Here is a 72,089-nt window from a genome sequence, read left to right on the forward strand (position 1 = left end):
AAAGATGGCATGCTTTACACTTATTTATTAAATAATATAATCTTGTGAGACATTCCTGTCCCTTCTTTCTGTAACAGTTATCCACCTTTGTCCCATCTCTGTGATCCATATTCCCTCAACCTGCCTGTCAAGTTTGCTCTGAAAACCTGACTCTTTCCAAAGTCACTAGACTAGACTAGAAGGACATATCAGTAAGGCTGAGCTGGGTTGTAAATTGTGATGATTTTCTTCCTTGATACGGCCACCCTATTCCAACTTACAAAACTTATAATATTGCTTTTAACCTTTATTAACTACCCAGAGTTGCACAAGAGCAGGCAGCCACAAAAAATTGGCACAATTGACATTTATTGCTGGGATATTGTGACCTTGTTTGAATTGTTGTATGCTATCCAGAGTTGAATTTCTGTGAGGTGGGCACCAATAGAATTAGTTGAATGAATGAATGAATGAATGAATGAATGAATGAATGAATGAATGAATGAATGAAGTGGCCACTCAGTCCTGTTGTATTTTAATCCTTCCTGTTTATTCTGTGAATTTGAACTGTGGAAGTCTTATCCTGACAGTATACTGATAGCAAAAATGTAAGAAAGAACAATATATATCAGCATGATACTCACCGAGGAATGCAAATGTGATGAATAAATAAGACTGTTTAGAAAAAAGCAAGCTAGTACTAGTAATCTTTCAGTCTTGAGGGGTTAGGCAAGAAAGATAATTTTATTTATCAATTCATTTGTTCATAGGAGATTCCTTTCAAAAAATAAAGTCAGATTCTTGACTAGGTTGTGCCACTTGCTCCCATTAGTGTGGGCTGCTTAACATGACATGTATTTTTTATTCCAAAAATATCTATTTGTAAACTAACATGACACAGAGCAGAATCAAAATTTAATATTGCTGTGACTGCCTTTTGCTTCATTATTACCGTCTCAGAAAATCTCTGAGGCATGAATATCTTTGCAAATGTGCACTGTTGCTTGATAGTTTATTTTTTATATTAGGATATTGAGGCTCATATTTCAAGTGCTGCTCTTTAAATATTCCACCCAATATCCAGTGCAAATCATAAATATCAAATCTGAAAAATCCAGCCATGACAAAACAAACCCATAAATGGAATAAAGTCATGGCAACTTTCCTTGTTGATATCCCTTATATGCAATAAAATATAGTAAAAAGGAAAGCTGTAGTGCATGCCCCCCACCCACAACTGTTTCCTGAATATGAAGACATACATAACCTCTTATGCCAGCGACAATACAATCTAAGGAAAGTTAGGCAGGTTTGATCACATTAAAATCCTTTGTATATAAACTCCAAATCTTATACTTCCTTAGAAGTAAATAAAGGAAAATTGCAATGTTTAGGGCATGTACCCCTCAGGGATATAAAATATTTTAAGTTTTCTTACTTTCTTTGGAAGATTCCCAATTTGTGTAATTATTAAAAATAGTTCAGTTTTTTTAAAGAGATGGTATGGGATGTATGTGTGTGGAGGAGGGAATTGTGTTCATTTCCAATTGCAAGTTCCTGCTTGGACTTTTGAGACAATGCTGAAATAGAAATAATAAGTATAGTCAGCACTTAATTTAATATTTAATATATGTGTTGGAGGTGTTTGTTAAAGCCAAATGCCTGTTAATGACAGATAGAATTTGCTGAGTCCAAAAATCAGGCTCAAGCTGCAGCTGAGGGCTAGAGGCAGCACAGACTGAGGCATTTGTATATCATGACAGCAATCAAAGGCAACACAGTGACAGGACAATGAGGCTACTCTGCACACACATGGCAAAACTGCCTGCTAAAAGCAAACCTCACAGCTTAGAGGCCAAGTGATGGCTTAGGATCAGACTCTAGGAACACCGGAGCCTTTAAAATTGGCATTTTCTCATTTGAAACATAAAAACAAAATCCTATTTTTAACGGAGGTTATCTACATAGTATATTCACTCCACCTTCATTCTTAGACAGATGTGACACATCGTTTCCCCATGAAATGATGTTATATGACTTCCATATAACTTATAAATTATATGACTTCCACCCCCAATCATGGAGAGGGAGGGAAATTGAAGGAGGGATAATATCTGATTCTCCATATGGCCGTCCTAATATTTCAATATTGAATTGCGTCTTCCTGTCCATTTTTGTAACAGTCATAATCATAGTCATAAGTTTATTTGTCAAGCATATACAGGGATTCAATTTTTTAAACGAGGCCTTGCTGGTACAGTGGTCTAAGCACCCTGTTATTAACACAGCTGCCTGCAATTTACTGCTGGTTCGAATCTCTCCAAGGCTCAAGGTTGACTCAGCCTTCCATCTTTTCTAAGGTAGGTGAAATGAGGACCCAGTTTGTGGGGGCAATAAGCTGACTTTGTATAAATATACAAAAACTATGAAGGCTATTGCTTAACGCATTGTAAGCCACCCTGAGTCTCCGGAGAACGGCAGCATATAAATAAAAAAAAAAACAATAACAACAACAACCGGTTCTGTGGGCGTGGCTTAGTTGGGGGTGTGGCTTGGTGGTCATATGACTGGGTGGGTATGGCTAGCTGGTCATGTGACTGGGTGGGCATGGCTAGCTGGTCGTGTGACTGGGTGGGCGTGGCTAGCTGGTCGTTGACCGGGTGGGCGTGGCTATGTGCATAGGGACTACTCAGAGGGCTGAAAAAAGTCATTTCTGATTGGTCCTCGCACTTTTGACTGGTCCTTGCACTTATGACCATCCTCACATTTATGCCTGTTGCAGCATTCTTAACAACCGTGTCAGTCATTTCACAACTACTTCTCTTAACCACGATGAAAAGATAAGGCGCAAAACATAAAATGTGAGGACAGTCGTAAGTGCAAGGACCGGTCAAAAGTGCGAGGACCGGTTAAAAATAACTTTTTCAGCCCTCTGAGTAGTCCATATGCACATATCTCCAGGATCCTTATTTTGCACCTTCTCAGATCCAAGCCTTGCAATTTGCATAGCATTTATTACTTCCTTTTCATTCAGTGTCCCCCCACCCTTTTGTGTACTAACATTTGTAGTATTTGTGTCATTTCTACTCTTCAACATATCACAGTCTCTAAAATATTCCTTCTTTTTTTTTTGCTTCAGTTTCCATCCAAATCATTTCATCAGTTTTAATTCCATTCACTCTGCTGGGAGTTTCTTCTTTAGTCTTTGTCACCCTTCTAAAACTATTTATTTCTATTAAAATGACTCTGTATTTTCTTCAGTGTATTTTTTTCAGTGTGTTTTAATCTTAAGTGTTACTTGTTTTCATTGATTCCATTCTTTACATCTATCTTTTTCTCTTTATACGTACAATAAATATTTCCATTTTTCTTCTATTTGCAGTATAATTTCTTTTCTATGCATAGATTTTCTTCCACAGCCTTTCCACTCTACCATACTACCAATCATCCTTTTTCATACCTCTAGTTAGCATATCTGCTGCAGTCTGTATTTTTTTTCTTTACACTTGTTTGAAGGAGTTTCTATATTCTCTTTTTTATGCCTAACTTCCATTAACCAGACTGGGAGATTATCTTCAAAATACTTTTTATACAGGACTTGTACTTTCTCTTCCTGAAATTCCTTTAACTTCTTTCCTTTTCTTCCATTACCATTTTTCCCCAAGACCCACTTAATTACCATTTTTTCCCAAGACCCATGACTTAATTATGGATATGGGTAAAATCCTTCCCATGTTGTCAGTTTAGGATGGCAGTTCCACCTCAAACCAGAGGTGGGTTTCAGCAGGTTCTGACCAGTTCTCAGAACCGGTAGTGGAAATTTTGAGTAGTTCGGAAAACCGATAGTAAAAATTCTGACTGGCTCCGCCCCATCTATTCTCTACCTCCCAAGTTCCAGCTGATCGGGAGGAATTGGGAATTTTGCAGAATCCTTCCTCCAGGAGTGGGGTAAGAATGGGGATTTTACAGTATCCTTCCCCTGGAGTGGGGTGGGAATGGAGATTTTGCAGTATCCTTCTCCTGCCACGCCCACCAAGCCACACCCTCAGAACTGGTAGTAAAATTTTTTGAAACCCATCACTGCCTCAAACCAAGATTCCACCTCCATTGCAAGAGTTGATAATATATTTATGCAAACATGGATTGGTGGCAAGTTCAGGCTCAGAACAAATAAATAAATTATTTATTGAATGACAATACCATTAATTATAATTAGAGATATGGAGAGAGAAAAAATCAAACCTGAAACAAACTTTTGCATTCCAAAGGTTCTACCCAACTGTTTCCAGTTAGACATGATTAATTAAAGCACAGAACACTCTGGTTTTTTGGAATAAGTTAGTTAATATCAATGGGCAAAGAGCAATGCTTGTGCAGATCACCCTCTCTTTTCCTGTTATAATTCCCAAGATACATGGCTAGCCACCCACTAATCCTCCCAATATCTTCCTTCTTCTCCATCGTCTCTTGGTGGTTTCTGTCTTTGGCCTTTTCCTCCATTTCACATGCCACAACCACTACCTTTGCTTGGATTTTTTAAAAAAGGTCCTGTTTTATTCCATGTGTGAAGCAAAACAACCCCATTGTGTAAATCATAACACACAAAATAGGTGTTTTGTTTTGGGCACCGTCCCAGAAAATAGCTATTCTGCACCCAGAATGGTTCATACAATGGAATGCACCCCTAATTAAGAGTAATGATTATATAAATCGAATCGAATCGAATCGAATTTTTTATTGGCCAAGTGTGATTGGACACATAAGGAAATTGTCTTGGTGCATATACTCTCTGTGTACATAAAAGAAAAAGAAAAATACCCCACTTCTAAAATTGATCCTAATCTGCATTCATCAACCATTCTCTCTCTCATACAAATAAGCACACAGAAGGAGACACAAATTACCATCTCCTGTGAGATAGCACAAAAAAAAAAGGATGGAGTTGGGGTAGTGGAAGGGGTAATTCTACTGGAATAAAAAAAGGAAAGCAAGAAAAGGGAGAAACAAAACTTCAACTGTCCAGGAAATAAGAGAAACCTAAGCTCTATTTGGTCATGAAGGGGCTAATAATTCATTTATAGTACAGATCTTTATCCCTCCCAAATTTTTGTCTGGCAAAGCTAATTTTGAAAGGCATTGTTAGCATAGATATCTATAATCATTTACATATTAACAGAGTTTTTTGGTCTCAATAAATGCAATATCCTGCCCCCACTGTCCCAGCCAGTGGTGGGATTCTACCGGTTCTAGGGGATTCGGCCGAACCGTTTGTTAAATTGCTGGCTCGCCCCGCCCCTCCGCACCACTATTTATTGCCAATAAATAGTGGCGGGCGAGGGGCGGGCGAGCCAGCAATTTAACAAACGGTTCGGTGTTTTTTTGTAATTTTATTGGCCCGCGGAGCTTCAGCATAGGCTAATTAGCCCTTGTTTAGATCGGCTCCCAACTCTCAGCTGATTTGCTCTCAGCTGTTTTGCTCAGGGCTCTGCTGCTTGCTGGAGCAGATTTTTTTTCCTCTAGCTATGCTGAAAAACGAAACTGAAAGTAAAGCAGGCTGTTGGCTTTGCTGTTGCTGCAACGTTGGAAAATTAGGCAGGCAGATTTATTTTCTTTTTCCTCACCAAAAAAGGTAGATGCAAACAATGGGAAATTTAGGGAAAAAGAGGAGAGTTCAAGATTTTAAAACACAAAAGAAAAAAAGCTCTATTTAACTAGGGAATTGTAATAATTGAGATACTATTAATTGTATATTGTGTTGAAAGCAGAAATGGTTAAGTTGTGGTTTGGAGGAATATATGGGGGAAATTATTTGGTTTATTATTATTGGTAAATATAATTAACTGATTTGTAAGAAATTGGATTGCATGGAAATAATTGGAATATTCATGTTCATATTGATTAATATACAAAAAAGGTAGTTATATAAATAATTGATTTATATTAAAATGTTGAATTTGTATTAAACAACTGTAATATTACATAATTAACCAATGTGAGAATGGATATAAAAATAGATGACAATGGGAAGGGGTATAATATAGAATAGAAGGGAAAAATTGAATTTGATTAAGATTAGAGATGAGGATGAAGGGTAATATTGGTTTTTTTTTAAAAAAATAGATGAGGAATAAATATGGCAAAAAGGAAATATAGAAATTGTAAATTTAATTGAAATGACTAAACACTGTTTAAATTTGTGAACCGGCCAAATACTCTGCTCAAAGAAAATACATTGTATGTTTGTATGTGTGTTTCTAATTATTGTTATTTATTCATATTTGTTCTCTTTTATTCTTTAAAGTTTAACAATTCATTCTTTATCTTAATATCTTTATATTTGTTTGGGGTTGGCTTTCTTCCCTTTCATCTTTTTTATTGTACAGCAATCTTTCTCCTACCACCTCTCTCTTTTCTTTCCTTCTTACTTTCTCTTCCTCCCCCTCTTCTTCTCCTCCCTACTTCCTCTTCCTTTCTCCTTCTCCTCCTCTCTTCCTCCCTCTCTTACCCTCACTCCTACTTTAATTTCCCTTCCCTTCCTTCATCCCTCTCTATTGCTGTATCCTTTTATGCATATGGACTACTCAGAGGGCTGAAAAAGTTATTTTTGACTGGTCCTCACACTTTTGACCAGTCCTCGAACTTACGACTGTCCTCACATTTTACGTTTTTGCCCTATCTTGTCACCATGATGAAGAGAAGCAGTTGTGAAATGAGTGACACGGTTGTTAAGAATGCCGCAACGGGCATAAATGTGAGGATGGTCATAAGTGCGAGGACCGGTCAAAAGTGCGAGGACCAGTCAGAAATGACTTTTTTCAGCCCTCTGTAGTCCCTATGCAGACGCCCACGCCCACCAGTCACATGACCAGCTACCTACGCCCACCCAGTCACATGACCACCAAGCCACACCCCCAACTAAGCCACGCCCACAGAACCGGTTGTTAAAAAAATTGAATCCCACCACTGGCCCCAGCCCTATTTTGTAGGTAATTATTTTTTTGGGGGGAGCTACCTTTCTATCTAATAGGCAGGTTATACAACTTTTATAATAAAATGATGTTTTCCTAACCTTATAATACATTTCTCTACTTAGTTTATTGTGGTTCATGTAAACCAGCTTTAAATTGTTACTAAGCTTCCAATATAAAAAGAAAATTTTCCTTATTAAGCCAACACTATCCCACTTAAAGTCAGCCAGTTTGGTACCAGTGGTGGGTTGCCCCGGTTCGCACTGGTTCTATAAAACCGGTAGTAAAACTGGCAGGAGGCTCCGCCCACTGACCCTGACATCATCAAAATGCTTCTGCACATGCACAGAAGCTTCTGCGCTTGTGCAGAAGAGCGTGCGTGCATGTGAGTGAAGCGAGCACGGCCCCGTTGCAAACCGGTAGTAAAGGTAAGTAGAACCCACCCCTGTTTGGTACAGTATAGTGGTTAAGACACCAGACTAGAAACTGAGAGATTGTAAATTCTAGTCCTGACAGTCACTCTCTCTAAACTATAGGAAGAAGGCAAAGGCGAACCATTTATGAAATCTTGCCAAGAAAACTGCAGGGACTAGTCCAGGTGGTCATCAAGAATTGACACCAATTCAAAGGCATCCAAAGAAGCAGCAACAACACCCACATAAAACTTAACTGTTTATCACCTGTCAATTTATGATAGATCTGATCATAATTTGTGGAGGCACACTTCCTGTTTGTCACCATCAGCTGCAGCCGTTACTCTTCCAGCATTTGCCTCTCCATTTTATTGCCTCTCTATTTTTCTGAATTTCTTTCATATTCAACATCGCCCCCTCCTTTATAACTCTAGCCTGCCCACCCCATTGAGGAGACCTCTGCTAATTAATTTAGAAAGAAGGGGAGCATGCTCATACAATTCTGCTGTAAGTGTTATGAAATGACCAGGCTAGTCCTCTCTTATTGCACACAGAGAATAAAAAGGGCTGCTTTAGCACAACTCTGCTTTAATAATATTCTGAATTGGTATCAGCGGGTATCTTTATCTTAAGATGCAGCTGCCTCTCTTTTCCTCATTGCAATGTCCAGAAAATAATGAGGATTTTTGTGGCTTGGAATCATAAAGTTGAAAGGGGCCTTTTAGGCCATTGAGCCCAATTCCCTGCTCAGTGCAGGAATCCAAATTAAAGCATCCCAGGCAGATGGTTATATCCTTCATTTAAAGACATGCAACAAAGGGAGGTCTACTCCCTTTCTGATCAGAGTTCCTACATTAGGAAGTTTCAGAATCTGCTTGCTGTAATTTATATTCATTTCCCTGCATCCTGCATTGTAGAATGAAAAAACAGGTGTTGACCTTTTTATATGCAACAACCATGCAGATTTTTAAGGAGTGTTTTTTCTATCTTTTTTCAGTTATTTTTTCTCAAATACTCTGTACTCGTTCTCTCTATATACAATTTAGTTTCTAGCAGGGGTGAAATGTAAAATTTGTTACTACCAGTTCTGTGGGCGTGGCATGGTGGTGGGGGTTTAATGTGACTGGTTGGGCGTGGCCAACTTTTTTTTTTTTTTTTTTTACTTTTCAAAGCATTTTTTCTAATGCTTTGAAAAGCCTCTGCCTATCAGGCAACTCAGCTGGGATAGTCAGAGAGGCTTTTTAAAAAATACCTCTCTGACTATTCCAGCTGAGTTGCCTGATCAGCAGAGAGGTATTTTTAAAAAATACCTCAGATCAGGCAATTCAACTGGGATCATCATAGACTTTTCAAAGCATTTTTTTACCACTTCTTCGGCCAAGAGGTTGCAGGAAAAAATGCTTTGAAAAACCTCTGATGATCCCAGCTGAGCCGCACGATCATCAGAGGTTTTTTTTTTACTTTTAAAAGCATTTTTTTGTCGGAAGAGGTTGTAGAAAAAATGCTTTTAAAAGTAAAAAAAACCCCTCTGATGATCGTGCGGCTCAGCTGGGCATGGGGGGGTGGGTGGCGCAGGGATTTTTGCTGAACCACCCGCCACCATCGCTACCGGATCAGGTGATCTGGTCCAAACCGGGAGCATTTCACCCCTGGTTTCTAGTCTTCTGATCATTTGCAGTTTTTCTCCTAATCTATTACAAGTTACTATCAAGCCTTCAAATGTGATCCCAAGTATTACTCAGTACACACACACTTGCTGATCAGGCAAACCCAGATACAACAATCATCATAAATAGAAGCCAGTTGCCAAGCACCTGAATTGTGATGATGATACAAAGCTTTTCCTAGGTTGGTTTTTGTTCTATGGCACTAAGGCCCAAGCAGTCATATCTCCCCACTAATTCAATGGGGGAAGCGCATCCCTCTCAGGCAACTCCCTCACTTGAAGAGATAGCAGAAAAGAGATCTCCAAACCCCAAGCCCTGACTGTGACTCACAAAAGATGCTGCCGAGTTGCCCAGTAAAGCAGGATATATTGCACTGGTGGTCTCATGAGTAGAAGTCCCAAGGCTCATTGTGTGTAATTTTAAAAATACTAAATAGCCTGGATTGCACTAGCTAACCTCAATTTGGCCTCACAAAACTAAGAGCTAGGACAGGTTTAGTAACCATCCCCTGGAAATGGGCAGCCAGTAATTTAAAGAAAAACCATGGCTGTGAAGAACTTTGGGACTTATGCCTGCTTGAAACCTGACTGGAAGCTCACAGAAAGTGCATCAAACGTCTGAAAATAATTGGCATGGAAAATTGTATACTGTAAATTTCTTTCCAGAACTTTTCCCCTGGCTGCTAGACCTTCATGGTTGAAAGCTTTTGGGAGCCACTGCCTCTATCAATGCCTTCCCCTTTACATCAGAAAAATTAAAAGCACCCATCAAGTCTCCCTGATCTGATCAATTTTTAAACTTTTGCTAATAACGTGTGTTCCACCCACATATTCTGACAAAAAGGGGGGATTGTAGGAAGTTAATACTCATCCCTCTCCTAGAAAAATGAAAGCAGAATATTTCCCCTAAAAGGGAACAGAAATTCACCCCCCCCCCTTTGTTAATGGGGTATTAAGGCCTGAGCCAGTCCATTCTACATAACAAGATCTACCTCCTTCAGGCAGAGCCATTGAATTGTCCTTCATTGCATCACCCAGCAAGATTAAACCAAATTTAACACACACATAACCTAAAAGGCTAGCTATGACCCCTGACAGCAACCAATCAGGATACTCTTCCTGTGCTCCAGGAAGTTCAAAGCCACAGAGGGTATAAAACCCAGGAATTCTCAGCATCTCTTCCCATTTTTTGCCCAAGATCTCCAAGGCATGTGATCCTGTTCATCAATAACCCTTCTTTCCAAGCAACTTCCATGAATCCAGTGTCTTTTTCCCCACTTGGAACTGAACCCAGGAAGTTTCTTCCAACACCACATTTAAGTAAATCACTGCAGTTGTTAAGTTAGTAACATGGTTGTTCAGTGAAACTGGCTTCTCCATTAACTTTGCCTGTCAGAAGATCACAAAAGATGATTACAGGCACTGCAACCGTCATAAATATGAATGGGTTGTCAAGCATCCAAATATTAATCACATGACCATAAGGATCTGCAATGGTTGTAAGTGTGAAAAATGGTCTTAAATCACTTTTTTTCAGTGCCATTGTAACTTTGAATAGTCACCAGGCACAAGATTCTCGAAATGAATACAGAATACAGGAATCAAACCAGAGACTTTTAAAAGATTTTATGGTCAAAGAACTTGAAAAAAAAATCTGAAACTGGGTTGTTATAGATGTTGAGAAGCAGAAAGAATGCTGCACAAGAAATTGAAAGATATTCTAATTCCCACAATGGAAGAATGAAAAAACTAACAGAAGTAGCAGAGATGGCCAAATTAACTCCTCTAATCAAAGAAAAGAATATATCCAACTTTATCTGTACTCTGGATTTTGTGCTTGAAATAGAAAAAAAATGAAATTTTGGTTTTGCTGATTAGTTGTCTGTTGTTATAGAAATGGCTAGTACATATTAAGCATGTAAAAGTAAAAAATTGAGGCTGTAATATTATTTTATTCTATTGTGCTGAAGAGTTGGAAGAATGTGTTTTCCTCCCATTTAACCTACCCTTCTCTCATTCACCTGTGGGAAGCCACACTCCTCCTAGAATGAAATATTTTGAAAAATATTAAAAAGGCAGAATATTATATTTCCCCAGAGGGAGAAATGGAGAAACATGCTCAGTCTTTCTTAATAGCCTTCCCCCTCCCCCAGCATATATTTTGTGCCCATTAAGAAAGTTTGGGCCAGCCTATCTACTGTAGGAAGTTAGCACCCACCCCCCTCCTAGAAAAATGAAATATTTTAGGATATACTAAAAAAGCAGAATATTATATTTCCCTGTATGAGAAACGGAGAAGCACGTTTTAAAGACGAAGTAGCTCCCACCTTCTTGCCCCCCCATCAATGGGCCAGAGTCAGAAACTCAATTCCGTCCCATCTTTGTCAATGGACCATCATCTGCAACACAATAGGACCCATCTAGCAACAGAAATTAACACAATAGGACCCATCTAGCAACAGAAACTCACCACATGGCACCTGGGAAGATTACATCAGCCAGCAAGGCTAGCTAAGACCCCCACCCCGTGGGAGTCTGACAACCAATCAGGATACTCTTTCTGGGCCCCAGGAAGTTCAAAGCCAGAGAGGGCATAAAATCCAGGGACTCGCAGCATCTCCACCCTTTTTCTGTTCAGGAACTCAAACCATGTGATCCTGTCCACCATTAAACCATCTTTCCAAGCAGTCTCCATGTTTGCAGTGTCTTTTTCCCCACTTGGAGCTGAACCCAGAAGGATATTTCTTCTAACAATATTAAGCATGTAAAAGTAAAAAGTTGAGGCTGTAATATTATTTTATCCTATTGTGCTGAAGATTTCGAAGAATGCATTTCCCCCCATTTATCCTTCACTTCTCTCATTCCCCTATGGGAAGCCACACCCCTTCTAGAAGAATGAAATATTTTGAAAAATATTAAAAAGGCAGAATATTATATTTCCCCAGAGGGAGAAACGGAGAAACATGCTCAGTCTTTCTTAATAGCCTTCCCCCTCCCCCAGCAGATATTTTGTGCCCATTAAGAAAGTTTGGGCCAGCCTATCTACAAAACAAAAGCCTTCAGCTTCAGGGTGATGGGATTAAGAACAGGATATGACCCTTCAGGATATAATAGGATTAACCTACTACCATTTAGCAGAAGACACAGAGCTCACTACATTGCACAATCTCCTAAGGGCATTTTAGACATTGTACAACCCCTCCTAGCAGCATCTCTGAAACTTATAAAATCCATGTACTCTTCAAACCAGTTGGTCAGCTGCACCAATAAACCATCTTTCTAATCAGCCTCCATGTTTCCAGTGTCTGTCTCCCATCTTGGAACTGAACAGATGGATATTTCTTCCAACCCTTCTGTTTCCCCTTTATTTTTATTTTATATTCTGATACTAATATACCAGACCAATTTAATAATTCTTGCTGTTCAAATGCAAGGTTAACTATTTTTGGTCCAAACTGACATAACAGAACGAGAGAAAAGCTTTATTTATTCTTTTGGCAAGTTACTATAAAACTAGGATTTTACCAACTACCTTAACTAGTTAGGATGCATTTACAGGCGCTTTTTTTTTTTTTTTGGTAAATCAATCAGTCAAGGATTTCTCCCAACTTTTTAAAGACAAGATTAAATCTCGAACTGCCAAAGTATGCAGCAAAAATATGATTTAGCCAAGATTTCAAATTTAAAAAATTGCATTAGTACTTAAGTACTAAACTATTATTATTATTATTATTATTATTATTATTATTATTATTATTATTATTATTATTATTATTATTAATTACATTTTTATACCGCCCTTCTCCCGAAGGACTCGGGCCGGTGTACAGCCATATTAAAACAACATATACCCACAAAATTTAAAAACAGTTTATTTTTTAAATAAAAACTTTATTTTTTCACTCTGCCCCTCGTGATCTAAAAGGGTAACAGTGACTCACTCTCCCAGCACAGAATGGACTGAACCAACGCTGAGAAGAGCGGGGAACAAACATGAGTCTACGATGAACATCTCTCCCCCCCCCCCCCCCCGTTTTCTGCCAAGCTGTAGCATTTGTTGTAGCTCTAGCGCTCAGAGAAAGTCGGGTAGTAGGAATGTACTATTATCGTAGGGGGCACCGCGTTCATTTCTAACGTTGTTAGAAATGCCTTGCCTCATGAAAAAAAAAAAGATCGTTGCAAAAAAAAAACCCCACAACGATTTGTCAAAGCGTTGAATGAAACAGCACGTTGGCCGGTTCCATTTGGTGAACATAGCAGGCCCTCCCACCCCCACCCCACCCCCGCTTTTTAAGGCAGGAAATGGCTCGGCCCAACGGGTAACTGCTTCCTCCTTCAAGTGGAGGAGATTTTCTTGGCCGCCGCTGCGCGAGAGGCGTCGAGGAGGGAGTCACCGTGCGCGCTGAGGCGTCTTCAGGCGGGGACCCAAGATGTCGGTGGCGTTTGCGGCCCCCCGGCAGCGGGGCAAAGGCGAGATAACGCCGGCTGCCATCCAGAAGGTGAGCTAGCTTCGCCCCGTGTAGAAGCGGGGTGGGGAGTGAGAGAGTCGGGATTCTGCCCCGTCCTTCCCTGCGCGTGGGCTGAGCTGGAATGGGCCGAGGCCGGCGCTCGTGACCTGGCAATGATGTCGGGTGCAAGTCTTTATTTAAAGCCGAGCTTCTTCTTCTGTCTCTCTCTCACCCCTCACTGTCGCCTTCCTGGGCGTTTCGAGGCTTTGAATCACGACTTTGGGACGAAGGATGCCGAAAACGTAAGAATTTGGGCCTGTGTTTGGATGACACGAAAGGTCGTCTCCGTTGTGGTCTAACCTGTTGTGCGATCCCGGCTTGTGTGTAGCAAGCTTTGCAGTCCAAACTCTAAAGGAGACTGGTTAAACCATGGTTTAATAAACCGAGGGAAAAGATGGCCTGCGAGTAAACCAAATAGAAATAGGGAATTTCTATAGAAATAGGGAATTCAGTTGTAAATTCAAGTGACCCCTAGGCCAACTCCAAATCAAGAGAGTGACTGTGACCTCTGGAGGATAGTGAAATGACTGGAGCTCTTGTCTATGGAGATTCTCAGTTATCCAGATCATGGTTGTCCCAAAGGTGCTTTTTCAAGAAGCAACTGGACTTTCTGGTTTTTTGTTTTTTTTTTTTTTGAAGACGTTTAGTTTCTCATCCAAGAAGCTGCTTGGATGAGAAGTGAACTGTCTTCAAAGGAAAACCAGAAAGTCCAGTTGCCTCTTGAAAAAGCACCCCTTTGGGACTGGAGCTCTTGTTAATGTTGCAGTAATAATATAGCTTGTTTTGCTGGTCTTAGGAATAGTCCATATAACTCCGCACCTTAGTTGAAGAAACCAGGCATGAAGTCAATATTCTTCATGTCTTCTGGTTGTATTGCAATTCAGTTGTTTTTAATGGCTGGATGGATTTTGGAAGTTTGCATACAACCTTGGATACCATGTTGGTGGAAGGCTGATTTGAAGTGTAGAAAAAGATTTTAGTGAGACAGGCTGTGGTTTCACAGAATGCTAAACCACATTGCGTGTTTGTAGTTTATTTTATTTTCAGAATTCAGTGGTTGTGATCCATAAAGCATGAATTTTGGATTGTTGGGAATTAGCTAGTTGGTTACTGGGTAAACCAAGGTTGAGCAAGCCATAACTAGCATACTTTGTAAACATAGCTACATACCTAAAACAAAAAGTAGAAGTAAATTAAAATGTAGTAGAAAAGAAACTCAGGTAATGTTTTGGGCTGTTGATGGGGGCATTCCTGATAATATATGACAGCATATTATTGTTAACTTGCCAATTATTAGTGAAACAAGTAATGAGAATAAGAGCCAGCATCATACTAATTCATATATCTTTGGATTCCAAAGAACCTGAGAGTGAGCTAGTGCTTGAAAAACAGGATTTTAAGGCCAACCAAGATCAGTGTTACACCTGCTGACACACATTAATAAAGTTTAATTAAATAGGTAAGATAAGATTAGTTTTAAACCTTTAGGGTTAAAGAGCTACACTACTTTCATCTGAAGATGTATTTAAGTATTTTTGTTGCAAGTTAAGCAGCTTAGTCACCATAACATAAGATCAATACACTATATATATAAAAAGGATGGAAGATAGAGAACAGACAACAATGTGTGTATTTTTGTTTCTTTTTGAATATTGTCTATCGGACAAAAAGATGTAGTTAAAAAGTGAGTATATTATTTGTGCTAAGTGCTGTGAAAAATGTTAATAGCGTTTACCTAGTTCTGTGATTTAAAACTACTGTTGAAAAATTTTTCTGTAGTTGTAGGACTAGAAAAACTGCTCTGGGGATCTGGTTATTACAGCTGCTCATATTGTATGTAGCCTTAAAGAAAAATGTGAAATTCTTGTTGGTGCAAGTTACAATATAAAGGAAGGCTTAGATCATTGATATTGTTCACAAACTATAGCAGCTAAAAAAAAAAGCTAAAAAATATGAAGTCTTGGACCAGTCATTTATCTCTGATCAGACTACTTCCTTTGTTTATTCATTAATCACATTCATATAGACACCTGTCTCATAAAAAGTGATTCTGGGTGGCACACATCAATCAAGAAAACAAATATAAAAATAAAATGTAAAAATCCACACTAAAAGCTAAATATAAAAACAAATTTACAAAATCTAGGCAAAGAGAGGATAAGAATGGCCTGCTCATCAATGAACCCATTGAAGAATGCCTCCAGTTCCCTGGGAGCTCTCGGCTTGCTAACACAACCAGGTCTTGAGGGACTTCTGGAATATCAAAGGGATGGAGCTAAACTAATCTTGGGAAGAATGTTCATCAGGTGGGTGCCATGGCAGAGGCCTGTTTTCTGGAACCCACGAAAAGATCCCTAGCTGATTGTATACACCACATGCTTTCTCTACCAGATCCAAAACTCACCTAGCCATGACTGCCACCTGTTGATTGCTTATGGATTTTGTGTTGATTGTGGAGATTGTGTACTGCGTCTATGTGGGACAGTGCAATCCCATCCAGCACCAAAGATGGCATAGTCCTGGAAACCAGTCAAGTTCAAAATCTGGAGCCACTCAGTTTTGTCATGATTCAACTGAAACTGTTGTTCCTCATCTAGACTTTTCACAGACTCCAAACACCAGGATAAAACATTCACAATATCACTTAATTTATCAGGAGTAGAAATATATAATTGGGTATCATCAGCATGCTGTCATCAACACATGATGACAGATGGGCTCACCCAGTAGCCTTGTGTAGATGCTGAACAGGAGGGAGAAAATACCAAACCCTGTGGCACCCCACATCATAAGGTAGGAGGGCAGACTTCACCTTCCCAGTCACCAGAGTGAAACCAACCCTAAAGAAAAGAGGTGAACCAATACGACACCATGCTGCCCACTCCATCTTGTAAACTGATTCAGAAGGATACCATATACTTCCTTTCCTACCATAATATACTATGATTTTGGTATACTATACTATAAGTTGGTTAACTTTTAATTAAAATCAATGTGAAATATTGAGTGTTCAAAAAAGAAATATTGATAACAAGTAATTGATTTGATTTCCATTAAAAAAATAGCTTTGCTTTTTGCTGAAGCAAGCAATTTTAATTTACTAGTGAAGTCTTGTAGCTACTTACAATGAAAATAAAAAGATGCTTTACATCAGGGGTCTCCAACCTTGGCAACTTTAAGACTTGTGGACTTCAATTCCCAGAATTCGTCAGCCAGCTTTGCTGAGGAATTCTGGGAGTTGAAGTCCACAAGTCTTAAAGTTGCCAAGGTTGGAGACCCCTGATTTAAATAACTAAAGTAATATAATTTAGTAGATCTATTAAAATCAATCTGTTTTGTCTGTAACAACTGATACCCCTTAGAACTATCAAACTCATGGCCTGCGGGCCGGTTGCGTCACGTGCTGCCCCTGCCCCTGCCGGCTTTAGCAAAGGGGAAAAAAGTCCCGATACGTCATGTGACGACGCCATGACGACGCGAGCTTGACACCCCTGCCTTAGAAGAACTTTGGATTTTTCTTCTTGAAACCTAGCCATGAAATGTGATTGACCAAGAAAAGTCATTTATTTAAGAGTAGCTAAGGAAGGTAGTATAAAATGATTATTGTCAAACGTGTACATATTTAAGTGAAGTTTTTTGAGTTCTAATTTTGTATAAGTGACTCATCCTATTCTGATATTCTTAATTTTTCTTCCCAAAGCTAAATATCTACTTTGAAAGAGACTTCGTTGTTTTTCATACAAAATGATTGCTAGATATGTGAGAGATTGCGGTATGATGAAGTAGTTTTTATTGTTAAAAAAATCTAGAAAGGCTATTGTTTGATTTTTGTATCTTTTAACTAGAAGTAAAACTATAGCTCTATAACAACGGGAGGGATAACACAACTAAGGGAATCTTTTTTTATGTAGTTTTATTGTTAGAGTTAGAATAACTTTATTGTCACTTTAAATGTACACTAATCAGCATACATTAAAATGAAATTTCATTGCATACAGCTCTCAAAGGGTCACCACCTCCAATATACATTACATAAACAAGACAAATAAATAGTTACATAGTCAGCCAGATATTTAGTCTGAATTTGACATATTTAGTGAGACCTTTCGGGTTCTTGCCAAGGACCTGTAATAGGCAAACACTGTATTTGTTGTTTGATGTATTAAAGGTTTGTAAACTGTTCCAAATAAAACTACTTCTTGCAATTGACTGATGGTGATTTTGTCAATGCCAATGCTTTCTTTTGCCACAGTTGTCCTACTTCTGTTTGCAATTTTTTGTATTGTGTGACTTTCTCTAGTTTCTTCTTTTCTGCTTTGCAGTGTCTACTGTCCAAACTCTTTTGGCTTTATTATCAACAATTGTTAAATCTGTGGTGTTACAATTATTGTTGATTACATTTGTACACCACCCTACCCCCATCGACTCTGGGTGCACTCTTATGCAACTGAGGGTCTGATTTTATATTTTTGTGTCACAGAAGTTCATGCAGGTATGCAGAGGTGTGCCGGAACAACAAAGAAACAGAGCAAGAGTTCATCCCTGTTATTTTTCTCTTACCATTCTGATCACTTGAGTTTTTTGGTAAAAAGTAATACTGCAAAGCTGAAATGTATGATCTTGGGGAAAACAACAAGTTATAACTTCAGTTTAGCTATAATCTTGTCACAAGTAACTGTAGGGAAGTAATCAGTCTTTTGCCAAACTTTCAAAAATGGTGTTTAAATACAGTTGTTAAGCAACACATGTTGACAAAGTTCAGCTTTTTGCAGCTTTGCCTTGACATCTGTATTTAAGGTAAAACCGACCAGTTAGAGCTCAGTCAATACTAGTTTATCTCATTCTAAAAATCTGTTCTGTTATTTCAGATGTTGGATGAAAATAATCACCTGATTCAGTGTATAATGGACTACCAGAATAAAGGCAAAACTTTGGAATGCTCTCAGTAAGTTAATGTTAACTTCAGTATATCAGCCTGGACTCCTAGTGGCTATATGAATATGTCCACACACTTTTCATGTTAACCACACAGAAGTAGTGTGCCATTATTTTCCTTGAATATCTTTTTAAATAAAAAAATTTCTGATTTACTATATATCACAGCAATCTCCAAGTTTTAGAAAGCTTGGTAGAGAGTTTTTTCCTGCTGTATAAAAAGGGTTGACCAAGCTATAGGTAGTTCTTGCTTAATGACCACAGTTTGGACTGGAATCTTGGTTGTTCAATGAAGCTGTCATTAAGCAAGACATCCCTGTGACATTTTGCTCATGACTATGATTCCAACACTCCCTGTTGCAGTCGTTATGTGATATCACAGGTTGTTAAGCAAAGAGAGTCTCTCCATGCCTGCAAAGTTATAGGGAGGGAGGGAGTGATTTGGGGGCTTTCTTCATGCTTGGATTTCTGCTGCAGAGGTACAAGCAGCATGGAGCTTGGGGTCCTCCTCTCCCCACCTCTGCGGAGAGCTTCACAAGGGCAAGAGAAGGACACTAAGCTCTGTTCATGCCAAGACCTTGATTGCTGAAATCCAAGCATGCACAGAGCTTCAAATCTCTCTCCCTCTGCCTCCACAAAGCTCCCCACAGAGGTGGGAAGAAAAGGACCTAAGTTCCATGTATGCCTGGACCTTAGCTGATAAAATTCAAGCAGGCACAAAGCTCAAAATCCCTCTCTGCCTGCTTCTACGGAGAGCTCAATGATGCAGGGAGAAAGGAACTTTAATCTCTGTCCTTGCTTGGCTTTGGGCAGCTGAGGTCCAGGCATGCACTGAGTTTGACCATGGAGGTCTGTATGCTATATTTTGTAATGGTCAAAAGTGCTTTACACTTCTTATGAAGCCATCATAACTTCAAATGGTTGTTAAGCAAGTACTACTTATAGTGCATAATAGGTATTTGGAAAAATATGAATCCGTTTCTAATTATAGGTAGTCCTCAACTTACAACCAAAATTAAGCCCAAACTTTTTACTGCTAAGTAAGACAGTTAAGTGAGCTTTGCTGCATTTTACTACCTTTTTTGTCACAGTTGTAAGTGAATCACTGAAGCTGCATGTGAATAATCCAGTCATTAAATGATTCTGGGTTTCTCTCATTGACTTTGCTTGTTGGAAGCTGGCTGGGAAGATTACAAATCACAATCACATTGATCACAACTGTCATAAATACATGCCCATTGTCAGTGTTTGAATTTTGACCATGTGACCATTGGGATGTAAGTGTAAAAATGGTCATAAGTCACATTTTCAGTGCCATCGTAGCTTCAAACAGTCGCTAAATTAATGGTGGTTAAGTCAAGGACTACCTGTACACAGTCATTGTATCAAGCTGTTGGCAATAATATATTTATGGCAACTTGTCACTGAATTAGTTTTGTAACATGGAAGTATGAAGAAGAATGGTTCAGTAGACAAATCAGAATAGAAGTATTCCTCTATAAGCTTAGAGGAAAGCAGAACAGGCCTCGGGGTAAGTATGAAAAGGCTTCATCACATTCCTTCTCAAAGTCTTGTTTTTCATAATGTAGCCCACTTCCAAGTGTTTTCCAACTCTCAGAAGTCTCACTAATGTCCATATGTTTGGGATTTCTGGGATTAAAGTTAGGAGGATCTCTTTGGGAAGGAGTTCACTGGGAAAAAGCTACCTTGATAGAATCTCACTATTCAAAATCAACATTATACTAAGCCAAAATGTCCTTTATTTCTGACTTGGATGGGAAAATCCAAACAGTATGGTTTCCAAGCCATGACTTTATGTATGAATCAAGCCACTCTGATATACGCACATACTGTATATTCAGTTTATTCCCTCAAACAGTTATCTTAGGGTTTAGGTATGTTTGTCAACCATGCTTCTCAGTCCTCTGAACAAAAATATGGAAGATATTTATATAGAATAATTTACCTCAAGGCTGGTAGTGAGTCATTTAAATATAAAAGATCATACTTTGAAATAAGCTTTACCAGTAATAACAAAAATAGTCTGTTATCCTCAATTTACCTTGTTGATAGTAATTCTTGAAATATTTTATCATTGCTGTACTTTTCTCCAATTATACAGTTGAAAATTACAGAAATATACAAATAACCTATTTGAAATATACTATAACCTATATGTTAGTGAAAAATAATCTTACAGGAATTTTTTTAACTTTTTTTTTTTTGTTTAAAATTAGGTATCAGCAGCTGTTGCATACAAATCTGGTCTACTTAGCCACAATAGCAGACTCCAATCAAAACATGCAATCTATATTGCCACCAGTAAGTACCATGCAAAAAACCAATTGCATTCTCTGAGAAACAAAGATATATTGCACAGAAAAGTGCTATAATCCAAATTGTTATGGTTTAGTAATTCTTGAGTATTGTATATTACGACTATAACTTCATAAGTAGAATTATATTATTAAACCTCATGCATATTTAGATATATATTTGAGTATTATATTCATCTTTGTATTAGATCCTTATAATTTTTTTCATTTGGAATGTTTTAATTCCAGGTACCTCTTGAACATTCAAGAAGATCTTATCCAATTGTTTTATGAATTTAATCAGATCTTTTGTTTTTATTTAAATATTTAATGGTCATATATTAAAATACTTAGTTCATTAGCAAATGTTCCTAAATTCAAATGTTGAATGTTTGGGATGATTTCATTATTACTTTCTATGAGAAATAATTTATGTTGAAGTCTGTGAACATTATTTTAATAAAATGTACTATTTCCAAAGGTATATAAAAAAGGTCAGTGTAGAGAAATTGTTAATCTTATGTTAGAAAAGCAGAATTATAGAAAGTGTCACTCTGCTTATTAAAGGAATTATATAACTTGTATTGTAATGCAGTGTTTGAACCTAATTTATAGGAAAGATATATATTTTTTAATAACATTACAACTGGATAGATTTCTACTATCTACATTTCTGGGCAGTGAATATGGAATATAAAGTCCTTTCTGTGAGGTCATTTCAAACAACAATCAGGGATTTGCAGTTTAAATACCTGTTTTACCATTTAAGGCTGCTTTAGAACTGAGTAGAATGAATTCATCAGTATTACAGGTTTTCCCATTTTTGTTTTGGGGCAGTTGCAAAGTGCTGTGGTTTTGAAGTACATTGTCATTGGTTCTTCAAAATTCATTGCCACAGTCTGATGATTCTCAGATTGCTTTTTGACTGGCTGGTGTTACCCCACTTAATGGAAAAAAAGGGCCTGTTAGATTTTCCTGCCCCATTTGAGTTTCAGAGTTTGTATCTGGTGAGGTCAGATATCATCAATATGCAGATGATACATCTTGACCTCAGGAAGTGTTGCTGTTAAAGTCTGTATGGTACTGAATACTTCCCCCAGTTTTATGCCAGGATATTGCTATTGTATACTCCTTTCTTGTCAATTTCATCTTCAGCAACCAGGACTGATACCAGCAATCATACATTTTGGTCAACAGAAGATGGACTCGACCATCAAAGAACTGTAATAATAGTAATAATGATATGAATCTGCAAAAGATTCAAGGTTTCTTTATCAAAAATCAAATGTTTTACAAAAAGAATTAACTCAAAATTGAGGCTTCATAAGGTATTAAATTTGATTTTACAGGAAAAAGTTGTGAAACTTAGATACTGGGTCGAATAGCAGTAGCACTTAAAATTTATATACCACTTCACAGCGCTTTACTGTCCTCTCTAACGGTAAGAAGCAATTACCATTTTTAATGTTAAAAATACTATGTTTGCACTTGAATATTATATAGTATAATAGCTTTCAACCTTTCTTTGACAAACCTTTTTTCCTGTAAAATAAAATTTAAAGCCTTATACTTATGAAGCCTCAATTCTGAGTTAATTCTTTTTGTAAAGCAGGCAGTTATTTCAACTCAAAAACATTTGATTTTTGGTGAAGAAACCTTGAATCTTTTGCAGTACTTTCATATTAAATAAATCAAGATGAATTCTGATTAAACAGTATTATATGAGTATAAAAGGAAGAAGAAGAAAAGGTTTAGGCTTCTTGTACTTGTTTTGTATTTTCTGTAATTGTTCTAATTGTTTACTGTGAAGTAGCAGTAAATTGGAATGATATCAGTATTCTATCTCTAGTGGTGTACTTTTAATTGTAACAGTTAACTAATAAGGTGACTTTTCAATTTTAATACTAAAAATGTAATATTATATTGGCTATTGAGAACCTGTAGGGTAATATGAAGGTGACATATTTTATCATTTACAAATAAATAACCTCAGAAATCATCCTCTTTTATTTAACAACTTCATTTATGCTTCTTGAATATAAGAGTCTTTCCTCTCAAATGGGAGAGATATTTATAGAAAGTTGGATTGGGCTTTGGAAGTTTGATGAAACTCTTAACAAAATCTTTAATCCCTAAAATTTATCTCTTTATATTAAACTCTCCTAGAATACACTTTACCATATCTGATGGTTTTGTTTGATACTATAAGATTTTGGACTTACTCAAATTTTCTCTTGTTACTTCTTTAATGTTATACTAAAGAAAGCTGTTGCCAGGGATAAGTACAGGTAGTCCTTGACTTACACCAGTCTATTTAGTAACACTTTGAAGTTACAACTGATGACCATTGCAGTGTGGTCAACACTTTGAAGTTACAATTTATGACCGTCCCCATGGTCACATGATTTATATACGGATGTTTGATAACTAACATTTATGACATTGCAGTGTCCCACCTTTTGCAAACTTCTGACAATCAAAGTCAATTCACTTAACAACCGTGTTACTAATTTAACAACTGCAGTGATTCAGTTAACAAATGTGGCAAGAAAAGTCATAAAATGGGGCAAAAGTCACCTAACAAATTTCTTACTTAGCAACATAAATTTTGGGCTCAATTGTGGTCGTAAGTTGAGGACTACCTGTATTCTTTTATATGTGTTGCTTAATGGCATAGTGCCGGGCTATCCAACAGACCATCTGTCTCTAGTAGTTTTTGCCTGTCCTGCACAAATAGACAGAGTTGGCATGCAGGAGTAACATCTGACAGGAACCAGGAAGTGAGTCTTCTTTGTCACAGCACCTGCCTTCTGGAACAGTTCCCACCCCCACCCTCCCAAGATTTGTATAGCCCCTAACTTGCCCTTATTCAGTCTTTAAGATCATGGTGTTTTCTTTAGGTCTTGGGCTTAGGGTAGGTGAATGTGTATGCTAAGTAGTATGCTTATTATTCTGTCCAGATGGTGTCGTTCGTTCCTCATTATTGTATGCAACCAGAGTCATTTATGGAGTCAGGTGGCTCTATAAATTTGAGAAATAAATAAAAAGATCAGTCTTTTGTCCCTTGAAGCATATTTAATAAAAAGGAGACACAATGATTGAAGCTACCAGTTAAATAATCATTGAGTGAATTGTGAGGCACAGTCATTCAGAAACATAGCACTGTTCTTCAAAGCCATGTAAAACAGAATAGAAGTAAGTTAAAAAAACAATGACCATGGTATAGTTGTAGATAAGTACGTGAAGATACGCTGTATATTTGTTGGATTATAACCTTTTTTACTAAATTACTTTTCAGCCGCCCACACAGAATATGCCAATGGGTCCTGGAGGAATGAATCAGAGTGGCCCTCCCCCACCTCCACGTACTCACAGTATGAGTTCAGATGGTATGGTAGGTGGGGGCCCTCCTGCTCCACATATGCAGAACCAGATGAACGGCCAGATGCCTGGTAAGTTTTTCTTCTAGAGATATTAACACCAGGTTGCTCAGCAACTGAAACAACATGTGTGCTCAAGGGATTGAAGATTGTTGATGACAAAACTACTTTGAATGCTCTTGAGTACAAGTTCTCTTAGACTTTGTTAGTTACAGAGTTACGTGACCTGTATTCTATGTTTATCAGACTGCCCCTGGGCATTCCTTTGAACAGAACCAGCTAAATTTAGTGTGCCTGAAACCATATAGTATAGAGTCATTAGAAGGCTTGCCAAAGAAAGATACTGACTTATGGATGAATGCATTCTCATTGGAATAAATTATTTAAAATAATTATTGTTAAATTAGTTTGATAAAGAGGAAATGAACTTAGTAAAATTTTGATTATCTTTCTGTGTTATTTTTCTACTAATCTTCTGCATGACAAAACAGATGGAAATGACAAGCTATTCTTTGGGGAGTTCATGTGAAAAATATTTTAGAAGAATTATTTCAGACCTTAAAACAGCGTTTTTAAGAGAATAAAGAGGTATAAGCTATTAGTGTTTTTTCATAGCGGTCTATATTTTACTATACCTATAAATTGCTTTTCTGGCATAGATTTTTCAGACAGGGTAGAATCTTGTTGAAAGACAGTTTCTCAGGATGTTTATTAAAATGCTTTGGTATTGGATTTGGTTCTTTTTTTAAGTTTCTTCTAAAATTGTTCTTTTATCATATTTATTCAAGTTATTTCATATCACCATGCTCTTAACTCTGTATTATTTCCTTAAGCTGTCATCAGAATTCCTATAAAATTCCAACAGCAAATTAAATAGCTAGGCTGTAAATCTAAGCATGGTTTTAGAATAATAAATTCTCAATCATAGTGAGTCTTCTGAGTAAATTGACTTAACATTTCTTGTAATATGGAAAGACTAATTCATATTCATGTCCAGCTAATGAGCCCTAGATTTCTATCGGTTATCATTCTTTTCAAGCCCAAAATGAATATTTTAGTCTCAACATAGTCTATGTACATCCAGTTTAAAACACATGTAAAGAAAAATAAATTCATGTAATTTTAATCTTTGTGCAGCCAAGAAACACATGTAGAAGCAAGAAAGGCTGTATGCTTGTCATGTCAACCAAACAGCTAATTTAAGTTATTCTGTATAGTCATTTATATAGTTATATATATTATAATTTACCAATTATAAGTTTTACCAATTATAAGATGACATGCATAGTATAAAATATGTAGCTGAAATCATGTCTCTGAAACTTTAAAATACTTTTGCACTGCTTTCTGTTATTCTTATTTGCAATATTATCACTTTGTAAAGGGATGCAATCCAAGAAAAAACTAGCAAATTACTGATTATTGTATTTATTTTTCATTAACTTTATAGTCCTAGATCTAAACTGTCAGGCAGAAAGAAAGGTAGTCTTCATTTAGCAATTGCCTCATTTAGCAATAATTGCAGTTAATGATAGTGATGAAAAAATAACAGCACAGATGTACAGGTCTGTAAAGCAAAGGAAAACTGAAGTAAAATCATAATTTATTTTTTATTTTTTTTATTTTATATCCAATTTATATACCGCCCTTCTCCCTGAGGACTCAGGGCGGTGTACAGCCAAATAAAAACATAAGTTACAAACATTAAAATAGTATTAAAAGGATATATATAAATTTGGCCCCGTAATTTAAAAACAATAACAAATAGACTTAGTGACAGTTTTGCTTAACCAAGTTGTCAGTCCCAGTTGTGATTGCTAAATGAGGACTACCTGTAGTAGTTACGTATAGTTTTAACCTAGTTTTTCTTCTAATGAGACAATATACGTAACATACTATTTATGCATGATTGAATAGATTTTATAAAAAAAGAAATACCCAAAAATGTGTTCAGACAGTATTCTAATTTGGAACTCTATGAAATAAGCAACATATTATTGAACAATGTGCTGATTATTCTCTCTCTCCAAATCAATGTTTAAAACATTACTTGGTAATGTTGGTAGAGTATAAACCTACAAGCTTAATCATGATATGTTGTTTCCGTTTCTGGTGTGTTCTCAGAACACATTAAGGATAGAAACTGGTTTGTTTTCTGATTTTTCTGACTTGTTCACTAATTTAAATTAATTCTGATTTGCCATAATCTCTGATCCACACTTTGATTTCATTCAAGTTAGCTCTTACAAATTAGTATAGAAATAAAGGTAGACCTCATTTAACAATCTTAATTACAGAGCCGCGGTGGCGCAGTGGTTAGAGCGTAGTTACTTCTGAACACCAGCTGCCAGCAGTTTGGTTAATCGAGTCTCACCAGGCTCAAGGTTGACTCAGCCTTCCATCCTTCCGAGGTGGGTAGAATGAGTACCCAGCAAGGTGGATTTGATTTAAATCGAGTTGATTTAAATCACTAGTAAAAAGGCTTGCTTTAAATCAACTCGATTTAAATCATAATTTTTAAAGAGCAACTGTCATCTCTGCTACTCCTTTGACCCAATGTTGACTCACCGAAAGTCCCAGTGTTGCAGAATATACAGCCTCATGCTGCATAACTAAGCTCCATTTCATGCTGAATAAATTATTTATGTATCTTAAATAGAAAACTATCTTACGATAGATTTTTACCCCAAAAGTTTTTTATTAAAATAAATTCGATAAAAATCAAAAAAATCCGATTTAAATAAAAAAAATCTGATTTTTTTGATTTTTTTAAAAAAAATCATTGATTTTTATCCACCCTGGTACCCAGATTGTTGGGGCAATATGCTGACTCTGTAAACCGCTTAGAGGGGGCTGTAAAGCAATGCGAAGCGGTATATAAGTCTAAGTGCTATTGCTAGTTGAGACCAGAATTTTCATCACTAGGCTAAATGTTCATTAGGTGAAACATGACATGACTGCATCACTTAGTGAAAGTAGTTTTGGTAGTCCTGGTTGCATTTGTTAGGCCACAACCATACTATCGTTAACTGAGGATCTTCCACCTCACCTTCAATCCCCCACCTGCCTGTCTCCTCCCATTCTATCCTTTTGATTGCCCTGCACTTTGCTGATAACCCAGCTGACCTTCTATGTCATCTTTCTTCGGCTGCTGCTGACATGTGCCTGGCAGAGGACCTCACAAACGGCCAGGAGCTACTTTGGCTGTATGCACCTTCTCAGCAGCTGGAGACAGCAGTGGAGTTGAGAGCAGCCAAACAGACAGAAATGTTGGCAGGGGCGGGGAGATAGGCTATTGAGTGGAATTGAGGCACATGCTGTGAAAATAAATGCAAGCAGGCTTCCACTCACCAAAAATTTGATCACATGGCTGTGGGGGCACTGCAAAGAACAGTGTCTTCAAAGTGAATAACACTGTCATTGTTCAGTGCCATTGTAACTTCCAGTGGTCGCTGAACAAAAGGTTAGGTGAAGACCATCTGTATCACTAATTTGCACTTCAAAATAACAGCCTCGCTAGCATAATCCAATTTATATTTCTTCCAGAAACTAACTTTTGTTGTTAAGCGAGATGTTTTTGACATAAATAGCTCTCTTTTGAGTTTGATCTCAAAATGGGGTCGTTTTGAGCTTGAAACGCTTTCAAAATTGTTAAAGTAGTCCAGTGCAGTGCATATATGAGAACATAGTATTGGACATTAAAGTTTCAGGGTAAGCAGTCAAATATTTTTCAGGTATTTTGTCATAATTCTTTGCCAGTTGTCATGCTATATGGTGCTGGCAGACCACAAGTTCCAAACCTTGGAAGACAATAGGATATGAACCAAAATTAAAATATCAAACTATTAACTAAAGACTATTTTTTTGTGTCCTAACCTGATTAGGGCAATTGAGATGTTCACAGTGTCCCGGGCTAATAATATAATGCAAAGACAGTAAAAATGAAAACATTCAATATAAAAATTATTAGATGTATATTTATGACCTGTAGTCATAAATTATCTGTATTATTGCAGTTGCAGTGTAGTACACTTTTTCTGCCGTGTTCTAAGCAGTTTTAAAACCTCAAAATAGATATACTATCCATTTGTATAAATTTACTACTTTTTAGAATGGACCTATTATGTAAGGAGAACCTATTGCTATTATATTACTGTATTACTATTGTAGGTAACAGGTGTTGGATTGAAAATTTATTATGATTATGACATTTTTGAAGTATGAAATATTTTTTAGTTTTTATTATTTATTTTAAAGATACTTTTCATTTTTTTTGTTTTTTTTTTTTGTTTTTTTCAAAGGACCTAATCATATGCCCATACAGGGACCTGGACCAAGCCAACTTAGCATGACAAACAACTCCATGAGTATACCTTCAAATAATCATGGGTCAATGGGAGCCTATAATCATTCAGTGCCATCTTCACAAAGTATACCTGGACAGAGTCAGATGACAATAAGCCAAGGACAACCTATGGCCAGCTATGGTCCCAGACCAAATATAAATATGCCGCCAAATCAAGGTAAAGAAACAGATTGTTGGCCTTCCGCTAAAAGTAGATTTATCACAAGAGGCAATGCTTTAAAATTCTTAAATTATTAAAATTATTTCTAAAAAGGGTGTTTATTTGCATTGATTTCACTCATCACTGTTAATAAGTTAGCTTTTACAGTCAAGGGAAAAAAAGGTGATTCTTAATCTTTTTCAATGGTTTTTGTTATAAAATTTATCAATACGTTTTACTTATTAGTGCCCTAAAAGTCTAGCATATCCTTTGCAAGAGTTCCTGAATGTTCAGAAAAAGTCTACATCTGTTCTTATCTGAAGCTTTACTGGTGGTTATGACAAAGATGGCTTTCTCTCTGGTTACTTCGTATCTGAGCAATCATTCCTTCTATGATCTCTTTGCTGGCTCCTTGGGGCTTTATTTTGATATTGGTGGTTTTCACTGGGATGATTGTAAACTTCTGAGATATAAATGTTATTAATAGATATACAGTACGTACAATTGAATTTTTGACAACAGTCCCTTGTACATGTTATAGAACAAAGTTTTAAAAGTTTCTTTTTTCTCACTTTTATTCCCCCCCCCCAAATAATTCTGCACACAATTGTAAATATGGCAAGTAAGGAAATGAGAGAACTTGATTGAGGTCTGATGTCCATTTTTTTGTACTCTGAATTTTTATGAAATATGATTATTTAATTTAATTTAATTTAATTTATAAATTAATTTATAAATTTTAATTTAATTATAATTATAAAAATTATGAATGCTTTAAATTAAGGCATAGAGTGACATAGCTATTATACAACATAAATTGGATGTTATGTTGGACACAATGGATTTTCAAAAGGTTTCTTCCAAAACAATTATGCTTCATAGGATAATACCTACATTTGGTCCAAAGGACACTAAAACAGTGATCAGTTTAGGTAAGTAAAAAGTTGTGAAAAGCAGAGTGAACAACTGGAGTATTAGTTACTAAGCATATACAAAGCACTGAAGCATTGAGATAAAAATCCAGTGATTCTATGAATATTCTATGCCACAAGTGTCAAACTTGATCGCGTCACATGACATATTGTGACATTTTTTTGCCTTTACGGAGTTGGGCTGGGCATAGCCTGCACGTGACACATCCGGCCTGCGGGCTACCAGTTTGATACCCCTGTTATATGCCATAATATTTCTCTTTGTCATAAAATAAGAACAAAAATTTCAGGATTTTTACTTGATCTATACAGACTAAAAAAGTTTTCATGTCATACATCTTGAATGTGCCTACAAAAATGCATTTATTTATTTATTTGTTTGTTTGTTTGTTTATTTATTTATTTATTTATTATATTTCTATACCGTCTTTCTCCCGTAGGACTCAAGGCGGTGTACAGTCAAGAAAAATATAGACACACAAACATCATAAAATTGCTAATTAAAATTATTACTTAGTTTGGTCAATTAAATAAAACCCAGAATTAAATAACATTTAAAAAATCATTCACATGTTCGTATGTTTAGCCCCGCCTGTTGGAACATCAGGGTCTTGAGGGCACGGCGGAAAGCACGGAGATCAGGGATATTCCGTATCTCCGGGGGCAGTTCATTCCAAAGGGTTGGAGCCCCCACAGAGAAGGCCCTCCCCCTGGGAGTCGCCAGTCGACATAATTTGACTGACGGTACCCTGAGTAGTCCCTCCCTGTGAGAACGAACTGGTCGGTGGGAGGCTATTGGTGGCAAAAAACGGTCTCGTAGGTACCCAGGTCCTAAGCCATGGAGCTTATTTATTTATTTATTTATTTATTATTATTATTTATTAAATAAGAGGTTATAAAAACATACCTGTGTGTATGTATTTACGTCTGTATGAGGGTAGTTTGGGATACATACAAATGATTCGTTTATTAATAAAAGAAAAGATACTTGTGATTATAGATTGGTAGATTATATGCATTTTTCATGCCCATGGCATATTTTCAGGACCGATTAAAATATAATAAATCTGGGTGCTATTTAGAGAAATTAATATTACAGAATTGGGGAAAAAATCCTTAAACATTGCTATATTTCTTCTCATTGTAGGTCCAATGATGCACCAGCAACCACCATCTCAACAGTATAATATACCCCAGGGAGGGGCACAACATTATCAGGGACAACAGCCACCAATGGGAATGATAAGCCAAGTTAATCAAGGAAACCATATGATGGGACAGAGGCAGATTCCTCCATATAGACCTCCACAGCAAGGTAAGGTTTAAAACACTTTTTTTACACTATCCATCCAGTTTCTCTTAGATGTTGCAGGCATAGAAGCCCCCTTTGTCTCAGCGTTTGAGGCAAATTTTGCTTGCTATAAGCATCCTGACATCTAGCCATTGTCAAATGTGTCATATTACATTTCCCTCCAAATAAATTGAGACTAAACTAATGACGGCCTTGCCAATAAATGTTGAAATCTGTATTTCTGCCTCAGAGGTCAGCTTAAATATATATTGTCTATATGCTTTGTGAAATGTAAATTCACATTTAGTATATTATACAGTCAAGGTGCGCTCTACAATACGTACATGTATTAAACACAAAGCATTAAGTAAACTTTCTGAAACACAATGCTATGGGTGGGGGAAATCTGTAGGTGAGAGGGTTTCTCAAATTACACTGAGAAATTAGTGAGCGTGTTAACAGAAAAAAATAAATTATTTACATATTGACTGGTTGTGGTTTTTCAGGCCCACCACAGCAGTACTCAGGCCAGGAAGACTATTATGGGGACCAATACAGTCATGGTGGACAGGGTCCTCCAGAAGGCATGAACCAGCAATATTACCCTGATGGTAATCTCTCATAATGTTAACTTTCCCATTTTATATACCTGCCCATTATTAGTGATACATACATAAAATCACTGGTTGAGCAAAGTTTTAGTTGTTAATCACTAGAATAATTTTATTTATCAACGTTTTCAAGTTCCATAGTTTGAAAACCCAAAGAATAATATTAATTTATTGCTTTCTCAAAACATTTGTAGTTTAACTCAAGTACCACAATACAATTTTTATAATAAGTCCCTCATTTTGCTATTCAAGTTTTTTCCCCACACAGATAGTGGTTATGTAATATATCTGTTTATAATAGTACTTCACTTATAGAAAGTTGTTTAAAGTAAGATTTAACAGAAACTTGTCTGCTAAAATAGATTTCATCCTAAAATCCTCAAAGCAGAAATGGTCTTTCAAAAGTAAATTTTTTCTGCATATTTTTTAAAAAAGTGGCACAATTGTTTACACCAAATTTATTTATTTATTTATAAGATGTTTAACCCCACTTTTCATTCTGAGGCTTGAAGTAGCATACAAAGCACTGCCTCCTGTTTTGTAAACCTATAGATACGACTGAGACAGAATGATTGGCCCTAAATTACATAATAAATGTATGTAGCTGAATCTCGTTCATTATCTAGATTTCCCAATCCAAATACTTTAATCCAGTAAACCACATTTTTTGTGAAAAATATATAATAGTTTTTCCCCCTCTAAGATTCTGGAAATTACACAGAGTTTTTGAAATGTATTACCTGAAAAGCATTACAACACAGAAAACTGATTCTTTGTATATCCTGAAAATATATGAACGATGAGACTTTTTGCTTAAGAATTCAAATTTTTAATTTATATATTTAAATAGTATAATTACAAACTGAATAGATATGGGTTGCAGTTGTAAGAGATAGAATGACACTTTTTATGTATTAAAATTCATGGTGGATAGTAGACTATTTATTTATTGCAAATATTTGTTTCAAATTAATTTTACTTTCTGAAAAAAATAAATATTCCCGAATTGTTTTTGCTAAGTTTTAAACAACCTACTTACCACTGGTGATCCCCATGCTTATAGTTTACTTAATTTGTATATCATGAAATCGGTTTCGAACACCTTTTGCTGGACCAACCTAGAATCTATTTTGTGCTATGTAAGATTACGGTAAGATAAGTTGCATAGAAAATATCTTTAAATTCTTGTTAATCATTTTTAAAAGACATAGTGGATTCTGTCTGACTGTTTTATGTACAAAGTAAAATGTAACAACATAAATTTAATCATCTTAAGATGTTGCTTAAATAATTGTAAAAAGTATCCTAAGGTTTATTTGCAGCTAGGTAAATTGAGGCAAGGTTACACAACTTGTGTCACTTCAGAGGTTGCAACAAACTTTGTCAAGGTCTAATTCCAAACGTAAGAAGGCACTGGGCTGTTGAAGGCAGGGTTGGGGATTTTAAGAGATAAAATGGCTACTTTAAGGATCTGCATCAGTTAAGGCAGCTATTTTTACTCTCAAAGCCCTTGAAATGTACATTAAGTCCCAAGTTTACAGTGCCACTCAGTCTGAGAGAGTTTGGGGGCTATAAAAGGAATGTTGGCAAGCCCTAGGTACTCTCTGGGGCATACTTTTTGCACTTGTGAACTCTGTTGTATTTGAAATAGGTACAACACATAATGTATGAGTATAAAATGTTTTTATAAATAGCCCTTTCTTTGAGAAGCTGTAGAGAAGATACACTGCAAAACAAAAGAAAAATAAATAGCTCTATAGCTGAATTAAATTTGTGATGCCCACCACAAAAAATAAAAAACAAAATACTTTAGAATAGGCTTTAAAGATATGCATTTTTTAAAAAAGCCATTATTGTTTTCAGTAGTGCATATGAACTAGATTCTTACAGGCAGAGATATCTGATGTGAATGAAAATGTCGAGCAGATCCTATTGGTAGATTGTAGCATTTACTGGTTATATTTGTATGTTTAGGATAGCCTCATTTTTCTTTTTTCTTTTTTAATTAGATTTTAGATAATTTATTGGTATTTAATAAATATGTCATGTAAAATCATATAAAGGTTATTGAAAAGTTTATTGAACATTATATATTATAGTTCACATTGCTTTTAATAGCATACATTTTTGAATTGAAGATGAATAGAACAGGTGTTCAGCAAAGTATGGTAATTGAATTCTTTGTTCATTGTAATTAAATAATTCTTTACATGTGTAAAGCATAAATGATCTCATAAAAAACCAATTTTTTTACCTTTACCAGAAGCTGTAAGACCATTCCTTGCTGTGATGTTACTAAAACTACTTCATTAGCTGATTTTTTTACCTCCTGTCACATGTTCATTCAGTAAGAAAGGAAATCCTGTCCTATTGGTGAATCCTTCTAATTTAATTTGAAGGTTTTTTTTTATGTATTTCCAGCTGACACTGGTTTTTCAGTAAAATGAAATATTCATAGGGTTTTCACTCAGAGGCCATTAACGTTTCTTCCTGTCTCTTGTCGAATTGATGTAGGTCATAGTGATTACGGTTATCAGCAACCGTCGTATCCTGAACAAGGCTACGATAGGCCTTATGAGGATTCCTCACAACATTACTACGAAGGAGGTATCTATATACCTTCACACACACATGCGCACATACATTCCTTTTCCTCTCCCCTTCCACAAAAGAGCAAACATTTCTTGCACAACATTAACTTGTTTCCTGCCCATGCAAAGCTCTTGTAGTGTTTTAGTTGCTGGCTGTTAAGAATTGCAGGGAACTAGTTTCTTGCAAACATCTAAACTTACAATTTTAAGTTTGTCATTCTAACAGCAGTAAAATTATTATAACACTATTAGTTGTTTTTTCAATAATATTTTTATTTAAACATAAACTCATTGGTCCAGTTTATATTTTGTGTGTATGTACACATACAAATATAGTGCCACTAGGAAACAGCTTGCTGATTTGTGTAGCTAGTTTGTGCTCTGTAGCTGTCTTTAATTTTGTCTTTTTTTTTTGTTTGTTTAGCATAGTCATGGCCTTATCAAGTCATGACATCACGTTCCAGTAAAAGTAATACTCGTTTGGCAGAGATGTGAAAATACTGCAGTTTAGCCTTGCAAATTTGGCTTTAACTGCAGCTTGGCTGAATATCTTCTGTTTTGGTTTGTTTTCTTTGTTTTCTTAGTTTTTGATATAAATCTGCATTTTCATTTTGTTTTTTTGTGGTGTTTGCTGTGCATCTTTAAAAAAACCATGCATGCAGAAGAAACAGCATTTAACTGTTTTTGCTTATTTCCTATTTCAGGTAACGCTCAGTATGGCCAACAGCAAGATGCATACCAAGCCCCACCTCAACAACCAGGCTATCAACAGCAACAATATCCAGGTCAGCAGGGTTATCCTGGACAACAGCAAGGTTATGGTAAGCAAGAGGATACACTTGTGTAGGGAATCTTGAGTATCAAGCACAGCTTTGGTCAACCTTTGTTTATACTCTTAGTTCCCTGTGTTAATGAAAGACATACACAAACACATGCAGTAGTAGCAGTGGTTGGTATTCATTGTTTTAGTTAGTTTCCATAGTTTTGTTTTGGTCCTTTAAATGTCAATTTACTAATAACCTATATATTTGTAAAATATTAAAACATTTCTGCGTGTATGCAAAATAGAGTTCTAAAGAGGAATTAGAGGAATTCCTCTAAAGAAGAATCAGCTCTCTCAGTTTCTCCCCTGGATTCTGCCCTCAGCAGCATTTCACATTTCTTACTTGGGGCTCCCTCCACTTCTCACTTAATGAATTGGGTGTGCATTGGGGTTAAGACAACACCTGGGATTGCCCTCATCAAACAGTATGGTTGTTTCAGTTTTAAATAAAAGGTATGTGTCCCTTCCCTCTTTTTTTCCATAGTGGCTACATGGAAAATATTTATTTTAAGGCTTCAGGAAATCTGTTAAATCTGTCCTTGAGACTATTAGCTAAATAATTACCATGTCAAGATTGTATCAAAGGGAAATTCATGGCACATTCACTAACCATAGATTAAACTCATTGTTCTGGAATGCACCTATAAGAGAGAATTCTGAATAATTTCAAAATAATTTCAATATTTCCGATTTCTTTCAACATGCAAATCTTAATGATTGTGCTTTTTCTTAGTACTTTTAAAACCTTCAAATGTTTTCCTGGAATACAGGTAGTCCTTGACTTACAATCACAATTGAGCCCAAAATTTCCTTTGCTAAGCAAGAAAATTAAGTGCCTTTTCCCCATTTTACGATCTTGCTTGCCACAGTTATTTAGTGAATTACTGAATTCATTAAGTTCTTAATATGGTTGTTAAGTGTATCTGGTTTCCCCATTGATTTTTTTGCCAAAAGGTGATCACATGACCCCAGGACACTGCAGCCATCATAAATATATGCCAGTTGCCAAGCGCCCGAACTTTGATCGCACAACCACAGGGATACTGCAACAGTTGTAAATGTGAAAAGCTGTTATAACTCAACTTATTTCAGTGCCATTGTAACTTTGGTCATTAAAGAAATGGTTGTAAGTCCAGGATTATCGATATAGGAGAGGTGTATGCAATATGGAGAAATTAAGTATGGAATAATCAAGCAGAAGAAATTTGTGTAAATCAAACTCTTAGTTATTTGTGCCCAAGTTTTCCACTTATCATTCTGTCTCCAGATTTTTGTACTTGGCAGTATGCAAGTATTCTGGGCAAGTGTTAGTAGCCTTGGCAATTTCATTCCCATTCTTCCCTAGCTTTATTGTTTTCCTTTCTGCTGTGGAAGATCAATATAGCTATATTTGACTTAAAATATTGAATATGTGAGTAATATATAATATTTTTGCAAGTATAGTACAAGTAGAATATTCTGTGACAACAGTGTTATATAAATACATCCCCCTTGGATTAAATTGAGGTAAGGTTGCATCTACATAAATAATATTGATTAGACAAGACAGTTTTCTTAATGGTTTTTAGATAATTCATAGGCCTTTTAATTAAGTTGGATCCCACAGAGTCTTGGGGGAGACATCAAAATATTTAATTTCTTTCCATCAATTCTAGAAAAAACGTTTCACTACAGTTTTGAAAATAATGTTTTTACATGATTCCACACATTTAAATCCCTATTCTTTCAAAAAAGCAAAAATAAGGTTCTTAAAAGAAAACAGTTGTTCTGATAGTTTAAAGATATTGATAATTTTGCTGTAAACGTATTTGTGTATAATTGGGCCTCATTAAGCCAAGCCTATTGATCATATTTGTAAATCAAGAGAGATAAGTACTTTGGACCTCAAGTGGGAAAATATAAATGTATTAAAATTTTGATTGAAGTTCCTTATCTAGAAAAATAAAAATATAAAAAAGTTGTGTTTTTAATGTCTGAATTGCTAGAATTTCTGTACAAAATATTGTAGGTCCTTCCCAAAGTGCTCCAGGACCTCAGTATTCCAATTATCCTCAAGGACAAGGTCAACAATATGGAGGATATAGACCTACGCAGCCTGGCCCTCCCCAGCCTCCACAACAAAGGCCTTATGGATATGACCAGGTACAGTTTTTAGAGTTCCCGTATTTTTTGGAGTATAAGACACACTTCCCCCCAAAAGTAGATCTTTTACAGTGAATATTGCGGCGGGGGAAGGGAGTTTTTTGCGGTGCCGATCAGCTGTTCTAGAGTGGGTGGCGGCGAACAGGCGGCGGTGTCAGTGGCAAACAGGCCACGGTGAATGGGCGGCTACAGTGAATGGGCCACAGCAAACAGGCCAGATGAATACCAGATAGATGCTGGGATGCAGAGGCAGATCTTTTTTTCTTGTTTTCCTCCCCAAAAGCTAGGTGCATCTTATAGTCCAGAGCATTTTATAGTCTGAAAAATACAGTACATATTTTTGAATGTGTGTTTAAAGTTTTACTGTTCAAATTCAAATTCAAATGCTACCCTATATGAATATTTAAGCATTTCATCTGAAACCATTTTAAATAAAAGGTAAAATTAAGCATTAAACATATACCGTTGTGCAAGTTCTCTTTACTTTTCAGGTAACTAGCTGAACACTAGAATCAGTCTTCCGAGCCAATAGACATTCTTATTCATCTGCATTGGTTGATAAATTGTAATGGGCCTAAAGCAAAGATTAGTAATAGAGAAGATCGTTGATAGTGCCATCTGCTTCCATCACTGTTTATATCAGGGGTGTCAAACTGTGGCATCACATGACTTATTGGGACTTTTTCCCCCTTTGCTAAAATGGGTGTGGCCGTGACTAGCACATGACGCATCCCACAGGCCACGAGTTTGACAGCCCTGGCTTATATGATTCATAATTTACTTTTGGTTTATCTCACTGTTAGCTGTGGGCAAAAGCTGCAGGCAGGAGTAAAGGATCCCTGCAGATTTTACTCTGCTAGTCGTTGCTGACTATAGGGGATGGTGTTCATCTCCATTTCAAGGCCATTGAGTTAGCACTGTCTGAAGACATTTCTGCGGTCATGTGACCATCATTTCCCACTGAAGTGGTATTTATCTACTCGCATTTGCATGCTTCAAACTGCTAAGTTGGCAGGTGCCTGGGTGAGGACGGGAGCTCACTCCATCATGTGGATCTTGGGTCTCAAACCTTTCCAGCCAACAAGTCCAGAATCTTAACCACTGAGCCACTGCACTGCCCTTATGCAGGACTAAAGTAAGCTTTAAACAAACCAGCATAGAGAAATGCATGGGTGACAGGGAGCAACCAACTAGCACAATCAAATTATATTTATAACTCACCATAATATTTTTAAAAAACATTTTAATTGTACTTTCCTGTTTGGTATTGTTTCTTTAAAAATATTTTATCTAATAGTTTATATTAAGTATTTCTGACACATATATACTTTTTATCATTCTTCTTGGCTCCCGAAGGACCAAAGTAATACAAAAACAAAATAATAAAATAAATACCAATGTTTGTTGTGTCCAAAAATTTACCTTTTGTCTTTCAGTCTTTTCAGACCAGAAAGCAAAAAGATACAAGAGGTGGATTTCAGCTGTTTTATTTTTCTGCATATCATTTCTAGATAATTGTACCCCAGCCCAGTGGGTTATCCCTTCAGAGATAATTCCTTATCTAAACAGAGAAACAAAATTACCATGAATCGGCAAAAAGCCAGTGGGAGTGGGAGCGATTTCCAGCTTCCTGCCTATTAATGTTACTTACGGAAATTTGGTAGGGAGCATCAGAAATCACTCCTCCTTGACTGACCATGGAACTGCCTGCCACTTTGCTGAGAGCAGGAGGAACAAAGAGTCTGGACTGCAGGGAAAACTGCAGTTTTGCTCCCCATCCTGACAAGTCCCCAAAGGCCCCCTCCTTCCAGAGAGAAAAAGGGCTCAGCCATCAACTCACCCGCAGCCAATCTACCTCGCAAGCCAGCATCCGAGTTCCAAAGCAACCAATCATGTTGGCCTTGTTGCCAGCTTATTGCAGAAGGCAGGAAAGAAAGCTTCTCCCATCATGCAACCTATAGTTTTCTGAGAAGTGTAGTTGGAAAGCACAGTAGTGTTGAAGTGTCCACAACTTCTTGAAATTTCATTCTTATAGGAGGATCATGGTCCCAGTTTTCTATAAATTGGTCCATTTGGATTACCTTGGTTCAATAGTTACTGCTCTGTACCTTCCAGTTTTGCCCAATTTAAGGTTACAAACATATAGTAAGAATATTAGTAATATATAGATTGATGCTAAAAAATATTCCTGTACCAAGAGAATACTATGTTGGTAATAATGGGCTGTATATAATGGTGGCATAATCTAATATTGTTTATGCTATTTATTTTAACTGAGGACAGTTCCAAACTTCTTCTATTTTTAAATTACCATAACATTTGTAAATATGTGATTTGGCAGAGATAAAAATCTATCCTTGAACAAAGTTATACTTCCATACTAAAATTAAAAAACAAACACAAAGAACAAATGTATTTTGTATTTACAATGATTTCTAAAAAGCTGTTTTGGAAACTTTTTTTGTAATTTTTAATATTCATTTTTTTATATTCAAGGCAAGATATGTTTTAAGAAACATTTCCGGGATCCAAAAAACTAAACAATGGAATTATAGAATTGTTTTTGAATAGTCGCCACTGAAATCAAATACCAATATATTGCTGAAAGTATAATTCCAACGTCTTTCTTCACATTTGAAATAAGAAATAACCCTATTTTAAAGAAATCAGTGCTAAGAATGTATGTTTTACTTTTAGTTTTTTGCCATTTACTTAACTATCCTCCTTTTTCAATTTATTTATAGGGGCAGTATGGAAATTACCAGCAGTGAAAACCTAATTTGAATAAGCAGTACCTGTTAGCAGCCTCATCGTCTCTTCGGCATTGTCAACATCTTTTGAAGAAAATCTTCAATTGCTTCTAATTTTAGAAAGAAAATGACAACCTTGCCTTGTTAATAAATGGCTGTATTGGAGTATATTGCCTATCTAGGTTAGCCTTTCTCAGCTAATTATAAACAAATGTAATTGTCCTTATGGAAAAAAATACATCTGTACTCTAGATGGCAATATTGGACAGAAAATACACTCACAAACAATTTGCAATGAGTTTAGAACTATATATCAAAGAGTTACAGACTGAAGTATGTGAGCATCACTGTATGTTTATGAAGGTTAAGGGAATTTAGTATTTTTCCAGAGATTCTTTTGTAAGAGTAAGGGAAAAATTTTTACGGCAGCAATATTTTATATATTATGTTTTTTTCATGTGGAATATGCAAGATAGTACACTACAAACTGGCAAGGTCAGAAACCCAAGTAGAGAAGAAATACAAACTGCGATATGAGAAATTTGTGGGTGTGTATGCTGGCCTCAGTGTTGGATGAGAAGCCAACCATGTATTTGACAGATCCTGATATGAAGACTGCATCCCAACTACTGAAATGATGGAATTATCATGGGACATATAACACGTCTATATAAAGTAATTTTAAAATACTTGGTGGAAACCTGTAAAATGGTTGTACCGGTGGCGGTTCATTTTACCTTTTCTTCCAATAACACAAAACAATACAAATGTTTAATGGCCTTGTAATAGTTTCAAATAAAAGCTGTGATCTTTTTTTGATTGCAGTAGCAATGACTTTGAAAAAGTGTTCATTTAGCCTGACTTAAATTTACAAAGTATTTATAAACAAATTATAGATAGGTTGACATGTATTTTATTTCACAAGTGTATTTAACTTGTAGTACAATAATTACTATGTAACAAAGATAGTATAGCAGCTTTTGTAAAACTTGTCTAAACTTTCTCATTCAAGAGTGAATATCTTTAAGAGAGAATACGATTGTGTATATGTCCATGTTTGTATTGGTTATTATGAGACCAAAAGTAAATTTTAATGTGTTTTTTTTAATGTCAGTTTCCTTATAAACTATAAATTCTGACCAATCCCACATTAAAGAAATTTGCTATTGAGAGCAAACACAGATTCAGCAGGGAAGACCCTCCTATTATATTTGAGGCGCATTATTGAATTTTGTGTTGCAGAAGCATACATGCATTCAGACAGATATTTGAAAATTTGCTAATAAAATCAGTCGTGTATTGGTATATTTTGATAGGAAAATAGCAGGAAGTACCTGAATTAAGGCATAAAAATACATTCCTCCATAATCCTAAATAGAGAATATTTTTATGTCAGTTAATTAAAATCAGGTTTTGAACTGAAAATGTGGAGATCATTGATATGAATAACATGCTTATAGATTCAGTGCCAATTTTCCACCACTGTGTACTTCATTGCTATTTAAAATTGTATTGCATCAACTCTTAACAGAAGAATAAATTATTTGTGATTTAATATCCTAATTGCTCTTTTAAATTTACTATTTAAATTTATAATGGATTTCTATTTTATTTTTATTTTTGTATAGGATAACTAAATTATATCTTTATTTTAATAGTTTTATTACAATTGTTTCAGAATCATAATCTGTGAAGCTATAATCAAGGTGACTGAATTAGATAAATGAGTTGAGAAAAATGTTGAATTCAATCTGTTATAGATATGACTTGTTTAGAATATGCTTAACTGATATTAGGAAATAATTTGTCTTTCTAGACAATCTTTTGTTTTAAAATTGCAGTTTTAATAAGCAGAATTTCCTCTGGGTTTTCTCTCCTAGGGAATAATGCATTTTCAAGATTTAATTGTTTTATAACAGTCTTGTTTTCATAAAAGTGTTTAATTGGTGACACACATTACCTTATTCTGTTAGGTTAAAATAACTTAAGAGATAGTTCCATTTTATTTTCTGTTTTAATTTAATTTTAAAGTGTAATATAAAGTATGTGACGCAAATGGCTATCCCCCATAAATGGAAATTCAGCATCTAAATCTTACCTAAATTAAGTCATTCTAGTTAGATGCAATCAGAAAAAGGAAATTGCAGAAGAAAAAAATGAAAGAGACTAATTGTTTTCCTAACCAAAATGAAATGTTCTTATTTGTTAAGAATAAGAAAGGAAAATCTATGCTTAGGATTCAGGGCATTATAGCAATTAATGCCATGTATATATGTACATATGTATGTTCTTGGAGAAAACAAATACTCTTTGAAGACTTAAATAACTTGATCATTATTACAAAACTACTTGGAATTAATCCAGAAATTAGTACATTACTATATTAATAAATAATGTTCATTTCAAACAAATTCAGGTTTTGGTACCAAGAAATTAACAAATCCCGATTTAAAACATGTTTTATTAATCATACAAAATGCTAATATAAGTAGCATCTAAATTGTCCTGAATGAAATTAATATTTTTAGTAACCAATAATGAGGGATCCTTCAAAATACTTTGCTGTGTTAATAATTTGCTGTGCTAACTTCCTGGTAAATTCTTTTAAACAATTTTCAGCATTTTCTTGATTATTAGGCTATGGACATTTTAATCTTAAGGACAAATTAATTTATGAATTCAACATATTCATGATATAGATACAATTCACATTCTTTAGTCTATAATATAGAGCATTTGACTTATTCCTTTGTTCTGGGTTCAGAAAAGATATTCTGACAATCAACATCCTTTTATTATTAACTTTGGTGAAAATTGGAAGAAAAGGCTTATTAAGGCATTTAATATTTAATGGAAAAGAAAAATAATTGGAGGGAAATATATTTGTTTCTAAAGACTTATGCAACTGATACGGCCCTTGGCCTTTTTTTACTTTTTCAATTACAATGTAATGATATTTTCATGAACAGAGATCCAAATACACTTAAGAATATTGAAGTGTCCATTTTTGTGCATTACATTTTGAGCCAGCAGTCTATCTCAGACAGTATAGCAAATGTTAATCCAGTCAGGTTTTCTCATTCCCTAGATACACTCTACAATTTCTTAGCCTGGTGTTTTGCATAACAAAATTCTTAATACCATGTTTTCCCAAAAATAAGACCCTGTCTTATATTTTTTTGAACCCTGAAATAAGCGCTTGGCCTTATTGCCATGTGCTTAAAAGCCTGATTGGGCTTATTATCAGGAGATGTCTTATTTTTGGGGAAAAGGGGTATGAATAGAAGCACTTGTACCAATAGCATTGAGCTGGGATGGTGCAGTGATTAGAATGCAGTACTGCAGGATACTTCTGCTGACTGCCGGCTGCCAGCAGTTTGAGTTGCACCGGCTCAAGATTGACTTAGCCTTTCATCCTTCCGAGGTTGGTAAAATGAGGACCCAGATTGTTGGGGGCAATGTGCTTATTCTGTAAACCGTTTAGAGAGGGCTGTAAAGCACTGTGAAGCTGTATATAAGTCTAAGTGCTATTGCAATTTTTTTGTATGGGGAAATAGTCCATTTTAAATGGACCAAAGCAACTGGAGATATGATAGATGCATTTTCATTAGCACACAAACTACAGTGATTAAGTATTAAAGACTGGAAAGAGTGAAGAGAATAGCAACAAAGATGATTAGGGCTGGAGGCTGAAACTTCATGAATGGTTGCAGGAACTGGATATATCTAGTCTAATGAGAAAGACTAGGGATGACATGATAGCAATCTTCCAATACTTAAGGCTGTCATTAAGAAGTGGGGGATAACTATTCTCCAACGCGCAGCTTGGAGAATCCAAAGCTTCGGGTTGTTCAGTAGTTGATAGCCTACACTGAGTGTGTTCCTTTAAGAGATTTCTCTTCAGACACGCCCACTTGCTCAACAGAGTCCCAGTTTAGTTCACTCAGTTGAGCCTGTGACACTGTCTGAAAATTTCTCTGATTACTATCTGAACTGTTCCAGAAACTTTGGATTCTCCAATTCCAGTCCTCTCCTTTCTATAATTGCCGGTGGTGAGTCTGCCTGCTGCTTCAGGCAAGCTGTCAGTTTCTTCCCATCTGCCTGACACTTGCATATTGACTGCCCTCTTTAAATTGCCGCCCTCACCGTCTGGACTAAACTTCACCTTGGCGGCTGGAGATTGACGCCCTATGCTCAGCGGCGTCTCTCTCTCCCTTAATTGTCCTGAGGGCTTCCTGGCGTTTGGATCACTTCTGAGTGATCGCACGCCGTCGCCATCGCAGGGATCGCTGCAGCCTCCTCCCCCACGGACGCCTCGTCGCCGGAGCGATCCTCGAGCGCCGGAGCGCCCCACGTGCGCCCCTTCATCGCCGGAGCGCTCTCCCATCAATCTAGACAGCCGGGGAAGCGCTTCTGAGCCTTCGGCTGTTTTCTCTCTCGGCTTGCAACCTTTCTAAGGGCTCTAGGCGTCGTCGCTTGGACTGCCTTTCAAAGCGCGCGCCTTTTCCTCCTATTCGCCTCAGCGCTGGGAGCTGCGATCAGCGCAGCTCGCGCCCCTTGGCCTTCCTCCTCCCCCCACAAGGACTCTTCCTGACGCTGGGTCTCCGTTCTGGGCTCAATCTTATCGTCGTTCTGCTCTTTCAAAGGGGAACAGCCCCCCCCATTCCTTCTGTCGCCCTCGCTCTGCAAGCCCTGTTTGGCGCCATTTTCTCTGCCTGACAAGAGGGGATTTCTAACGGCTGTCAAATTCTGCCTGGTGACAGCCTCACGCAGGCGCAGTGAGTTGCAGAGGCCGGTCTTCTGACTGCAAGCATTGGGGGACCTACTAGCCTGTCTCTTTGGAGCAATCGGCTAGTTGCACAGCTTCCATACCCCCCCCCCCAAATTCCTCCCCCCAGCCTCTACTTCTAAAATAAAATTAGAAGAAAAGTCTTACCTGCTAGCCCTGGGCTATCTTCATTTACTCAGTAGTTCTTCAACTGTTTCCTGTTAAAAAATAAAATAAAATAAAATAAAATAAATAAAAAAAAATAAAATAAAAAATAAAAGGGCTAATAATCAACAAATTAAATACTTACTGAATCTTCATCTTCCTCCCTTCTAAACAAAAAAAAAAAAAAAGGAAAAGGAAACAAAGGTTACAACATGGCTGAACGTGTTCTCTCATCCGATCTGGAGGACAACAGCTCTCCCGAGCGCATTCACGACCAGGCCAAGCAATGTAAACGGTCCCGTAAACGTGCTTCACATTCATCTTCATCGGCTGCTCCACGCTCTAAAAAGACAAAGCACTCATCAGCTGCAGACAAGGACGCCTCCAGGAGACACAAGGCTCTGGAGCGCCAGTTCGAGAAAGCGCGCAACCAGTCAGCACAAGCTGTTTTCGCACACTTACCTACGCCACTCTCGCCCGTTGTCGAAGCTACGGTCCAGCCCGTCCATCAGGCTCCTCAACAACCTTCGCAACCGTTGTTTCCATCGCCAAACATGGAAGTTTTCCCTGAGGCGTTATCGACTCACTGCATGGAGCCCGTGGACCTCTCGTGCACTGCCATTCTTCCTCGACGGTCTCAGCCGGAGGCGACCTTTACTCCCACGGCGGCAGGCTTGCGTGCCACGGAGGCAGCTCCTCCACCTTCTCAGTATGATATTCAGCGGATCATCTCTGACACGGTTTCCAGAACACTGGCAGCGACTTCTCAATGGGCTGCACCATATGGAGCCTGGCCTCAGCCACGTTTTCCTCCTCCTCCTCTGGCCCGGGACCCTCAACAGGTCCCTACCCAGTATCAGGCTATGACGCATGAGTCCGAGCTGTATCTGGACCATGGTCACCACGAGGAGTCGTCCTCGGAGGAGGGAGAGTGCGACCCGTCGGATATGGATTTATCTGATGATGCAGATATGCCACCCGAAAAGCCAGCCTTCTCTGGGCTCTTTAGACCCTCGTTATTCAAATCGCTCCTGCGCAAGGCCAAGTTGGCCACAAATATGGCTGACCCAGTCTCTCAAGTTGATCAGCCCGGTTCCTCTCAACAACATGAGGCCTTGTTTACGGCACCTAAGGCGCAAGCGGACTTTATTCCGTGTCCACAGCTTTTTTCTGAGGTGGTCCAACGATCCTGGACCACACCCTCATCCTTGCCCGCTCCTTCGGGGCTAGACAAAAAACTTTATTGTTCGGCGCCTAGTCTCCAAGATCTCCTTCAGTTACCGACTGTAGACGCGCCAGTGGCCAATCTGACGGCTTCCTCTGTAATTTCCAACGACGTCGCCGACGGTTTGCGCTCAGAGGACCGAAAAGCTGAGTTTAACTTCCGACGTACTCACAACGCGGCCGCCTGGGCGGTTAGGGCAGCCACCTCAGCTTCCTTCTTCAACCGTGCCTGCTTAATCTGGCTCCGCCAACTTCACGAGCGCCTTCCCCCGGCGGATTCACGCCTCCGCCAAGACGTCAACAAACTGGTGGCGACTACTGAATATACGGCGGACGCTTCGCTCAATGCCGCGAAGTTCGCTTCGCGCGCCCTGGTGTCGTCCGTCACATCTCGCCGTCTATTATGGCTTAAAAATTGGAGAGCCGATGCCAAGTCTAGGTGGCGCCTCGCTTCAACTCCATATAAGGGTTCCCGTCTTTTTGGAGAGGCCTTAGACCCTATCCTTGTCGAGGACAAGGATAAACGGAAGGTGATGCCATCCTCATATAAGAGGGCAGATCGTAGACCATCATCCTACTTCACCAGGCAGCCCTTTCGGAACGACTCCGGCCCTTTGGGGTCCTTCTCCTCAAGACCCTATTCTCAAGGATTCGACCGTTCCTTCGATAGACCCGCCTTCAGAGACCGTGGTCGAAAGGCCCCAGCGCCCAAACGGCCATTTCGAGGTACGGGCTCCCGTACCTTTAGAAGAGGGAAGTGACTACATCCATCTTCCCATTGGCGGCCGTCTGACTCATTTTCTTCCCCAGTGGGAGATCTCGACGTCGGACGCCTGGGTGCTCCAAACAATCCGTCTTGGCCTTACCCTGGAGTTCCGCTCCAGACCTCCCTCACACTTTGTCCAATGCCCTATTTCTCCCAACCTGGACAAGCGCCAGCTAATGGAGGCAGAAATCCATCACCTGCTTCAAATCCAAGCCATCGAACCGGTTCCCCACCATCATCGCGGGACCGGCTTCTATTCAATTTTCTTCCTGGTCCCCAAATCATCCGGGGGTCACAGGGGCATCCTAGACCTCAAGAGGCTGAACGAATTTATAGTATATCATCAGTTCAAAATGGAGTCCCTCCGATCAATTCTGGCTTCCATTCGACCATCGGACTGGATGACCTCTATCGATTTGAAAGAAGCGTACCTCCACGTACCCATACGACTGTCCCATCGTCGTTTCCTATGCTTTGCCTACAACAACAGGCATTACCAATACAGAGCAATGCCCTTCGGCCTCTCCTCCGCCCCAAGGACCTTTACAAAGCTCCTGGCAGCAGTGGCGGCCCATCTACGTCAACATCCGGTCCGCCTCCACTGCTACTTGGACGATATCCTAGTGCTCTCCCCTTCTCCGGCCCGGGCATCCCGAGACCTAGAAGTGGTGTGTCGCTGCCTTCGTCATCATGGCTTCTCCCTCAACATTCCGAAGAGCCAACTGCAGCCCACTACTTGCATCCTTCACCTAGGGACAATAATAGATTCCGTAAGGGGCCAGGTGTTCCTGTCAACGGACCGGCGTTCCAGTCTCCAGTCATTAACATCACAGGTCCTCTCCTCTCGGAAGGTGACCTTGCTGCTCCTGTCCCGCCTGCTCGGCAAAATGATTTCCTGCCTGTCTGTCGTCCCTTGGGCGAGATTCCATTCGCGCCAGCTCCAGTGGTTCCTCCTCCCCTTTCAGAGAGCCAGGAGGAGCAACTCTCCCACACTAGTTTCCCTCCCGCCAGAGGTCTCAAGGTCTCTCCTCTGGTGGTCCTCCCAGAGCCTACATCAGGGCAGCTACTTCCAGAATCTACAGCGCCTGGTAGTGACAACGGACGCCAGCCTGACGGGATGGGGAGGTCATCTTTTATCCCACGTTGCCCAGGGAACGTGGTCAGCAGAGGAGAGCCTAAACGAGATCAATTGGTTGGAACTCCGTGCGATCCGCCTCTCCCTCCAACGGTTCCAGCAGATTGTGTCAGGGCACCATGTCCTGATACGCACGGACAATGTAACAGCAAAGGCGCACGTGAACCGCCAGGGGGGGACTCGCTCGGGTCCATTGATGGAGGAAACGACCCTACTGCTGATCTGGGCGGAGACGCACGTCCTGTCCCTTGTGGCGGAGCACATCGCCGGGACCACGAACATCACAGCGGACTGGCTCAGCAGGCAACACTTGGACCACGCCGAGTGGCGACTTCACCCAGATCTGTTCGCCGAGATCGTCCGCAGATTCGGCACGCCTCTGATCGATCTATTTGCCACCCACGACAACACTCACCTACCCAGGTTCTTCACCCGGTACCAGTGCCCTCAGGCGGAGGGAGTCGACGCCCTCGCCTCTCCCTGGCCCAGGGGTCTCCTCTATGCCTTTCCCCCTCTACCGCTCCTTCCTCGTCTGATCCGCAGGATAATAGCAGAGAGGGCAGACGTCGTTCTGGTCGCACCCCACTGGCCTCAGAGGTCCTGGTTTGCGGATCTGGTGGACCTGTCGGTGGCACGGCCGTGGAGGATTCCAGGGAACAGGATCGTTCTCAGCCAGGGGGTCATTCTGCACCCAGACCCGCAGTGGTTGCAGTTGACCGCCTGGCGCTTGAACGGATCTTGCTAAGGCGAGCCAACGTGCCTAGCAATGCGATCCCCACGATTCAGGCGTCAAGACGGCCGTCAACATGCCGCATTTATAACGCAACCTGGAACTCCTTCTGCTTTGGTGTGCTAAATCCCACCTGGATCCAACGTCTGCTTCTGTTCCCGAAGTGCTGGGATTCCTTCAGCGGGGCATGGACAAGCACCTTGCGCCCAACACTCTTCGTCGCCAAGTTGCTGCACTTAGTACGGTCCTTTCGACTTCTGCAAAGCTTCCTCTCTCCCAGGACCCGACGATTCGCGACTTTCTGCGAGGGGCATCCAACCTGCACCCTCCTGTGATACATCGATACCCGACCTGGGATTTGACTCTGGTCCTTCAGGCCCTCATGCACCCTCCATTTGAGCCTCTCGCCTCCATCAGCCTCCGCTTTCTGTCTCTTAAGGTGGCGTTTCTGGTCGCGATTACTTCGGCTCGCCGTGTATCCGAACTAGCTGCACTGTCGGTGAGAAGCGACCTTTGTGTCTTCCATGCAAATCGCGTGGTACTAAGACTAGATCCCTCATTCCTGCCTAAAGTAAATTCCACATTCCATCGAGCCCAGGAATTAATCCTTCCGGACTTCTGCCCCGATCCTCGACATCCTCGGGAAGCAGACTGGCACCTGCTAGATGTCCGACGGGCCCTGCGCAGGTATATTAAACGAACACAGCATTTCCGGAAATCAGAATCGCTCTTCGTTTCCTTTCTGCCCTCCTCCATGGGCCAGAAGGTATCCTCCACAACCATTGGGAGGTGGATTAAGTCCTGCATCTCCAAGGCTTATTCAGCTCGGAATAGACCAATTCCGCAGAGGATTCTTCCACATTCTACCAGGAGCGCCGCCACAACGGCCGCCTGGGCCACTAATGCCTCCATCTCTGACATCTGCAGAGCGGCCACCTGGTCATCCTTGAATCCCTTCATCAGGCACTACAAGGTGGATTCCTTTGCCTCGGCGGAGGCATCCTTCGGCCGCCGGGTGCTCCAAGCTGTATGCAACTCTTCAGACGACGTACAGCAGCCGGGTTCCCTCCCTGTCTGAACTTGCTTGGGTAAATCCCGAAGCTTTGGATTCTCCAAGCTGCGCGTTGGAGAACGGACGTTGCTTACCTGAACGTCCCTTCTCGACGCGCAGCTGGAGAATCCAACCCACCCAGCTTGGCTGCTGGACATTCCTTCCTGACGCTCTACTGCTCCTTACTTCGTGAACAAAACTGGGACTCTGTTGAGCAAGTGGGCGTGTCTGAAGAGAAATCTCTTAAAGGAACACACTCAGTGTAGGCTATCAACTACTGAACAACCCGAAGCTTTGGATTCTCCAGCTGCGCGTCGAGAAGGGACGTTCAGGTAAGCAACGTCCGTTCTCCAAAGAACGTGAGGGCAAAACAAGTAACAAACAGAAGCTTGTCAAAGAAAGATCCAACCTACAATTAAGGAGAAAGCCTAGATCCAACCTAAAATTAAGAGTTTTTAAGAAGGGTTTGGACAGTCGTATGTCTGGAATGATGTAGGCATTCCTCCTTGGGCAGAGGCTGGACTCCAAGATCTGTTCCAACTGGCATTCTGTATTCTGATCAACTGAGCCTGCCACCATAAGTATACTCTTAATAGGATTTATTGTATACTTAATTCTTTTACACCATTCCATTCACATGCTAAAGAATGATAAGTTGTCTGGTTTTCATTATTTGCCTCGTGCAGGATCACAGTGCTAGCTTTTATTTCAATGAACAATTTTACTGCAGCTCTGCTTTCAATCATGAATGGGCTATTTCTAAAATGAGAATAAAATTAATTTAGCCACCACAGTGTTGAAGTCTTACAGATGAAGAAAAAAAACCAGAATAAATGTTTTGGTGTCAGAAGGGCTTATTGTCATATTAATTTCCTTGCTTTTAAAGTAGTAGATATGGTGTACACTGATTGAATAAGATTCAATTGTTCCAATAGGATTTAATATGCTGTGCAAGCATGGAAGCAGTCACTTGATGCCTGAGTTGACATACAACATCTTAACTCATAATTTATTTTATGTTATTTTAGCTTGACCTTTGTCAGAATTTAGCCTTTAGGGTTAGGATTCCTTGAAGCCACAGCAGAATTTAGACTTTGCAGGCTTCAGAATATTTGAGGTTGGAAAACCTGTAACAAGTCTATCTAAATTTCAGGTAGGATGTGTCTCTTTCCTAACATGAGAATGGTTTGGTATTCTATACAAAACAATTTATGCATTATATATAATGATAAATAATTGCTGCTATATTAGATTATGGAGTTCTTTTTGTTTTATTTATGTTGTACTATCAGTCTGCTTAATATTTCAAATTATTAAGAATGATCCGCAGCCCTAACACGTGCATTCTGTATTTTAACTGCTGTGAGACAATGAAAGGCAGGGAAGGCATAACAAAGGGCCAAATACAGAAATCAAATATGGACAGCGTAGGTAATTAATGCTCATTTCAAAGGCTATCAATGTAATTCACAAAATCATAATTTAAAGCACCCTGCTTTCCTGGTTTGCCTTGAAAAAACAAAGCTAACCTAGATGTAATATCACTACACTTACACATTTATCTGTACTTAAATCTACTGTATATCCAGTAATGCCAGATGCTTATACATACATGATACAGTGATAAATGATAGAGAGCAAGGAAGGGGCATCTGGATTTTGTATTTTCCAAAACTGTTATCTTAATCTTTACGTGTGTGTGTGTGTGTGCGTGTGTGTACACATGAACTTGCTATAGTGATATTGCTCTCTAATGAGATTCACTTCTGATGAAACAAAGTCTTAAAAGTTTTTTATAGCAAAGGGGAAAAAAAGAAAAGCACTGACTTCCTACTTTTTTAGTTTTTTTAGAATAAAATAACATTGCAACCTCATCTACTTTCCTTTTACATTTTCTCACTATTTTCATTTTCATTTGTATTTTATATTTTGATAAATTTAATTTTTAAGAAGTTTTCTATGGTGCATGTGTCCAGCTCTAAACATGCTGATAACGCTTATATCTCTTCTCCACTTACAAAGTAAAACAGTATCTTTATATTGCTAAAAGCTTTTCAATGTGCAGATAGACATTTTTTGCAGATTTTGTTGAGAAAAAAAAAGTACAGCTGAAACCTTAAGTGGATTCTTTAAAATACATTTTAATGAAAAGCACTGAAGTTAAATCCAAATTTCATAGCGTACCATGACACTTTACCTTTTGAAAGAAATAAAAAATCTTTCCATAATCTACAATTTTTTCTATATTTCCTTTGTCACCACCTCCACAACAGGTGCCTGTTTTAATCCATACAAGCTGGTACTTAGTCTTCACTCCTACATAAACACAATCATTTTGCAAACATATTCTAATATTAATTACCCCCTTGGCACCAAAAGTTAGGATTTCTTGATGCAGCCCACTAATGTAAAATGCATTAGTGCAGTTGTTAGCTTCAAGTATTCAGATTTAGATTCTCTTTAATAAATAGTGATGGGTGGAGAAATCTGTACTACTAACTACTGTAATGTACATGCTTTTTCATGGGTGGGGGAGATTTCAACCCTTCATATTTTGATACAATTAGCATTTGTTTTAGAATTAAATGAATATCCATTAATATTATATTTCAAGAATATTCATATAATAATTTCATATAGTTTTGGTTTGTTTCTACATGAAACTACCATTGGAAAACTGATAGGTGCACAATCTAAAAACTTAAAGCAGAAATTCTGTTTTGCAGACGGTACTACCCCCTCCCTGCCTCCATTCCAACTATCTCACCCTACCGTTTAAAACCAATTTTAATGGATATTTATTGTTTTGGGCTAGATTGATTATATTTGTATTTCTTTAAGAGGTTATTTTTATTCTCACAGCAACCCGACGGATAGTCCAGGCTAAGAGTAATTAGTCCAAAATCATCCCAGGGATTTCATGGCTGAAGGGAATTTGCTCTAAGATCTCCCTAGGTTTGCACTGTAACCACTATATTACATTTTTGAGACAGGTGAGAAATGTAATCATGGCATCTTTATAATGTTTAATCATAATGTCTGGCATGTGTTATATAAATAATAGAAATGGATTCTATGGAAAGTGAAGCATACAACTTCAAAAGAATGTATAAAATCAATGAAGAATTTTCAAGAATCCATTATTAGGACATCTTTTCCTGCAAAAGACAATGAACTGATAACCATATTGATAAGTTACTTAACTGATAAATAGATAATACAAATACTTGTTTATTATAATATTATTCTGTCAGTTTCATTATCTTCTGTTTATGGTCAATGCTCTATACAACTTCCATTTAAAGAATTACTCTTTCTTTGCTCTTCTCATTTAGAAATTGTTTAGAGATTCTTTATAATGTAATTGATTCATCAGTCAATACTAAGGATGTGGCCAAAGGATCAGAGAACTGGGTTTTTGTTTTGTTTTTTGAGATCCAGATCCAGTAATGGCATATTCAAAGATTCTCAAAAGGGTAAAAGAAATTGACAATTTTGCCTGTAATGTAAAAACTAAATCATATTTTTCTTTTCCTAGACAGTCATTTTAAAGGCTCTTCAAGTAAGAATATGGTGTTTTGATGCCTTAATGTGAGGTGTCAAACACAACATTAAGAAAAACATTTTTAAAATGGTCTAAAAAATTTTCTTGATGGAAGATTTTATGGAGAATGAGAGTTGAACAATATTCAGTTGATAGATAGAAAAAGCTTCTACATATATAAAATTAACCTAAAGAGTTGAAATATCCCCCCCCCCATCCAACCTGTATATTTTATTTTTAGGCTGATCAGGCACAGGAGAGGGAGCAGATAGTGCCATAGCTCAAATTAGAAATGAAAGCAAACCCAGAAAAGCTTTGAAAATCAGTAGGTGCTCAGTTACTACTGTGCTGAGTGTCATAGAAATAACTATTAAGGCACCATCTTCAAGCTTGGAAGAGCAGAATGAAGCAGTTAAAACCTTGGGCTCTGTCTAATCCCCCTCCCTCTTTCATTTTTGTAGGAAGATAATATTTGAGTTGAGTTCCATCGTTTCTGCCTTTATTTTTTTTGTATAAGCAATGCCAATGTTGGCAACACTTTGCTACTGATCTGATGGACAAAGCACATTAAGCAGCTCTACAGATGTGACAACTATGTTCTGAGATAGAAGGCCCAATGCCAGATAAATATTTATTTATTTATTTAAAAGTTTTATATAGCCATTCTTATGTTCCATAACTCTGAGTGCTTCAAACAATGATACCCGACCTGGTAGAGAAAAAAAATCAGCCTTCTCTTTTAGCCTTCAGAAAAAACATTAAAACCTGGTTATGCTGACTGTATGGGGTTCTGAAAGAGAAGCTGCTGGCTGGAGGTGGTTGGTACTAACAGAGAAGGTACCCCATCTCCTCCAATTCCCCCCACTTTTTAGCTTGTTTTAATTTTTGCAATCTGAATCTATTTGTATATTTATAAGTGTTGAATGTTTGTTTTATCTTGATGTATGCCATTCAGAATCACCTGATCCACAAGGATGACAGCAAATAAAATTTTAAACTAAACTAAACTAAAATAAAATAAAATCTCAGTGTTGCTTAGGTCATGTGTTCTTCCTTATCAGGAGCGTGCACAATCCAAATACCTGCTGATGACTAGCCCATCAAGAACAGATACTTTTCCAAATTACAAGCAGCAGTCAAGTTACTTGAACTTAAATCTAATTAACTGTATATGGCTATAAAAGCAACCCTGACTCAATTTGAATTGGAGGTTCCAGAGTCAAATCAGATTTTATGATTCAAAATTTGATGGCAACCTGATTGAATTCAGGCCTTTTGAGTTTCAAGATTCAATCTGGAAAGAAAAATTGAGTATGGACATTGATTAAATCTTGATTGCTCTTCATGAAATAGTAGACTTTGCTGTCTCTGATCATGAGTATCTTGAAGTCATATTGCTGGTTGGCAGGTATAGCTGTTCTGGAAAACCCTCATCTTAGATACTAAACTATGAGGAATACATTGGCTAAGCTTGGACTCTTCTCAGCATGAGTAGAAAGAATGATCCCTTGAGGGATGGCATGGTTTAGTGGTAGCAAAACCATGAAATGCATTGATTTGACAATGGAATAACTTGGCAAAAAATGCAGTATACCACCCTCCTCTCTGGAACATACCATGCTCTGGAATTTATGAAATTAGTCTTCCATGGCAAACTATTTCTCATTGTGATACTTTAGTTCCCTTAACCAAGCTATGCCTAGAACAGCATGCTCTGAAAAAAGATTTGGTGGGAGCTGGAACTTTTTGAAGTCCTCCAAAATATTCTATTCCTGAATTGACAAATTTTCACACCTCTACTCTGCTCCCTGATTAAGATCAGTGATGTGACTTGTTGGCTATAATTTGCACTGATTGAGGGACCAAAAGCAGAATGGCACAGTGAGATACAATGTCATGGAGATAGGAAATCTATGGAGAATTTTACTCCGCATCCATATTTTTAAAGTAGTAAAAATTTGAGCCAGTACTTGCTTTCCACTCATTTCCAAAGGCTTAAATGTGCCTCAAACCTACAGAATTTTAAAGTAAGAGCAATTTTGAACCCATATTTAAAGTAGAGAGTTGCATTGAAATCCAGTTGTGTTAACAGGAGCATCATAGAAATATATATATTGATATGAAACTTAGCAAAATTGGGGTTTATGAGTGGGCAGATTAATTAATTTGAGAACTAAAAATGAATTGATTCTCAAACAGAGAATCTAGGCTATTGCTTAATGCATTGTAAGCCGCCTGAAGTCTCTGGAGAAGGGCAGCATATAAATCAATTTAAAAAAAAAAAAACAATGTTACCCTTGCCAATTCCCAAAAGCTTGGATAAGCAGAGTTTATTCAGGTGAAAATTTTCATTCACTACTTGGCTGAAGTTAATATCAGAAAACACATCAAGCCACTCAACCTACCCTCACAGAAACAGAATTTTTCACATAAAGAACCAAAGTTGCAATATTTCTATAATCTGTAAGTATTCCAAAACCAAAATACTTTGGAAGGATGTGAAATGCTTGGAGCTGTTTAATTGTTTTAAGGCATGCCTCTATTTTGATGTATAAATCTACCTCAGTGAGGTAATTGCTGAAGGTGTGAATTTAGTGGCATTGACTATTCAGCATTTCATGAAATACAAGCCACAAGGGTGCAGTGAGGTGCAGAGAGAGTTAAGGATTTAATCTATGTCCTTTCTATCTGCTTTTTTGTCTAAAACGTTACATTTTTCAGGTCATTTCCTTCTACCTTTGTTTCAAGGTGTCCAGATAAAGCCCATGCTGTTTGACTGTATTCATGGTAGGATGTAGTTAGTTAGATTCTAGACTTCTATACTGTAGAAGTAGGCAATATTTTAAATAAATATCCCATTATAGTAATAAAATTGGCTTTATTAATCATTGTTCACATTCTCAGGAATGTTCACACAGAGAGAAAGAATGTGTCTGCTTCCAACAATTCAATCAAAGCTTCATCAAACTAAAAAATCCATCAGAAGCTCTGCAGAGCCCTAAAATTTATATTTTGCTTGTAAGAAGGAAGTAGGGTTGTGCAAATCCTTTAAAAGTTCTGGAATGTATGGAAACATAAACAAGGCACTTCTATCTGAATCACTGAACCTGCTGCATCTTTTTACAGGCTCTCATAGCTACTTTGATACATATTTCCACCTGACTTCTTACGTGCATCTGCAGTGACTTTGCTTTGCATTTTTAATAAATTAAGAAACACCTCTTTCAAAGGATATGTATAATCCTAAAAGCTAAAAGGTCAAACTTAATTATTTCCATTTCAAAAGAATACATGGCATGGAATAACAATTGCTGAGCATAATGGTGGTAGGGACAAATGCTAAACCACTGTTTCTTTAGGTACAGTTGCTTAGAAGCCATAAGTGGCTGGATTTTTATTTAGCCATGAATTATGTTTTATGAACTACAATGACTTTTTTTCACATAATGTATTAAACCCTAATATAAATTGTTTGCTTAGGCTTAAGGCTTTTGGGATGATTTGCAAACCAATGTTTATGGTTTAGTGTGTTATGTAAACAAAATGAATTAGGATTGTTTGATGAGCCATGATTAAACCATAGAACAGATTTACCAACTAGATTTACATATAAGAAATATATTGACAAAACCTGAGGGATGACCCAAGCCAACAAAAGCCTAGAGTCCATATTCAGCTGAGCTAGCAGGGAAGATCTGACCTTGCAAAAACTGATGTTGTATTTCTGATTTGATAACATCCACATCTACTTTAAGTGCCCTTGGCAGCAACACTATGATAGGATAAAGGTCAAAGGTGTAAGTGTAGATTCAGGATTTACGTTGTTCCTGTAAAAGTCTTGTAAAAACTTTGCTTTGATTCTTAAAATCTACTTGGACATGTTAAATATTTTATATGTTCTGCTTGTAATTATTATAATGATTTATATCTTGCCTCTTCTGGAGAAGCTCAGGGCAGTCTTCCTTCATCTTATGCCCACAACAGTTTATTGGGATACAGTTGGCAGACAGAAATTCACCCAGAGAATTTTCATGGCTAAAGATGGACTCTAGAACATCAGTATTTTTACTGCAACATTTAGCCATTTAATCATTTAATACTAGTTCACTAAATTCTGCCTTTTATTCTTACTAATATTGAAGAATGTCCTGAAATCCAATGGAATGAAGTGTTACATACAGTAACACTGAGATAAACGTGACAGCCAAATGACACATATATTGTATATATGTTTAAGACAATTCTTGTTTAGAGTATAACCATGACTAGAGCATATTTTGCAATGCTGCAAATGTTGTATTATACTAAAACAAGATGTAGAATGTCTGATGAGGATTATCTTTTCTGTTCTTACAAACATGCAATATTTTGAAACCTTTAACTTCTTTTGAATTAAATGAAATCTGTTTTTTGGAGAAGCTGGCTAAAAGAAGCAGATCAGGGGAAAAGTTGGATGGACAGTTAGTCTGTCCTTGCCTTCTCTGCCAGATAGTAGACTCAGAAGCTTTTAAAAATCTTGATGATGTTATCCAAATAATAATAAGCTTCAGCCTGATTTTAAGGATTAGAAACATCATTCAAATGGAAGTTGATGTGGAACGTGGTTAAAATAAGAGAAATAATCTTGTGCATTAAATGCTATGAAATCTCTTATATTCATGTGGTATATCCTGGTAATACTCATTACCTCAGAATCAGCAGAAGAAAATGTTTCCTTTATTTGTAAAATAAAGCAAAGATTTCTATAAATGAAACTGAATGTCTGTTAGCCACAGTGGGGCTGAATTCATTTCTCTATTATGAATGCAAAGCACCCAATATTTTTAAAGATCATTAGTATAGACAAAATGTAATGTAGACAAGGTAAACTAGTCGTTTCAGTAATGGTTTTTTAAAAATACATTCTTAAGGTCTTCTGTTATATGCCTCTTTCCTTCCTAATGCTGAGTGATGTGATGTGATTTCATTCTAAAGGGTTACATTGCCTTGTTTTTAAACACTGTGGGTAAATCCCCTATGCATAAATATATATTTTATTCTAAAAAAGTCCTGAGACTTGGCTTGTATAACAATGCTACTTAACTAGAAAAGATCTAGGTTCCATTCAATGAAACATATTTCTGACCAATACAGAAATATCTTGATGGATAAATTAAAACATTTCAGATATGTGATGAATGTATACCACAGTGAAACCACTAGTCCATGAGATGCCACAATATTCTGTTTGTCTGAAACAGATAGACAGAAGATATCCACTTGAAAACCAACGATCAATACAGAGGTTTATTTCCAAAATCCTTATTCATATGCAGACAAATATACAGGATTCTTTCCCCAAGAATAGAACAGAACAGAACAGAACAGAACAGAACAGAACAGAACAGAACAGAATAGAATAGAATAGAATAGAATAGAATAGAATAGAATAGAATAGAATAGAATAGAATAGAATTCTTTATTGGCCAAGTACGATTGGACACATGAAGAATTTGTCTTGGTGCATATGCTCTCAGTGTACATAAAAGAAAAGATACATTTATCAAGAATCATAAGGTACAACACTTAATGATAGTCATAGGGTACATATATACATATATACACATATAATTTGTTAATATAATAGGTACTGGATAGTGAAATCACTACAGTTAGTAAAACTGTGCTATAGAAAAATAAACTGGTTGCTGACATTAATAATCTCTTACTTGAATCTGTCTAAATACATGAACAGTTCACCACCCAATATATGTAGGACTATTTTTTTCTGTACTTATGTGAATACATCCTTCTCTGTAATTCCATCCACTTTTATGTTGTGAACATTGTTGCTTATAGTTTAACTCTGCACCCAGTCTTCTAGTGTTCAGTGATAGATCTGAACTATTTTGAAGAGATACAGTGTCTTATTTTCTTGTTGAAAATCATGGTAAAACATGTACTTTAGGTTTGCTGGGTATGTGATTTTCATTTGCAACTATTTGTCTCATATTGAAGTTTCTGCAGCAGCTCTAGAATTACTACATTTTGTACCTTAGTTCAGAGTTTTTTATTTCTAGCTGACTCAGTTTGGCTTTGACTTTTTCGGGTGATTCTAGAGACATGAGCTGTCTTATGTGAGTCATTGTGTTTTCTCAATACACTGATCTCTAATCATCTCATCTGCCATATTTCCAAATTCACATGTAACGATTAGTTCCCTCAGAGCAGCAATATAGTATAATGATGATTCCCTTGGTTTCTGCTCATGCTGGCAAAATGTGTAGCAATTAGCTATCACTTTGGGCACCAAAAATCATTTAATGCAGTGAGTGTCAACTCATTTAGCATATCTTAAGAAGAGAGTAGAATATTCTTGTCCCTTTTGCACAATGGCATTGAAAACTCATTATAAGATTGGATTTTAGAAACATTTCCATTGCTTACTTATTTTAATTATTGCACTTAAACACTACATTTTCAACAGCAACAACAACAAAAAGTCAAAGTAGCATATATAATTCTTCACTTCACCCTTTACCTTCAAGCATTCCTTTGAGAAACGTTATGCTGAGACCTAGTCATTAACTCAAATTATCAGTCAGGTGTGTGGACTGGAGATGATACTTAAATCCTTTTTTTAAAAAAATATAGTCTTTATTGGAAGTTTTAAAAAAGAAGATAAAAACTAATATAAAGTGAGAAAAAGAAAAAAAGAAAGAGAAAAAGAGAAAAAGGTGCACGAATGAAAAAAGTTGAAGAAAAATAGAAAAGAAAGAAAAAAGAATTGGCTTCTGATAGCCTTTACAACAGCTATAAGTACAATTATATTTTAATCTCTCTTTCTAAAATTACATCATAATATTCTTCTCACTATCATTTATCCTTTCTAAACATCAAAGCTATAAATCCATTTTTTCCCATTTGAATGCAAAAAGTCCATTAGAGGTTTCCAGTCACCAATAAATGTAGTGTATTTTCTCTAATCAAAGAAGTTAATTTATCCATCTCAGCAAGATCTGTCCACTTCCCCAACTGTTCCTCCATAATGGGAAGTGTCAAATATTTCCTTCTCTGTGTATATCAGATGAGTCCTGAGATGACAATTAAGATGATACTTAGAGCTACCAGCTACCAGGACCAAGGATGGTAAAAGATGTTGAGAATTGTGTTTTAGCAGCATCTGGAAAATTCCATGGGAAAATAATTTAACTGAAATGCCGTACCTATTTCTCTCACATAATCAAAGAAGATCAGGTTTATATATCACACTATATTATAATGTGGTTTGCCTGTTTACAACTTAGTGCATTGTGTGAATCTGACTACTGAAATTTATAAACTATATTTTAAGGACTATATTTTAACATTGGAAATGGCAAAATTGTTGTAGCTACAAAATTTGGTGGAGCAGAGTTGGAGGGAATTTGGGATGGGTTTTTTTACTGTTTTATGCCACATTTTTGCTTTTCAAAAATTGCTTATAAGCTGGCTGTTCTGCAAAATATACCTAATGATGTGTAGCTTGCATGTTAGACTGCTGTGTGTTGGGTGTCCCAATTTTTATTTTTTGTATTTTCTATTTCTGTAAACTGTCTTGAGTTTTATGGAAATGGATGGCATATAAAATTTTGTAAAAAAAATAAATATATAGCAAAATAATCTATATGAAATATTACATGGCATCAAGTTCTTGTCAACTCTTAGTGACCACATAGATATATTTTCTCCATGGTGATCTATCCCAATCTATATATTTAGGTGTATCTAAATGTCTAGGTCTTAAAATGTATGTATGGCTACAGAAAGTTGTCTCAGCATAATGTTCCTCAGAGAGATGCTTAGCATCTATGTTTTATTATTTATTTATTTAATTAATTAAATTTATATACTGCCCTACTCCTGAAGGACTCAGGGCAGTGAACAGCCAAAAGATAAAATACATTAAATACTTTGGCCCAAAACAAATTTTAAACACCCCAATTTATAAGACAAATTTAAAAATAGCAATTAAAAGGGAAGTTAGGCCAGACCAGACTGCTGGAATAAAAATGTTTTGAGGGCACGGCGGAAAGTGCGCAAATCTGGGATCCTCCATATCTCTGGGGGGAGCTCGTTCCAGATGGCAGATGCCCCCACAGAGAAGGCTCTCCCCCTGGGGCCCGCCAGTCGACACTGTTTGAGCGTAGGCACCCTGAGGAGCCCCTTTCTATGGAAGCGTACTGGTCAGTGAGAGGCTACTGGTGGCAGAAGGCAGTCTCCTTCTGCCACCAGTAGCCTTTTTACTATGTAAAAAGTAGACAGAAGAGAAGCCTTCTACCTAAGTTTGTTTTTTGGCAGGACCTGACCACATTTCAGCCATATATATGACCAGTGTACTTTTAAAAAAATATTGAGGCACACTATATAATTTTATTCCTTTTCTCCTTTCCCTCTTTTGTCACTCTGGGAAGACAGATTATTGATACTTATGGGCTATTGCAGAGTGGAAGTAGTTGCAAAACACGTATCTCTGTTGCCCATTTTCACTGTTGTCTGTATTTAGATGCATAGCAAACAGATTAAACAAGGCAATGCTGCTTCTGCTCGTATTTATTTCAGATTAAAATGCCATGTTACTAAAATTATGAACTTAAAATAAAACTTTTCCTACCTTTCATATGCTGAATAAAGATCTCAGTTCAATGTCTTTCTTTCCTTGGCACAGAGCTGTAGTTTAGATCTTAATTCCCTCTCAAGTGACTTAATGGTACTGTATTGCTTAATTATAGCAGTTGCTAACTCCATCCGCTAAGATGTAACACTGGGACCCAAACATCTGCAAGATTTAGAAAGAACAGAGGATGCTGCATAATAAGATATCATTTTTTGCCTTTATTTTGTTTTTTACTTAATGTGTCAGTTATTGAGCAAGTACAGTAAGTATTGTTGGAGTTATGCAACTTTGTATGGGGGTGTTGTATGATATTATATGATATTGACAACATGCTTATTTGTAGGTATACTTTTCTGTGAGCACTAGTAATAAAAGGACAATGACTTCCATTGAGCCAGTATACTGTTAATATTTTAATTTTTATTATTCAAATAAGAACTGAATAATGATTTTGAACTGGAAACCCCAAAAGGTGGTTTTGATTTTTTAAATGTTATGAAAAAGCATTAGTTAAGTTTTTTTAGTTTACTTTATTGTCATTGCACCTCGTACAACTAAATTAAATGCCATCTTCAGTGTATATCATGCATATTGTTTATCTAATTAATTAAATGAAATGTCTGTCTATCTACCTACCTACCTACCTACCTACCTACCTACCTACCTACACACACACACACACACACACACACACACACACACACACACACACACATGCATATACTTCCCAGATATACTGGATGAATTCTGAAAATTGTAGCCCAAACACATTTGAAGGGAAAGTGCCAGATTGGAAAAACTGGTTTAGAATTTCATGGCACTGTTGCAAATCCTTTGTGTGCAACCCTTGATTCAGCCAGCATTATTTAAGAATATTCTTTTTAATAATACTGTAGGATTTGCCAGTACATAATTCAACCCAAACTTTATGGCTTAGATCCAAAGAAATAGGAATGGGATTTGGCTTGCTTTTTCTCTCTGTAATCCAGCCTCCTGGGCTTTTTTGAAAAAGCCAGCCATGAGAGTACAGGTCTTTCAGTAGAGCAGAGCTATGCTGGCTGGAGAATTCTGGGAGTTGAAGTCCACAAGTCTTAAAACTGCCAAGTTTGAAGATCTCGGCAGTAGAGTATAAGATGTAATGTGAGAACTGCACTGGAAGGCAGCATTAGTAGACAGTTGTGACTGGAAGAGCAAAAGAAGCTTGGAGGAACAGAAAAGCTGTCTCATAGAAGACAATTAAAAATACAATTTGCTAAAAATCTTGAAAAGGTTGCTTGTTGCAGGTTATATAACAAGATGATGCCATTAGAAGACAGAGACTTGATTCCAGCCAGAGTAACCTTCTGTAACAATAACTACAAATAAAGTTATTCCAATTCCCATTTATAATGTTTTTCTCCCCTGGAAGAGGAGAAAAAGTACCTATTTAAAGTTGTTTCTGTTGCTATAGAAACTGTTTCCTAGGCATCAGTAGACATAGTTCTTTAATAATCTTTTGTCCAAGACTGTCAAAAGAGTAGGAGTCACAGGTGTGCAGGCAAACGTGTGCATTTATATTGGGAACAAAGTTAGAAAATGTGTCAATGTAAAGAGTATAATATTCATTTACTGGTGTCTGTCTTTATCTTTAACTGTATATTGCTCTGTAGGTGCAGAATAATATTAAACATGGATGTCAACATTATATTTATTTAATTATTTAATGATTTTAAATTTTAATTGTTGTCGTGTTTTTTGTGTTTTTAAATAGGCTGTACACCGCCCTGAGTCCTTCGGGAGAAGGGCGGTATAGAAATAAAATTATTATTATTATTATTATTATTATTATTATATTAAGAAAGGATTTTTAGGAATATAGAGCAAATCCAAAGTTTCAGCTTGGACCATCACCAATATAAACCATCCACTACTTCTTGGGCATCAGCTTCCTTCTCTTCCCAGACTATCACAAAGGCTCTGCATGTCTGTGTTTTCCAACTTTGATTCAAAACTGCTGGTTTCCAACCTGATCCCTTTAGGGCAGATGTTCTTCAATGCGTTGTTCCATTCTGGTAACAACCACAGCTCTGATTGGCTGCAGTGCCTGTCATGGGCTCTCCCCTCCAGCAGTCAGGTGCTACCTGGGGCACTCATTTTGTCCTAGACTGCCAAACTGCTATAATCTCTACTAATTGGAAGTTGCTGTTTCTTAGAAACAATTTTACTTAATATGGCCTATTAAGTCAATGACTAATCTTCAATCCTAGATACTCCTTTTCCCTTAATACTATAAATTTCCACTTCCCTTCTCTTGATTTTTTAAAATATCTTTTAAGTTGCAACTAGGAACATTGCTTTGTTTCTATGAAGTTGAATTATCAGTACTTTCTTGCTATAAAATTTCCATAGACCTATAGAAGAATAATGAAAAAGAAACAAACTGTTTAATGATGACAGTGGAGAAAAAAGAAAAAGAAAGGCCTCTGTTAATGTCAAAGGAAATAGTGTGGAAAACCATGTGTGGAAATATCTGAAGTAGCAAAGGAAAGACACAGGGATTATTAGAAGGGAATCCCAAGGCTCAGGCAAATAATTTAACAACTTTTAAACAATTTTAGGCTAGTAGAGATTTAGTTTTTAAAACTACTAGAAAAAAATCTTAGAGGAAGAATTATTTGAAGCAAATGTAACAAGTGTAACAGGCACTTGTAACAAATTTTGCAGTGCAGAGTAGTCTGTGTTTGAGACTGCAGACATCAAACTTTTAATTTTGATTCCATTCCATCTCCAACAACCATCAGAAACCATGCCACTTAAAAATGATCATTTCTTGCATTGTTAGGGAGGTTTTCCCCATTAGCATCTTCTTAAGAATTTCCCGCCTAAATCATTATACTTTTACAAACAACAAAGTTCTTCCAAAACTTCTGTTTCAGTGATTTGATTAGTTCTGTTTGTAATATGCATATAGAGAAAATGATACTGGGCACCCTCAAAGGAGTAATATTGAACTGATATTCTGGCAGTTTTATTGGGTATGATCAGTGCTTCAGCTTCTGATAGATTCACTGTTAACTAAGAAGACTCAGATTCTAATCCATTCTCAGGCAGGGAAATTTACCAGGTGACTTTTTATTTACTGTCAACCCTGTCACAGAATTTTTTGTGTGGGTGGGGAGGGAATTGGGAGAAAGAGTGCTTTGTATTCATTTTGAATTCCTGAGTAGTAATATAATACAAATTGGAGTTCACTTATATTATTTTTCAATAGTTATAAGATACAAATTGGAATTCATTACAAATTTAATAAAATTAAGGTTGCAAAAAATGTCATGACTGAGAGTATTCTGCACCTGGAATATCATTTATCATAAAATCAGCTTTGAACCTGACTTTAGCCCCTGTTGATTTTCCAGTGAAGTTAAAAAAAAACAAAAAACCCTTAGCCAGCTAAGTCTTTCACTTTTTTCTGGGCTGAAATATTGCAGTGAAACATATTTTGGAATTGAGCCCAAATGCCTCAGACAAAACTCTGGCTTCTTTGAATGGATGAAATTGTTGTATAAGGTTTAATGAAAACTATATTTTGAAAATGGCTTAATGGTCTTGGTGTGTTCTCCCTCTCTCTTGGTATAACATGGGCCAAAATCTTCAAATTACTTACTCAATAGTCATCTCATAGGATTACTCCAACAGCTCTCCAGAGCCAAGTGGTTTTTTAGAAATGCAGCTGAAGGATTTTTTTCCTTTTTTTTTTTTGCTCTTGTAATAGTTTAGCAAATACTCCCTAGTAGACTAATGCTGGAAGCAAAAAGTCACTTGGGACTATCACCCATCTTGGCTTCTCTTTTATTGTTTTGTTTTCATAAGAAGTTTGTAAAAGAGAAGTGTCTCCCGACATACAATTTAGCCTACAAGAAACTTATCTACAGTTTCTTTTGGTGAATAGATAGTGTTGAAAATCAAAGGGTAAATCAGGGGTAAGCAACCTGGTACCTCCCTCAAATGTTTTGGACTAAAATTCTGTCTAAGATAGCATGTTCAATAATCAGGAATTGTGGGAGTTGTAATTAAAAACATCTGGAGGGCATAGAATTGCTTATTTCTGATACAGCTGGCCTCCAGAGTAGGTTAATAATAATAGATAGCAAAGGTGGAGCCAAAATAAACTGTTATTTTTCAAACATGGGCCATTTCACATAGACTAAATGAAAGATAGGATTCTTTTCCTTTTTTCTAATCTCTAGCCATTGTAGAAAATAATAGAATTGAAAAATTGGTGACTCCTACAGAGGGAGAGCAGATTTTTTTTTTGTTTACCAGCATATAAGGTATCCAGTCTACAAAATGCATGCAACATGCAAGCCACATGTCCTTTGTTGTGCCTCTCAGACTTCTTTTTAAAATCTAGTGCAGGTTTTGGTAGCATGATCGTTTTCTGAAAAGAAGGACTTAATTTGGTTTCCTAAATGTGTCCTCCAATAAAATTGGCCTTTGCAAGCTAATTTTAAAAATATTATAGTTTCCCTGTCCACTCCTAATCTACAGACATGCAAAAAATGACCACTCTTGATCTACAGTATTGGCACTTTAAATGCCTCATCCATAAAGCAGTGCCTTCCAACATAGTCTATTTGAGAACAGTTTAACACAATCAAGACACCATCTACACTATATAGGATAACTAGGAGAGACATGTTTTAAACAAATAAGTGAACTAGATCCTAAGAAGATCCCAAGATAATTGATATTCCCAACTATAGATAGGATATATCACAATGAATATGTGATTGCACATAGACATTATATATGCAGATATGTTCTTTTATTAGGAGGATGTATATAATAACAGTAAGAACAGGAATTAAATCAGTAGCAAATATTCAAGACTCATACAGAGCAGATTTCTCAAGAAAAAGGGGCAAACTACTAAAGATTAACCAATACAGATATGCACTGTTTCATTATAGATGAGTTAAGAAGATGAGGATAATGCTCAAATGACAAGGTCAAAGGGTTTATTTAAGAAAATTACAGAAATTAAGGGAGTGATCATTGCCTATTCTGTCTTCTATCACCTATAGATTATATATGAAGGTTTGATCACTGCACTAGACATTCTGAAAAATGAAGAGAAGCAGGCCCTAGATAATATTGCTAACAACAAAACTGCTAGAGCTGATGAAATATCAGCAAAACTCTTTAAAGTCTTATAAGTTAAGTGAAAAACACTTTTTCAGTCCCCAGGTAGTTACTTAAATAGCCAGATTTTGGTACACTTTCTGAATATTAACAGAAAGGATGCTGATTATATTTCTGAAGGAAATACTTCCACAAGATAGATAATGCTCACTTTCAAGTCCCCCTTTGCTGCATCTCATGGGAATGTAGACTTTAAATATGTACTTTCTACATGCATCCTTGGATGGACAGATTCTAGTTGGAGTAAGGATTGTATAGATCCGTGATGGCAAACCTATGGCACACGTGCCACAGGTGGCACGTGGAGCCATATTAGTGGGCATGCCAGCTCAGCTCTGGGGTGCATGCGTGCACCGGCCAGCTGATTTTCGGGCTTTCTGGGCCCACCAGAAGTAGGAAAACAGGCTGTTTCCTGCCTCTGGAGGGCCTGGGTGTGTGTGGGGAAGGCCTGTTTTTCTTTCTTACCTGGCTCCAGATCTTTTCTATTTATCTGGGAAGGATGAAAACAGCCTTTCCCACTCCCTTGGAAGCCCTATGGAGGCTGAAAGGGCCCATTTCCCGACTCCCGGTGGGACAGGAAGTGACATTTTTTGCTATCCCCAGCCTCCAGAGGCTCCTAGAAACTCCTAGAGAGGTTCTGGAGGGGGACAGCAAAAAATGTCACTTCCTGTCCCACCAGGAGTTGGGAAATGGGCCCTTTCAGACTCCGTAGGGCCTCCAAGGGAGAGGGAAAGGCTGTTTTCGCCCTTCCCAGATAAATAGAGAGGATCTGGAACCAGGTAAGAAAGAAAAACGGGCCTACCAGGCCATCATGTGCCAGGAGCGGGATGGTGGTGTTTGCACGTGCATGCACGTGGGCATGTGCGCGTGACCCTGCCCCACCCCCCCCTCCTAACACACGATGGCAAAAAGATTAGCCATCACTGGTATAGATGATCACCAGTCCCATGAATTGTTCATGGAAACCAAATGGCAACAAAAGCAGCACTCTCAGTACAGGTTTGATGTATTAGTGTTGAGACATGCCCCACAATACACAGGCAGCTGCATTTTGTGCAGAGCTGAAGTTTCTGAGTGTTCTTCAAGGGTTATCCAATTTCCAGGTGATAATGGCCATAATTGATACACAGGTTGAAAGAGGACAAAACCTCTCCTGGGCACAGCTTCCACTTGCTAAACCAACAGCTGTTCTAAATCCAGGATACTCCTAGATTATGGATTAAGTTGTTTTGGAGCTTTTTAATTTTTTTATTATTATATTTATTTGTCACCCAATTTACCCTAGGGTAATTCTGGTTGGCTGATGGAGTTGAATAATTGAAACTCACACAGAATCAGTTGAATTCATTGTGTAACTGATATTCAAGGAAGTGTTTTTAATGCAATTGTGGAAAAACAATAGAAGTACAGAATCAATTGTCTACTAAAGCTAAGTAATGTGTATTTTAAAGGGGGGTGTATTTATCATACTTGTCAAGTAATTAAGTCATAATAAATCATAGTCAAAGCACCTAAGATAGTTCGGCTGAAGCATTTAAATTGTTCAATTATTCCTGTACTGTTTATAATCATTATTTCTTTATGTGTACATGTATAAATATAAAATGGAGTAAGATAACTCTAATATACTGCTAAAACATGAAGCTCTCCACTTCTTAATGACAAAATGTTTCATATCAAAGCATATGTCACAATGCGAATATTAAAAGGAGACATCTACATTCCCTCAAAGGGACCTGAGAATTGTCTGTGGTTAGCAATTCAGCTAAAAATAAATGTAAGATTCAGAGAGCACACAGTTTTTCTCTTCTGCTTCAGTCACCCATACTGCCCCTTTGCTCCTTGTTCCAAGACTTCTGCTATTTTTGAGGCTGCCCCATGAAATCTCTGCCAAATTTTCGAAGACTAGGGAAGGCTGGCTGTGAGTGAAATCAGACAGAAACTGACAGCATAAGTCAAGGGCAGACAGACACTGGTCAAAGGAACAAATTGCTTTTTGGAAAGAGAAGGACAGGGAACAAAAAAGACTAGACAAGAGTTGGAGACATGGAAACTTTCTGGTAGTTAAACAGCTCCATTAGTTTAATATGAGATTCCCTTTCATATTTTATGCTCAAAGCAGGTAATATTTGTTTCTTTGCTTTTAAGTGGCAGATAAGAGAGGGGGAAAATGTCAAGGTGTATAAAGTGATCTTAAGAGACATATTTAGATTATTGATACAGGTTGACAGATGTACTACATATAGGTTCTTGAAACACTTTTTGTAATCATTGTACAGCAGCTCTCTAAACAACTAATAGTTATTTGAAATGCTAATGTTAAAACAGGAAGGCAGGTGCCTTTTGTTATATTAGCCTTTGCAGAAAGTTAAAGAAAGCAAAAATAATATGTACATTTTCAACAGAATATCTGTAGAAAAACATTTTTAAAGAGTTGCTGGATCAGGCTAAAAATATAAGACACAAATACTTTGAGTACAACTTTTTACTAGTTGTTCCCATTCAGGGGCTTGAAATTTTAATTACTCATTCCAAGAAATTTCTCAACAATATGAGCACTTGCACAATTGATGGATACATGCTCACTGGAGGCATGAGCAATTGGAGAGCCGTTCGTTGGAGATGCTTTAATTCTGGATTTCATGCAATGAGGGTGTTGAAATAGATGTCGAACTGGACCAGTGGTGAAATCCTCTGAGGTCTGCTACTGGTTCGCTGCATGCACATGCGTGGTGCATGCCAAACGCGCGCTTTGCCTGCATGTGCATCACAGGCACTACCGCGCAGCACTGTAAAAGAAGTCTTAAGAAGCCTTTTCCAAGGTAAGTAGAACAGCGAGGGGGTGGGAACAGTTGTGCCGCACAATTTAGATTCACTAGAAAGCAGAATATACATTGCGCAGCACAGCTGATCATTGGAAATACCGGTTCGTCTGAACTTGTAGCATTTTTTTTACTACTGGTTTGCCTGAACAGATAGCTTTTATTACTACTGGTCCGAACCGGTAGCATTTCACCCCTGAACTGGACCCAATTAATTCCACATAGAGGAGATACTTAGTTCTGCATACAACTGACTGCTTGAAGCAGCCTTTATAGCCACATAAAATGAAACATAATCAAGAAATGCATTACTGCAAAAAATGATGATGGACAATACTGAAGTAGCCTTAAAGCCTTATCTTCAATCTGATGTCCTCCACATTTGTAAACTATGTGCCCACTTAGATTTAATCACAGCATAAATATGATATGGAACATCTATTTTTCTGCCATGTCTCCATATGGCAGAACACCTTATCTTGTCTTCAGTCCATGACTGAAACAAACTTTAGTGAAAAGCAAAAGATTTGTAAGGGAAGGAGTGGCAGAACCTGGGGGAGGAGTTAAAAAACAATCAGCCTAGAATCTCTATATAGCTACAGCACACTAAGTCCAACCCCCCTTATGTAACTCCTGGGAGATTCTAACTATTAGTTAAGAATATTCATGTGTATAGATGAGTAGCAGTATATCAGTTTCAATAGACCTTCACATGTGGACCTGATTTTCGTGCCTGACAGATTTATACAATTGAAGAGAAACTATTATTTTTACCATTATTATATTATGATTGCAATATAGTAATTATCATGGAATATATATTATATTATATTATATTATATTATATTATATTATATTATATTATATTATATTATATTATATTATATTATATTATATTATATTATATTATATTATATTATATTATATTATATTATATTATATTATATTATATTATATTATATTATATTATATTATATTATATTATATTATAATATTATATTATATTATATTATATTATATTATATTATATTATATTATATTATATTATATTATTATATTATATTATTATATTATTTTATATTATTGTATGGTAGTTATTAGTAAATCAATGACTAGTGGTTTTTAATGACTATGACTCACTAGGCCATAAGGTTTGGTTTTGATTTTGGTTCAATATGTTATAGAAGCATAGCAAGTTCATTATTCAACAAATAGACAAACAACTTAGCTCAAGGTGTGAAACCAGTAGTTGAAAGCTTTTTCTAACAGTTTCCTTGGTTACATACATAGTATCTATCAATCCATAGAATGCTAACATACAAGCCATCTGGGTAGTATTTGTTTTTTTTAGAAAGCAAGAGTATATAACATACACTTTCTTCTGTTTCTTGCACATAATTAGCAACAACATATTTACAATTAAGATCTGGCTTCCCTTTTGAGTTTTTGCTGATATGGAACTGATTCTGTGCATTCCAAGCAGGCACTTTGTTTTTGTTTTTCTACAGACGTTACCTTTGAAATTTAATATACTGTATTTTTCGGAGTATAAGACGCACCGGAGTATAAGACACAGCTTAGTTTTGGGGGAGGAAAATAGGAAAAAAAAAAATCTGCCTACCAGGTATTCATCTGGCTAGCGTCCTTAGTCTAGTCAGCTTCAGCACATTAGTTTGCTGGTTTTTTATCCCCTGCTTGGAGATAAAAAATGGCTTCTAAGGCACAGCTGAGAGGAAGCAGCAATGAGAAAAGCAGGCAAAGCATGGGGGGGGGGAATCGCTTCACTCGGCTAGTGCCTAGTTAGGGCTGAAAAAGGCTTCTAAAGAACAGCCGAGAGTAGGAACAAAGCATGGAGATCACTTAACTGTCTAGCACCTCGTTAAAGCACAGCGGAGAGTTGGAGTAGGCAAAACTGGGAAGATCGCTTGCTAGTGCCTCATTAACTCGTTAGGGCTGAAAAAAAGCTTCAAAAAAGCTACATTTGGAGTATAAGACGCACAATATTCTCATGTTTCCAGCATTGTTGTTGGCTTTTGTTTTGATTTTGTTTTGTACATGGTTCTGCCTTATAATACACAAGAAGACGCATCTAAAATGTGGGTGTGGAAGCATATTATCATTTTATCACTCTCTCACAGAGTGATTTTACAATGTAGTGAATGATCTATCTCTCCTGCCTCTTTTCTTTAATAACGAATTTCATGTTCTTTACTAAATTACTTCTAATTATTTGAGATGAAGCATTAATGTGCTTAGTTT

At 37.4% G+C, this 72,089-nt stretch overlaps 1 protein-coding gene across 5 annotated transcripts; it reads left to right on the forward strand.

The window, feature by feature from the left end:
- The first annotated feature begins 13,396 nt into the window (after positions 1 to 13,396).
- Positions 13,397 to 41,364, forward strand: SS18 (SS18 subunit of BAF chromatin remodeling complex). Of its 5 annotated transcripts, none has more exons than XM_070940570.1 (11): positions 13,397 to 13,525; positions 18,403 to 18,479; positions 20,707 to 20,791; positions 24,083 to 24,236; positions 28,466 to 28,687; positions 30,749 to 30,916; positions 31,399 to 31,503; positions 34,018 to 34,110; positions 34,799 to 34,915; positions 36,926 to 37,059; positions 39,804 to 41,364. In XM_070940570.1, exons 1-11 carry the CDS (start codon positions 13,457 to 13,459, stop codon positions 39,828 to 39,830), a joined length of 1,251 nt encoding a protein of 416 aa, XP_070796671.1. In that variant the 5' UTR covers positions 13,397 to 13,456; the 3' UTR covers positions 39,831 to 41,364. The 5 variants fall into 5 exon arrangements, with proteins under 5 accessions (XP_070796671.1, XP_070796673.1, XP_070796674.1 ...); XM_070940571.1 differs by lacking the exon at positions 13,397 to 13,525 and adding an exon at positions 13,720 to 13,776; XM_070940572.1 differs by lacking the exon at positions 34,018 to 34,110.
- Positions 41,365 to 72,089: the final 30,725 nt, after the last annotated feature.

This window comes from Pituophis catenifer, unplaced genomic scaffold (genome assembly GCF_029215685.1).
Source record: "Pituophis catenifer annectens isolate HBS135680 unplaced genomic scaffold, rPitCat1.0.hap2 SCAF_3, whole genome shotgun sequence".
NCBI classification, from domain to species: domain Eukaryota; kingdom Metazoa; phylum Chordata; class Lepidosauria; order Squamata; family Colubridae; genus Pituophis; species Pituophis catenifer.

What these genes read in the sequence shown, in the direction of transcription:
- SS18 (XM_070940570.1), top strand. Translation starts at nt 13,457, where the DNA reads ATGTCGGTGGCGTTTGCGGCCCCCCGGCAGCGGGGCAAAGGCGAGATA. An exon ending in CGCCGGCTGCCATCCAGAAG is followed by an intron (nt 13,526 to 18,402) that starts GTGAGCTAGCTT and finishes CTGTTATTTCAG; the next exon opens with ATGTTGGATGAAAATAATCA. An exon ending in CCAGCAATATTACCCTGATG is followed by an intron (nt 31,504 to 34,017) that starts GTAATCTCTCAT and finishes GAATTGATGTAG; the next exon opens with GTCATAGTGATTACGGTTAT.